Source organism: Gasterosteus aculeatus, chromosome 20 (genome assembly GCF_964276395.1).
Source record: "Gasterosteus aculeatus chromosome 20, fGasAcu3.hap1.1, whole genome shotgun sequence".
In the NCBI taxonomy this organism is placed as follows: domain Eukaryota; kingdom Metazoa; phylum Chordata; class Actinopteri; order Perciformes; family Gasterosteidae; genus Gasterosteus; species Gasterosteus aculeatus.
Window position 1 is genome coordinate 20,570,568 of NC_135707.1, and position 72,089 is coordinate 20,642,656.

General features: G+C 45.4%; 2 protein-coding genes and 1 long non-coding RNA gene across 3 annotated transcripts; 2 read left to right on the forward strand and 1 right to left on the reverse strand.

Annotated features, from left to right (window-relative positions):
- The first annotated feature begins 34,503 nt into the window (after window positions 1-34,503).
- On the forward strand, window positions 34,504-44,528 carry cyb5r4 (cytochrome b5 reductase 4). Its single transcript, XM_040164939.2, has 16 exons — window positions 34,504-34,704; window positions 35,657-35,781; window positions 35,952-36,105; window positions 38,697-38,797; window positions 39,479-39,554; window positions 40,116-40,197; window positions 40,297-40,354; window positions 40,821-40,914; window positions 41,093-41,125; window positions 41,194-41,316; window positions 41,631-41,771; window positions 42,196-42,330; window positions 42,670-42,820; window positions 43,311-43,397; window positions 43,662-43,823; window positions 44,097-44,528. The coding sequence occupies exons 1-16, from the start codon at window positions 34,599-34,601 to the stop codon at window positions 44,149-44,151; spliced, it is 1,683 nt and encodes a 560-aa protein (XP_040020873.2). The 5' UTR covers window positions 34,504-34,598; the 3' UTR covers window positions 44,152-44,528.
- A 1,797-nt stretch (window positions 44,529-46,325) lies between these two features.
- Window positions 46,326-58,295, reverse strand: znrf2b (zinc and ring finger 2b). Its single transcript, XM_040164940.2, has 4 exons — window positions 57,430-58,295; window positions 51,954-52,049; window positions 47,480-47,585; window positions 46,326-47,327 (listed from the first exon to the last, which is right to left on the reverse strand). The coding sequence occupies exons 1-4, from the start codon at window positions 57,836-57,838 to the stop codon at window positions 47,270-47,272; spliced, it is 669 nt and encodes a 222-aa protein (XP_040020874.2). The 5' UTR covers window positions 57,839-58,295; the 3' UTR covers window positions 46,326-47,269.
- Window positions 54,827-55,625, forward strand: LOC144389455 (uncharacterized). The gene is made up of 2 exons (XR_013453532.1): window positions 54,827-54,907; window positions 55,001-55,625. It is a non-coding gene; the product is annotated as an uncharacterized LOC144389455 (long non-coding RNA).
- Window positions 58,296-72,089: the final 13,794 nt, after the last annotated feature.

The window sequence follows — 72,089 nt, forward strand, 5'->3', positions numbered from 1 at the left end:
TGTCACAGCAATCAAAACACAACACAAACAATGCATTGTTGACCAGACGGCAGTCCCTCAGAGGATGCAGAACACACGCTGTATCTGGAGGTACAGTAGGAGACATAGGTGCAGGGAATACAAAGATTATGTTTACCCTGAGAGTGTTCAGCCTTCAATTCTTTATTTTATGTTAATCTAAGACTAACAATTGGCGTTCAGCTACCAGACTTTTCCGACTCTGCCAAGATTGTGTTTTTCTGTCTTCCTGTTTAGCATGTCAGTTCCTTAAAAACAACACCAAAAGTGAAGGAGAGTCATGATAATATTTGAATTACAATTGGAACATCAGATCGCCATCTTTGTCAGATTATAAATTGTATAGGCGCTGTCTACAAATGGATTAACTCATTTAATTCAATTGATTTTAATTTGTACAGCCTAAAACTACAAATTTGTCTCAGAGGACTTCACAGTCTGAACACATGACGGCACAGGAAAAAAAGAAAAAAGGAATAGAAACCTTAGTGAGAACGGCAGAGGGGGGATTCCTCTCCCAGGATGGACAGAATGCAATAGCTGTCATAACCACCACCCGATAGAACCACCATCAGATAGAACCACCACCAGATGTAACCATCATCAGATAAAACCACCACCAGATGTAACCACCATCACATAGAACCACCACCCGATAGAACCACCATCAGATGTAAGCCTTGTTTTACTGGAGGCATTATAATCGGCTTGGGGTTATAGTTAGCAAGTTAAACAGATCATACACAGAAAAATCCTTCATTTCAGTTCATTTTCCGGTGTTCGGCAAAAGTGTTGAAGTGCAGAGTTGAAATCACACTGCAAAAAGTTGATTAAACTCTTACAGAGTCAATTGTAGGAAAGAGCTGGAGTCTTTATCCAGTGTCAAGATCAGATTAATTTGCGACACTTAGTAGAGTTAAATGAACTCTTTGATAGGTTGGAAATGTAACTGCACAGTGTCACACTTCCTGGTGTTTGGTTTAACTCTACGTACTGTGGCGCATGGAGTAGAGAGGGTGAGCTGGAAACCACAAGGTTGACGGTTCAAACCCTGGCTGCTCCATGCAAGTGTCCCTGAGCAAGACACCTAACCCCTAATTGCTCCCCAGACTAAAATGCAAAAACATGGGTTAAAAATCCAATGTAAATTGCTTTGGATAAAAGAATCAGCTAAATGACCTGTAATGTATTTAACACTGGGCAGATTTGTTTTTGACACTTATTCTGAGTTAACTCACAAGATTGGGTCAATATAAACACCAGTTTAGAGTTAACATTGAATCACACAGTCAATTGAACTCTCTGAAATGAACTGTATACAAATAAACCATTATTACATGTATCTTTCAAAAAACACTTTTTATTTAAACACATCAGGATAACTTTCTACTGCTAGAAAAATCTTAAATCGACTTTCATATTCATATGCATGTTCACTTCCTGTAAGGGGCTTGGACCCGTCTTCCAACAACTCAACTCAACTTACACGTACACCCACACACACTAGAGTGTGAAGAGCGGTGTGTTGTCCCATAGTCAGACAGGCCTTTGTGAAGTGGGTTGGGGGTTCAGGACTGGCCTCTAATGCTCTTTTTACAGTCTCATTAATCCCACTGTTCACAATTTCACGCACAGCTGGGGCCTTGGTGTTATGTTCACAACCTTTCATCACTAATTCCTGTGAATCCTGAAACACAACACCTTCCTTCTCCTTGTCCCTGCAGCATGTGTGTCTCTGTTTTCGCCGGGCAAAGACAGCTTTATCTCCAATTGCCCTCATCAAAGCGCTAAGCGGTAAGAAAAGCCCCTCCTGGACTGTGGGCTGCATCTTTACGAGGCGTGGAGGCGGGATCGGCAGGGTGCTCAGGACGTGCTGTCGTTGGGCTCCACGGTGTTCCAGTTGTCATCAGAGCCAGAGGAATTGTGTTTACTCTGGAAGAGACAGTAGATGTGGTAGAATGACAGACAGCTGATCCACAAACAATCTGGTGTCCTAAAGGTAACAGAAGCAAGCCTGTGACCGCTAGGCCACCCCGCTAACAGGCAGGCGATCTGGCTAATATCAATACACAATATATGATAATATCAATAAGGAAAGGCCCTTAACCCGCTCAGTGACCACCAGGCCAGCCATGAAAAAGAACATTGTTCAAAGTGAAACCTTCCCAAATACATACAAGTGAAATAAACCCAAATAAAATGTCTCCCTGTAAAATGTAAAATGCCTTTACTGCAGCCCAGTGGTTCCCAAACAGGGGTGCACGGCGCCTAGGAGGGCCACAGTGGAACTGCAAGGGTAGAGAGAGAGAGACAAAAGAATGAAAGATCCTGTGGCGTCTGCAGAATAGCCAACATATAAGATGGATTGTTTGACTATACCAAACATTGTTTCATGTTGAAGCAACTCAAACACCATATAGGTGATGCAAAGAGATAACCCTCCATCGGTTACGCCCCCTCACTCAACCAAAAGCCATGAAATTGTCAATTATAAAGTGTCCTTCATAATCATAATGATCATAAGCATACTTCATAATCGGGAGAAGAAATCGCACATATTTGGAATACTGTTCATTTCCATGTGCATGTTGTGGTCTTCAGGAGAGAATCTGAGTCCTGCTGCTCTACAATTGGTGGTCAATTACTGTAAAACAACATTCAATTCAATTTGATTCATTTTAATTTCTATAGTCCAAAATTGCAAATTACAAATTTGCCTCAGAGGGCTTTACAGTCTGTACACATATGACTTCCTTTGTCCCGAAACCCTCCATCGGCACAGGAAAAACTCCCCAAAAAACAAAAAAAAACCTTCCAAGAGGGAAAAAAAGGGAAGAAACCTTAGGGAGAACGTCAGAGGAGGGATCCCACTCCCGGGATGGACAGACTACAATGGATGCCATGTGTACAGAATGAACAATGAATAATACATGAGACTATATGACAGGAATGATTCAAGTAATTGTGAGTAGTAAGCCAGGCGCACAGCAGGACCACTGCAGGGGCAACCACCATCAGATAGAACCACCATCAGATAGAACCACCATCAGATAGAACCACCGTCAGATAGAACCACCATCCACAGAAGCCTGTGGGTAGGGAGAGCACAAAGACTTTAGCAGAGGGTAATGTTGGTTTATGATTACAGTAATATGATTAATATTTCAAATAATAAGGATGATGATGGCAGCAGCAGGTGTCAGCAGGGCCACGGCAGATGTCAGGACCAGGGTCCAGAAGGAACTACGATCTACGGAGACCTGCTAGGGGAGAAAGCACAAAAAAACTCCTGGAAAGAAGCTGAATTAGTCATGTGCATTAATAAAACATGGTTTATTCTAGAAAGAGAGCGCCAGAGAGGAGCTTGGTGTGTCCTTAGAAGTCCCCCGGCAGTCTAAGCCTATAGCAGCTTAACTAAGGGCTGGTCCGGACTAACCTGAGCCAGCCCTAACTACATGCAGAATCAAAGAGGAAAGTTTTAAGTTTTACTTTAAAAGAGCTGACCGAATCTGCCCCCTGGACTGAAAGTGGAACCTGGTTCCACAAAAGAGGAGCTTGATAACTGAAGGCTCTGGCCCCCAGCCTACTTTTTAAAACCATATGAACAACAAGTAACCAGCATCCATGGAGCGCAGCTGCCTTGTAGCTCTTTAAGATACAACGGTGCCTCACCAGCAAGTGCCTTGTAGGTGAGGAGAAGTACCTTAAAATCTATTCTTGATTTAACAGGGAGCCAGTGCAGAGAAGGTAATACAGGAGTGATATGATCCCTTTTCTTAGTTCTTGTTAATACACGTACTGCAGCATTCTGAATCAACTGGAGAGGCTTAAGAGATTTACAAGGGCAGCCTGATAACAAAGAATTACAGTAGTCCAGTCTGAAAGTGACAAACGCATGTGCACATTTTTCTGCATCACTTTGAGACAGGAAGTTCCTCATTTTTGATATGTTACGTAGATGAGAATAGGCAGTCCTTGAAGTCTTCTTTATTGCGAGTTGAAGGTCATATCCTGGTCGAAGAGAACTCCCAGATTCCTGATGGTGTTGCTGGATACCAGAGCAATTCCATCCATAAAAACTGTATCACGTGACAGCTGGCTTCGAAGGCGCTCTGGGCCTATCAAGATAACTTCTGTTTTTTAGTTTAGCATCAGGAAGTTGCCGGTCATCCAAGTTTTGATGTCTTGAAGTCTAACAAGCTGGTCCGTCTCTTCTGGTTTGATTGACAGATACAGTTGAGTACCGTCTGCATAACAATGGAGGTTTATGTGGTGTTTCCTGATAAGATCGCACAAAGGAAGCATATAGAGGATAAATAAAATCGGTCCAAGTACAGAACCTTGTGGGACTCAGTGACCAACATTGGTGGTCTTCGAGGATTTACCATTTACAAGCACAAACTGGGATCGGTCCGATAAATAGGATATAAACCAGCTGAGTGCAGTTCCTTTGATATCAATCAACTGTTCTGTCTCTGCAACAGGATACAATGATCTATGGTATCAAATGCGGCACTGAGGTCCAGCAAGACAAGAAAAGAGATGAGTCCTTGGTCCGATGCAAGTAGAAGATCATTCGTAATTTTCACCAGTGCTGTTTCTGTACTGTGATGCACTCAAAATCCTGACTGGAAATCCTCGAACAAAGCATTGTTTTGTAAAAAGTCACATAATTGATTTGCGACGGATTTCTCAAGGATCTTAGAGAGGAAGGGAAGATTAGAGATAGGTCTGTAGTTAGCCAACACCTCTGGAGCAAGAGTAGGTTTCTTAAGAAGAGGTTTAATTACAGCTACCTTGAAGGACTGTGGTACATGACCTGTCAACAAAGACAGATTCATAATATCTAATAAGGATGTGCAAACTAAAGGAAAAACTTTCTAAAGCAGCTTGGTCGGAATCGGATCCAAGAGACAAGTAGAAGATTTAGACTTTGAAAATGAAGAAGTCAGTTGATCAAGGTTGATGGAAGAGAAGGCATCCAAACAGGCATCAGGGCCCACTGCTGCATCCAAGGTTCCTACATCGGAGGACAGGTCGGCACTGGTTGAAGGCAGGAGACCATCAATTTTCTCTTTGATAGTCAGAATCTTATCATTGAAGAAGTTCATGAAGTCGTTACTAGTGAGGTCCAAAGGAATACACGGCTCGACAGAGCTGTGACTCTCTGTCAGTCTGGCTACAGTGATGAAGAGAAACCTGGAGTTGTTTTTATTTTTCTCTATTAATGATGAGTAATAAGATGCTCTTGCGTTACGGAGAGCCTTCTTATACGTTTTAAGGCAGTCTTGCCAAACTAGCCTAGATCATTCTGATTTGGTGGAACGCCATAATCGTTCAAGCTTCCGCACAGTTTGCTTTAGGTTCCGTGTTTGAGGGTTATACCACGGTGCAGACTTCCTTCTTGTTGCTATTCTTCTTTCCAGAGGAGCAATAGCGTCCAGCGCCACTCTCAAAGAGCCTGTAGCAGCATCGACAAAATTATTGATCTGGGACGGACTGAGGTTCTCACAGGAGTCTTCTTGTACCTTGAGGCAGGGCACTGAACTTAGAGCAGAAGGAATGGCTTCTTTAAATGAGGCTACAGCGGTATCCGATAAGCGTCGACTGTAGAAACCTTTGGCAGGAGGAGGTGGTTCTGGTAGCCTTTGTTGCCGTGATACGTGCAGGTAATTTAGGAACAGAACCGTTGGGCTTGAAGTTACGGCGTAGCGAACGACATCCTTTAAAAGGAACATACTGTTTTCAAAAAAAGAGTTATGTCTTTACATTACCAAAACATTTGCAAAACAAAGCCAACAAGTCATCCTGGGAAGAGTGTAGAGTACATAATGTTAATGGAGTTACTTCAGTAAGAAACATGGAAGTACTCCGTATGCTTTGAGTGATGATCTTAGATAGGTATAGAAAAAAAGATGAACCCAGTAAAGTCTGTACACACTCCTCTGTCCCAAAACCCTCACACAGGAACAACTCCCTACAGGTAACAGATGGTTTTGAAAAATGGGAGCGCTGAGATGCCATTAAGCCCCGTCCCATATTTAGGCCTCTGCTCTGAAGTTTGCATGCACATACTAAATACTAAATACCTGTGTCTCTGCACCTACAAGGTCTGCTAGAATAATGTCGTTATCCATATTAAAGATGGAACCCCTGTGAGTTGATCAAATGTGTCAACATCAGTATATACAGTATGCTACTTCTTATGAGTAAATGAAGAGGACACACAGTCAAATAAAAAAAAATGGATTCACCTAAACAACAAACACGCTTTGTCCTTAAACGCTGAGATATCATGCTAAAAACTGAATCATCAATCAAGTTTTACTTTGATAAAGTGAAGCAGAACAAAGATAGAGAGCTTTTAGTACAGGCCTTATGGGAGAGGTTTTCAAAATCGGCAGAGCAATTTTATTTATTTGTATAATGACGCAAATAAATCTTTCATTTTATTATCACAATATTAATAAAAATGTTAAAGTTAAATTCCACAACTTACCCAGTACGGATCATCCATTTCTGTGAATGCCCACGTGTATACATATACCAGTTGTGAAGTTTGTTCTCTATATCTAGTTTAACGAGGCTAAAAACATTCTGCAAATTAAAATACGCCGCTGTTGTTTATTCTGAGGACCAGCTTTTCTTCAAATTTACACTTTGTTTGACAAGTCTGATGCTTAACTTCATGTACACAATGTTGTTACACATATTGTGTATTGTCGCTGTGTGTGATTGAACCACATTAAGAGCTCGGCCATCTGTCTGCTGTCGGGACCACCGGTGCAGTGTGTAACAGCAGTGTGTTGTGCGTTTCAGGAGACAATGGTGAACAAAGGGGGAACCATCGTACCTCACGCCTCCCTCTAACCTCTGACCTCTACATGTACCGAGTCCACACCCTCAGCCTCCACCCTGATCTGTCTGAATATCCCTTCTCCGTCCCACCACATGGCATCCCATCAAAACACCACTACTCACAGGGCGGCAGATTGCAACACAAAAGTCCCGAGCTTAATGTCCAGCTACAATCGGCCCTTTCTACCTCCTTTAACATACAAATTGACTGTTTTTTATGTCGTTGAATTAGAGATTGATTGCACGCACCATTTGGCGGTGCTTGTTCACAATGACTGTGGCCTCTTTTTATCACAATGTCCCAGTAATTAAGGTTAGAGATTAGGCACCGGATTCTACTCCAAAGGTCCTTCTCAGTGAGGCTGTGGAGAGGCGTCTGAAGCCGGTGGGCCTCATGCAGCCACCGTACACAACTCTTACCAGGAATAGTTGCAATGCACAGATGTTACAAAATGAAGATAAGATTACCCTTGTTTTATTTTATTTCCTCCAATAAGACAATGCTGCACCCATATCAAAGTTTACTTCATATCATGTGATTCTTTGCTTCTGTTAACACTACATCTCTGTGTTAACCATTTAAATATAATGGACACCAGCAAAAGCCTGAATCCAATTGTGTTTCTACAATGCAGGTGAAAGGCCATTCTACTATACCATACTTCCTAGCATGAAAATAGAAAAAAGTAAAGCAACAAGCACTTTGTTTTAAGCTGAAAAGCATCTCAACAAATGCTGCATTAATAACTGTCAAGCACATATTCATGTTTCCAGGGGGATGAGTACCAGTGGCAGTCCAATCAATTGATTGAATGCAAAACAATTAAGGTATAAAAAACACATCTTTATTTTACAGTCAAAGATGTACCATTTATTCCAAACAAATAAAAGCAGTGCAGTGTAATGTAAGTCACTTTGGATAAAAGCGTCAGCTAAATGACCTGTAATGTAAAAATAAAACTGACAATCTTATCTATGTCACCCTCACAGGCAATTTAGTGTGATGTATATCACATAATAATATTCAGTATAATATCGTATGTAGCTTGAGGCCTTTTCCATCCCGGGGCCCTATTCCTTGTACGTGGTTAGACAAAGTCAATCAAATGGCCCATTAGCCTGCGCTAATTCACCTGATGATTGAAGTCAGTCTCGTTCATTTGAACCAGATGTCAGTCATCAGGATAATCGCTTGTCCCCGTCCTACTCTGTCGTTGTGATTGGCTGGCGACCAATCCAAGGTGTAGCCGCCTCTCACCCGAAGTTGCTTGGATTGACTGCAGCCCCCCTGCGACCCCGTATGAAGGATAAGCGGCTTTGAAGATGAATGGATGGATGGATGGATGGATGGACGTTCTACTGCAGAAGGAGGGTCGATGACCAAAACCATCATATACTAACAGTTCAACGGATATTAGACTCAAAGGAATCACGTCTTTTTCCTGCACTGAGAGTGACATGAGGAGTTCAAGACCATGATATGTATATTTATTATTTTACGTTGTTCGTTCTGTACACAGGACATTCATCGCAGTCCGTCCATTACGGGAGAGGGATCCTCCTCTGCCGCTCTCCATAAGGTTTCTCCCCCTTTTTTTTCCCCAACAAAGGGTTCGTCATTTTTTGGGGATGTGACCTGTGCCGATGTGAGGGTTGCAGCTGTAACATTTCTTGCCAACCATAATGTAACAATTAACTTTCATGACCTGAAAACGCACTGAGGAAGTGTTAGGCCTTGGTAACATACGATCAGATGCGCCGGGAACTCATTTGTGTTACTTCAATGTGACCTGCCTCATCGAATATATCTAATATAAATGGTAGTAAACATATTTCCTTCCCCCATTATTTTTGCAGCGTGTACTCCTCCTCCCTAAAATATTATCAGACTTGTCTTATTGAAGAAACTAAAGATGCTTAGTTGATTCAGAAAGCCTTTACCCAATATTTATTCAAAAAACGTCTTTGGATAATTGCTATTAAACAGTTTTCATTGTTTAGAAGCAAAAGCAGGAAATATTCAGTGTTTCTAATTAGTTGTCAGTTAACAGTGATGGAGAGTGGCGTTTGATAAATTGTCCAAATTGTGCCTTCTTACAGTACACACCTCCTTGAGATCCACCCTCAATGTGAGTCAGGCCACCTTGTCATGGATCCAAGTGGGAGCAAGATCCGATCTTGTGGAGTAAAGATCTGACAGTTAACGCTTCAAGTCAGGAACAGATATTTAGTGTTCGCACAACCTGGAATGACGCTTGCAACTAGAGATCATAATTACCACCAATAAACTCAACGTTACAATGTTTACTGAGGGCATAAATCAAGAGAGAATTGGATTTTCTCATAGACGTCTATACAACCGGATGAGTCGCCCCCTGGTGGTTGGTAGGGAGAATGCAGCTTTGACACTGAACGCTTTACTTTTCAGAACTTGAGGTTTTCACCTGTTCAGACATGGTACCATGAGGAAAGAAAAGGTGCTGGACTTCTCCCAGGTTCCTTTTTTCAAGAGAAAAAAACTTCTTATATAAATGTACCAATGTTTGGTGGTTTAATTATAATGTTTTAGACGTAAGATATAGTAGCACAGTGCATGAAGTAGAGAGAACAATGTGGTGACCAGTTGATGGATTGAGATTGTAAACAGTTTAACCTGAGTCTGACCTCGGATACAGTGTGGTCAGTAGCGGTGCAATTCTCTGGCAGTAAAAACCTGTGTCCTGACTGAGGGGCAGGTCACACATGGACCCCCACCCCTGGCATATGTATGTGTGCTCTGACAGCAGGGGCTTCCACCTGCACAAACACTGTCCCTGACTGCTGCTCATTGCAGTAACAAGTCCTGCAGCAGCTCCCTGGACACATCCACAACACAAGGAACTCTGAGACCACAAGGTGCATGACACACACACACACACACACACACACACACACACACACACACACACACACACACACACCTACAGATAAACACACCATGCGAGCACAACATTCTTTTTCTTCTTTTACTTTAAAAACCATTGCATATTTGAGGTTTATAGATCTTAATGCACCCAACAAGTCAAAGGATTTTGAAATCCAGTTAACCTGGAGTCAGAACTGGGTCAGAACTAGTACCAGAAACCATTATTTAGGGTATATGTTATGAACAAATACAGGGAAGCTTTATATCTTTTGATTCAGCAGAGTCCTGGCTGCAGTAAGCAACAATCCACATAAAAATAGAACAGAACACAACTTTATCTATTTTATTGGTCAAGTAAATATACTATGCAAAATTGTGCGTAGAGTGGTGTACAGCATGATCAGTCCGTCAAAAATAAATAAAAGCAAATAACACATCAAACAGCATCAGAAGATCGCCTCGATCTAGTGACAAAGGTATTTCTCTCAGCACTGCCGAAGTCACACAGCCATCGCAGTAAAGCACAGTGTGGCTCATCATGAACACTGCTATGCATGCTGTCAAATCAGCCATTCCAGGCTACAAAAAGCTGTAATCCCCAGAAAAATACTTTAGCTAGCGGGGTAAGGGTAAAACAATATTCCATGGAGATTTGTCTAGAGGTTTTGGACTGGGTTGGCCACATTTTTTTGATGCTTAAAGCTACGCGAACATTGGAGCTCACAAACAGCAGGAGGAAGCTGCGCTCAATCCGGAGACCCTCAGTCCACTGCTGCAGGGCTCCGTTCCCGTGATGATGCTGCTCATCATGATGACGCTCCTTCCACCCCAACTGCCATGGCCGCCCGCCGGGTCTTGCTCACAAGTCTTCTTGTCAGTCAGAGTCTTCCTGGATAGTAAATGTGTGTGATCATCAACACATCACTTTCAGACGTGTAAATGCTGTGAATAGTTCAGGAATGTTTATCTTTAATAAATCTGCTTTGTTTAGTAAAATGCTAATTTGTTTTCACCATCAAAGTAAATTTGACATAAGTTGCAGTGGTTTGAGCTCTTGACCACAGTATAATTAAATCTAAAATCGACAAGCAGGGGGCGTGTCACGGCCAGGCCACGCCTCCTGGCTGTATTGTGTGTGTGGTGGGGGCGTGGCTCCAGACTGATCCACTCCTGACTCCATGATTACATTCACCTCACCTGCTCAGGCAACCAAGCGGCCTTCAATCCACTAATCACCCTGCACAATATCCACTCCGGTTCCCCGTCCTCTCAATCGTTGTTTCAACAACCTGGTAGTGACTGACCTTGGCTGCTTTGTGGACGATTTACTTTACTAGAAGTTATAGTTATAATAGTTTTTTCCTTTCCTCTGGTACGGTCTCTTGTTCTCACCGTCATCCATCCTCCCGGTTCTCCAGTCTGTCTGCTGTTCCCCTGGTGGCTCACTGGCAATAACCAAGTCCACCCTGTTACTTCCTTGTCCCTGCATTTGGCTCCGCCACCTCACTTTTCCGATGGATCGTTTGTCTTTACTTTCAATACCTCTTCAAGCAACGCCATTAATAAAAACATTTTGGCATTTATTTTTGGTCATCAATGTTATCATATTCGGTATATTCGGTATTCATATATCATAAGGGTCACCTGTCCATGTGGAGTGGTGGTGATGACGCTCACAGTCACACTGATTCATTGCTTATGTTAATATACAGCTACAATACGACACCTTTCAATCACCTTTGCAGTGATTGCAGAGAAAAGTGGAGCCCTAAGATTTCTTCTAGGAATCGTTCAGTGTGGTCGTGCTCCAGCAAGTTGTGAAAAGCGTCTTTCTTCCGGATGCTTCCAGGGGTCCCGGAGGCGTTAAAGAGGTCATGGTGGAGACCTACTCCCTGACACGGGATGGAGGGTCGCCTTTAGACTGCCTGTCTGCATCGCTGGGACGGTGGATGGCTTGGTGCCAGGAGTCATTTGGATTGAACCACAAACGCACACATACATGCAAGTGTACACTAATACACCTGTTGCATTTTAAAATAACAAGCATGTCCACATACGAGAATATGTGGTACCACTGGACAAGCATGACAAGCATGCACTTTTGGTGTGAAAGAAATATTTGGACCAGGATAACTTTCAGGGTAAATAAAGAAATGGATGAAAAACATTTTGAAACACTCAATTAGTCTTTGCGCTGCCGCCTAGCTTGGACCTGACAGCTGTGTGCGTGCGTGTGGACGGGGACACTTAAGTGGCAGGTCCTTCTTGCTGCTCTACATTCCATTTCGGGGCGACGATATTGGCAAATTCTCGGCCATGGATAGAGACATCACTGTCATTGACACCTCACTCATCCACCGGAGCGGCCCGCCGTCGCGTCGGCTGCTGGTCCTCTGCTCATAACTTTTGTCTCCTCAACTGCTCGACATGGGCGCTGCCAATCACGTCTTACAGGGTGTTAAGGGCGGGGATGTGGAGAGACATGAAGCACTGTCAACACGTAGCTGGATGGAGACTCTGACCCACATGAACACTAACCTGAGATGGTTTGTGTTTAGGTAACACAAGGATTCAGTAGGTTTGTTAAGTATAATTCAGAAATAAATGAAGAAGTCTCAATGAAACATGTTTCTCCTTGATTCTTGAAAAAATTAAGTAGCAATGATTCATTCATTGTTGGTTGAAGAGGTTATTTGCTGAATGAGAAGATTTGTGGGGAAATGATAACATATATTTCATTTCAGTAAATTCAGAAAAATGCATTGGTTTCTGTAAATTCCTAATTAATAATTTGAAATTCAAAGCTGTGGATGAAAATGAAAAAATGTGAACATTTTAAACTGTAAAATAATTTACTGAAACGTGTTTTTTAAGATGTGATTCCACTCAGCAGAAAGGATAATAATAAGTTAAAAACCTGCTGCCGTGTAAAAATAAACCTCTATTTCAAATTGTAATCCTGATTGTAATCCCCATTTTGATCATGATATGTAATATCAACCTTTTTTCTCTCCTAATGTAATAATGATATTTGTTGCTATAGTACATAAAACCTAGAAGACATAACTAGCCAGACCCAGCTGGCAGTCCCCTTGCAAATCCAGAGACTCTCTTCAAAATAAGAGCTTTGTATCAATAATTAAGGATTTTAAAGTCATTTTTTTTCACTCTCTCTCTGACCTACAAACATGAGTCTAATTTAGGCCCTGGCTCAACTCTCGATCACGCCCGTCCAGCGTTGCACACATGAAACTGATGCTCAGCTTTGAGCTATGGTGTCTGATTGATCGACATTCTGGGGGGGCAAATATATGCCCAGTTTTCATATTTGTCCTGTTGGAGCAGAAAACGTAAGCTGATATAAAGCCTGCTAATTTCTCCCTGGCCTTTGGTTAGCAGAGGGCAGGAGTTGCCGGAGGGCGAGGGGATCGACACATGTGGTGTGCACACCGTCAGGTGGAGAAAGGAGGCTCTAATTTAGTGCCTCCGTGTGTCTATTCTCGACCTGTTGAGATTGCATGTCTCCTACGTCGTCAGACTCTCAGCCGTCTATCATTGTATCAGTGCTGTGTTCACATCTGTCAACTATTCTCTTCTTTATTTTGCACAGTGGTTTCTAACCATGGAAACACATACACACATGATTTAACATACTTATCTTATCTGGTTATATTGTTTGTCATTTTTCCTTGTATATTTTTATCTTATTCTTATATTGCACCAATTCACCAAGTCAAATTCCTCTATAAGTCTGATTCTGATTAATTCAACCTATTTTGGATCAACTCATTAGGTGATGATCTTCCAAAGGATTACATTTTGATAATGGAAAGATGACTTTCTTTGGTGGGATTTTGGATGACGTTGTCATAAAGAAGGTACAGCTCAATGTGCAGGACAGGACGTGCACTCCCACAAAGAGAGGCCAACAACTCTCTCGCTAGAATTAACAACTTTTCAGACCGTTTTAGAAACTGGCTGCCCAGAATAAACCATCTCTCCCAACTCGTGTCGCAATCGTGCATCGGTACTGCCAGGTCCCTCACTCAGCGCTTCAGCCTGAAATAGAACCTTGTCCCGGATCGATTTTCAATGTAACTGAGTGTGAATATTGATCCTTGTGACCTGACATCATATCAGAATGTTACAGTAGATCGCATAAATAGACACTTTTATACTACAATTATCATTCACCCATTTACAGCCATTCTCACAGTACACTGTGGTACCGTGCAAGCTGCCACCTTCAGGAGTAAGACCATGTCAATAGTGCCTCTTGATCACTTGGTGGACTACATGCCACCCACCCATTACTGAACGGATAGGGAGTCATTGGGTCTACACGTCGAACCTGGGGACACTTAAACCCAAACACTGAGTTGGGGGGTTGAGTTGGGGGGTTGAGGTGGGGGGTAGCTGTGGATCGCAACACATTCAAAAGCAGCCAAACGGGGAAAGCATTTCCTGGAAATGATTTATTCACAGAAAAGTTGCAGGGGAACAAAAAAAAGGCCGTGAGCAGGGTCGGACCCACAGCCAGCCTCTCAATGTGGTCCAACAGGGTTTCCCGCAGTAGCTCCGATCACATCGTGTACCGTTCGGTTGTTGTTTCAGGCGCCTGTGGGTGCACAGACATTTGAGGCCTTGGAGATATTAGAATTGTAGGCCTCATTAAGCTCAGTTATTTATGGTCATCTAAACCCCCACAAAGTAAGCCTGCCAGTCACATCAGATGTCTCTGGCGATGCGGTAGTCGTGAATTGTCGTCTAAATAACAGCAGCTGTGAGGGTCTGTCCGTTTGGGCTGACTGATGTCTTGGCTAAGGATGCTCCCGGATCACAATAAAACTGTCACAGACATTTTATCATCTGCATTCCCCATTCGGAACATTTCCACACATCTTAAATTTCCATGAGACGAGCAGCAAGACAGACACGTTCTCATCCGGCCCACTTGCATACTGTACATCTTCTCACACGTTTTCACTCCTCGCTCTTCTTTTATTATCTCTATTAAAGGCAAGAACCCAGGCTTAAAAAGAATCCTGTCCTGACCTCTGACACTTCTCTCCGCACAGTCTAACGACGTCAAAATACATTTGTCTGCATCACGCGACTAAAACTGGTATTGATTTTCATGATACGATTCTTACATGATCTCTTTTTTTATTGGTGCAATGGGAAGGACATAAATACAAAGAGAGGTAGTGACCAACAATACTTGCAATAAATTGAGATGGTGGTGTAGACCAAGCATAATAAAATAATATAACATATGAATTAAAAACAAATGAATAAATAAAAATATGAAATGCAGAAATGACATTCAAAATAATAACACATAACAATAATATATAATAATAGTATAGTATAACGATAGTAATATTGATCATGATAGGGATGATGACATTTTGTGTAAACATACCGAAGGACAATTAACAATTAACAATTAATTAATACATTAATAACTGATCTAAAATAGAAGACAGGGAAACCCAAAACAATTTCAACAAAATGTAACAATCAGTGTCACCAGAGGATGATTATTATCACCTGCCTCAGTTTTCTATTTGTTCAGTCCCTTCAGCTGCCTGACTCCAGCCCCATGCTCATCCTTGCTTCCTTTCCTTGCCATCTTTGTCTTTCATCTTCGTGTCCTCGGAGCCTTCCACCTATGCCAGTCATCCGACTCTGTGTCTGTTAGTTACAGGACCTTCCCTGCCGATTCTCTCACCTGTATCTACGTTCCCTCATATGCCCTGCAATACCACCCGCCCTCTTCCCCCGTCCCTGATCACCAGAGTTACTCTTTGTCTTTACATTGTAACACCTGTTGTCAGAGACCAGGAGCCTATACAACTTGGTACCAATTCCTTGCCTAATCGGAGAGCCTTTTTTCATTTTTTACCCGTGTCGGCCCGACTGAGCCTAAAGTGCACTCCTCCAACTTTAACAACATCCCTGAAGAGATTCAGTGTGTTGCCACTGTCGCCCAGCGCCTTTGGACTGCCATCTCCTTTTAATGCTCTCGAAAGTTTTTTCTGTACCTCCTTTTAAACATGATACATTTAACCGAGACAATCCGAAGTTGATCTAACGCATAGACGGGGATGCTGTGTAAACACCCACAACGTGGATCCTTCACAGTCTACAGGCCAGCTTGACACCGACACCACAGCTCTGTCCAGTCCGCGGCCCTCCTGGGTGGGCGAGGCCGGTCCCACGTAACGCGCTAGTCTCCATGACAGGCTCAGCCTTTGTTCCTCTTCAAAGGGTCTCTAAGACGGAAATACCCACCTCAGGTTTTACAACCAGTTAGCCCCTCAGACACAGCGGCCAAGTGCCCTCACCACACAACAGTATCTACAGTCCAGTAAAGACGCTAAATGGCCACATTTTTCACTATTTTTTCTTTTCCATCTGCTTGTGCCTCTGATGTGTTGGCAGAACGTATGTGGCCCCTTGTGTATGCACCCATGCACATGCCCGTACATAAGGGGTAGTTTCACCCTTATCTGAATGAGCTGATCGGAGGTCAGACGGACCAAGGCCATCACAATACAACTAGACAAACATGGACTTATCCTTTTAACCTTTGACCCCACCCCGGCCTTCAACCCTGACCGTTGACACCGACACAGAGAGAGGGATGGAAGGCGGACAGGAGGAAGTATTGGGCCAAATTTGCATGTTGATATAAAAACATTGACACAAACTCTTACTATTAGTATTTTAAAGAAATATTGATTTCTTTGATCAAATTGCTATTGTAAAAAGTAAACAAAAAAATCAAAACTTTAAAATCTCACACGCAAATAAAATACAGATGAGATAACACTTTAATAGTCCCGCGGTGTAACAGGATCACAGCAGCACAGGGGGGTAAATTACACACAGACATGGTGGAAAAAAACAATAACAGTAATAATAATAATAATGATACATTATTTGTTTGGCACCTGTCACAAAGTGCTTTAGACCAAAAAATAGAAACACAATACACATAACATGACAAACAGTAACAAACGGAAATTCACAAAACGTTAAACAATTTTAAAAAGCAATATTGAGGGACAGGTTTTAAAATGAGAGTCATCAGCATACTGCACTAAATGCTTCTGCACTACACCTGCTGTTCATTTCAGTCTTTAAACGGCACTTATTAATACATTTTTATATGAAAAGGGTTACAGTTTTTTTCAATTGCTAACAAGCATTGTTCAACACTGAAACTACACTTTCAGAACTCTACACACCACGATTTGTTTAATCAAACCTCCCAAACTCACTCAGACCAACAAAACATGTCTCTACATAAGCTGGTTCCCCCGATCACTGGCAACGGATTCTCATTCAGAAAACATGCACGTCACGCACAACACACTGGCCGACAAGAACATTAGCGTTACATAAATCATCAACTGTTATTGAAAGTTTGAATAAATGTTCATTTACAAACATTATTTTATTAAAGAATAACAGATGTTTGATTTTTTAAATGTACTAAAGCAACTTTTGCTGGAAAACTGTTGAGCGGTGCAGATTTGGTTGCACCGGCCTCTCACACATTGAGAGCATTTATTCCATCAGATCTCACCACTCTTGGTCTTCCTCTCCTTCGTCCTCCACACACTTTCCCTCACGTCACTCCTCTTCATCGACCTGTTCTCGGTGATCCACATTTCCAAACAAAGTCACTGAAACACGGTGATGTGGCGAAAGCAGGAAACTTGGGTCGACTTTGAGCTGAATATTCTTTGATTTTCTGCTCGGATTTTCTATACTTCAAAATAATTACTGCAGAAATGTTTGACATTTGTAATCATTTGAATGTGCTTTTATCAGTTTTGAAGGCAGTGTGTTGGCATATGATAAATATCCTGGAAATACACCGTTTGTTGCAGGTGGAGTATAAACGACTAAAGTGTTTGTGGATTTTGAAAAATCTGGTGATTGATTGCATTTTGTATGAAAGCAATGAAAAATGGTCCATATGCACTTGTGTGTTGCTGAATGTGTGAAGAGTTTTGAAAATGTGGTTTGAGTATTAAACAATGCTTGTTAGCAATTGAAAACCTGTAATGTTTTACTGGTGTTTGATCTTCTTTTTAGTCACGGTGAAATCTCTGCAGTAATTTGCTAAAATAACCCTCTGTGTTGTATTCATGTTGTAATATTAGTGACCTGAAAAAGAAAATATTTGGCTTCCATAAAAATTCACAGGTAGTATTCTACATTTTTAAACTAATGTTACTAATAATTGTTAGTGGTAGTAATAGCATTAGTATTCTTATTATTGTTAGTTTCAGCATTATTATTTTTGGCCATTCCATCCAAAATAAAAACCTAAATGTCTCTTGTAGTTTACTTAAAACCAACACTTGAAAGATGTTCATAATTAATGAATGAGTAGTTTTTATTTTATTTAAAATTGAAAAAGGCCTATGTCGTATTCAGGTGAATGAAATTATTAACAGTATATAATAAACCAACCAAACAAGCAATGGCATTAAAAGGCAACGCTGAAATGAAATGTAGATTCATAAATATGAAATATCTTGTCAACACAATTTAATTATTATTATTACTACTCTTTGTTTTCTGTCCTCCGATTGGAGGCCAAACTCTTCCAGTTTCAAATCAGAATACCTGAACATTAGAAGTCATTCAGTAATGAAAAGCCTCCAGATTCTCATTAATATGCAATGATAAAACATAACGTCTGAGTTACAGATATATTAATTAGTTAGTCTAATTAATAATTAGAACTAGAATTAGAAGTTAAACTTTCAATGCAAGACGTAAATAGAAGCTAAATATCATTCATTACTTTAAAATCAGTTTCTTTAGCCTGAATGGACAAAGGAAATAATTAGTTATGTAAGTATCAGATGGGGCCCTTAAAGGAGTATACATGTAATTCACCCACTAGACCTTTGGCCCCTTCGTCCTAACACATTAACCAACATCATCTCCCCCTCGTTCAGTTGTTCATTCCTGCTGCTGGATGTGTGGCGTGCATGTGTTATGTACGTTGACAGACACACGGCGTGAACACAACCCGCCTACACGTCCCCGAGACACGCAGACTAATGCAGGAACAAGCAGGACATGGATTAAGGGAAAGGGGATTCCATTATGATGGAGACCAGGCAGGTGGGCCGCAACAATGAGCTCTTTTAAACACACAAGTGGGAGAAATGTGTGTGTGTGTGTGTCAGTCAGTACATGAGTAAATGTTGGCATGTGGGTGAAATCTTTGTAACAATCTAGTAGTACTAAATAGACCTGTTTGTCTCCTTGGATGCAGGAGGATCAAGCATAACCACGAAACACACATTCTAGTTGATACGTAAAATGAAAGTAAAATTATTGCTATTTTAAATTTCATAAAAGACTTAAAAAACAAATGAATTTGGAGTTAAGTCCGATTTTGAACTTCCTGTTCGGCAGACGGGACTTAATGCTCTTGTGAGGGGGGGTTATCACAGACAGCAGCTGCTGCCTTTGGGAGTGAAACCTTAAAAGCAACACAATGAGCCAATTGTGTCTATTAACATTACACATTGTCATTTGATCCGTCGGCGAAATCAAAATATAAAAATAGCAAGTTCAGCCTTTAATGATTAAAATGCTGATTCTGCCTTTAACAGAAAGGAAATGATTGACGGAATAAATGATTTATTTAACGTTGTAAAACGTTCTGCCGATGTTACACACTGACATGAGTCCTTGCTTCCTTTGGCCTCCGGTCGGCCCCACGGAGGGTCTCTCTGGGACGAGGAGGCGTCTCAGCGGGCACAAATCAGCCTCCCACCACTGTGTGTCAAACGGGGGTCGCACATTTGTTTTTCCACACAACAGAAACGCTCTCATTTCGGTCCCTGCAGATGTCCCCCACGGCTGCTCCGCCGCGTCACGTGACGCATGTACACGCAACGTCGATGCTCAATAAAAAGACACACTGGCTGTGAGAAAGAGAGAGTCACGCACAAAGGAAGAAAGACCTACTAAGAGAAAAGGAGGTATATTCCCGTCCTCTCATAACACTTATTGCAAAAAAGTAATGAGATCCGCTGAGTGCTTGTTACGCGAAATAAAAACGACCACGACTTCATAAGACGTCTCAGCCGGTCGTAAATTGCGGCGGGACGAGGCGGACCACACAAATGGAGAAGTGATGAGGGCAGCTACCTGTGGAGCGAAGCCACAGAGGAAGGAGGACAGCTCCAGGAGGGTGCGTGTCACATGGCTGTGTCTTTACGGGCCGATTCAGCATGCTTTGACCTCCTGCCCCGCTACATCTTTATTTCATGGCTGACAACATGGATGCCAACGTGGCGTAAGAAGCTCTGCCTGCGTGTGTGATTCATGGTCCTCAGCTGCTGTCAGCCCCCAGCTGGCCCTGAGACGGGCCTCCGAAGGAAGAGGCCGACTCGTGGACAGATGGACAGAAGGAGGGAAACCAGTTGCGTAAGAGAGGAACTGTGAACTCTCAAAGTCTCAGATAAGATCGCAAAAGCCCCGATCGTCTCCTCAGAGTGGGTTAGTCAGACGGACAAACCTTCAATGAACCACAGAAAAACCTACAGTGTAGAAATGTGCTGCTCCCTTTCCAGGAATCCTCATCATCTGACCTTGTCGTGAGCAGTTCCATGCAGGAACTATTTTCTTTTTTAAATGATTTTATTTTATAGTCCTCTGGGTTATATTCTTCTATATTTACTGCATATCTAATTGTAAATGTTATATTTCCTGCACTGTGTCCCGTCCCTCATTGTCTTATTGCACCACCCACCATGTCAGATTCCATGTCCGTCCAACATACTTGGAAATAAATGTTCCTGATTGCTGATCAGACAGGAATAAGAAAGGACACGAGGGACAGGACTGGGAGGTGGAGCAGGAAGACGTAAAGAGAGTCATCTGAATGCAGGTGTCCCTCCCTCCCTCCATCGATCAGACGGGTGAGAATGAAACCAAAATGTTTGGCTTATTTTAGCCAATTAAGCTGAGAGAGCCGATTGGATGAGCTATTGAGCGCCTCCTTGCTCAAAGTGCTTATTGTCGGGCTGCTTGCAGAAGGATCAATTGGGGGGCTCTGTGATCGGATTAGCCAGATAATCAATGCTGGTCGCTAATACATTAACAAGGTAATTACAGCGGTGTGGAGGACGTGGCCCCACTGCAGCAAATACTACACACCATCATTCTTACAGCGTACAGGCTTTCAGCGAGAGGGACAAAAGACACATCCCCCACCAAAACACACACAAACACAGCCACACGCTGGCGCAAAGCGCTGCCCCTGTGGAGAAGGTGTTAATCACATTACTAATGATAACACTTCACACTCCTGCCATAAAGTCAGGCACCAGCAGGGCCCCGACTCTAAATCTCCCCCCAGCTCACTGCGATTATTCTTACACATAAACAGCAATGTCTGATGGCTGGCTGCGCCTGAGCTACTCCACTCTCACACACACACACACACACAGCTACAATCTATCTGCTGTAGTCATTGTAAATGCCCAGAATGCACAATTCTTGTCTTGAAGAATTCATGGGATTTATTCGTCAAACCGTTTGTGCTACATTGCCTTAATCTTAAACTGTATTATAACTATTTATAGTTCGTACATCCATAGATACCACGTTGTTTACATTTCTCAAGCAACATCCCCATTCAAGGCTGCATATGGGGTACATTGTTAAAAACACTGAGTTTGTGCTGCATGCAGTGCATGAGATGTGAATGACTATAAATGACCACTGATACACACTCATGCAGTATACAGCATATGATGGGATGTGCAGCAGTGTTTTAGAAATATTAAAGACACCAGACAAAGAAGGTCAAGGAAGCTGATGCAGCCATGGGGGGGGGGGGGGGGGGGGGGGGGGCGTGAGGAGGCGTGTGAGACCTTTAAGGGTCTCGTGGTGCAAAGTATTCTCAAACACAGTCACGTTTAGAAGCGCTCGCTGCTGCTTTGAAGAGCGTCTCTTTGTCCCGTGGACGGGGAAGGGGACGGGGGCTTAGCTGAGCTGTTTGGTATTCGCCCCGAGGCTTTGTGCCTTTGGCCGCCATATGGGAGAAAGAAAACAGCCACATAAGTACTTAAGCAAAGTTTATATTTACCCAGGAATCTGCTCAGCTTTGCTTTACTTTGGTGGAAAAACAATAACCAGGCTGAATCAACGCTGCCATTATAAGCACCTACGCAAAGTTCATATTAGCAATGGAGATTTCAACCTTGGCAGGAATGAAGCTGTACATAATGCTGCTGCACAAATCTGCTTTTCTCTTTACTTGCGGCACGCAGTGAAAGAAGACGTGAGAGAAACTCGACCGGATTTACTGGTCGGCTTAATCCACGATGTTGCTTCTCTCACTCAGCCAGTCAACATCTGTTCCTCAGGTTACTATCAGGGAAACACGGCTAATGAAGCGTAGCGTTGAAAGGACGTGAGTAAAAGTGTAACCTTTCATTTCAGCATTTTGGGATACTTCATTATCAAATTGACAATAATACACAATTAAGTGTTCAATGTGACACATTTCAAACAGCCGCCAGATTTGTTTATTTTATTTACAGTCTAAGGATTTAGAAAAAAACAGAAATTGTAAATAAATAATTCAATACTGAACCAAATAATGAATTACTACAGAGAAGCTGTTTCATAAACTGGCAGCAACCAGCTATCAAAATATTTAAATATATATATTTATTAAAATGTCATTATTAAACAGTTATTTATCTTGTTTCTAAAGTGTCAGTCTAGTAATGATGAGTGAATATATTATCAACTCATCATGCAAAAAGTCATTACGCTAATGATCATAAAGATCATAAAGCAGAGCATGCTTCAGGGCGTGGCTACATAGTGATTGACAGGTCTCTACCACACAGTCTGTGTTTTACCCCACCAAAGAAAAGAAAGGGTCACCTCTTTCTGCAAAAAACAAGATGGCTTGCTTTAAAATCACATTCCACCAACAATGGGGGCCTCCACTCTCACTACGCCCACTTTTTGTCTACTGTCTGTGGGTACCATAAAAAAACAGTAATAAGCAGTGGAATTATAAATAAAAAAGCAGACATGAATCACGCTATCACAATAAAATAAAATACCTATTAAATGCACAGGAACGGACACGGTGTGATGAGAGAAAGGAGCTGCTGTCTGCAGGGCTCTGGGTACCCGAGGGGGGTCTGATGCAGTTCCTCACCACTCGGACAGGATGCATTTACACAAGTGTAAATCCCAAGCATCCTCTCAAAATGTCCTTTATAACTGTATGTCTTTAACTATTTATTATTGTTACAAACCAAGATACCAAGGACGCGAGGAAGGGGGAGTTGTTGTCTCCACTTGTTGCCTGAGTGATTCATGTGTTTGTCTGGGTTGCAACATAGCAGAACATATGAGAGCTGTTTACCAAATAGCTTCCTGCAAAGCTGTCCATCTGGATACCTGAGCATCAGCCCAGTGCATGCTGGGAGATTAGACTGAGCCTGCCCGGCTAAATATTTACCAAAGAGGCTGCTGTCAGCACGGCTCTCTGTTGGTGTTGGCATCCACATGTGCACTGCATGGGACACACCAGTGATCTGAGGGGGTTCTTGGCTTATTTCCTTTGGGTTCTTCTTAATTTCATTTTGGATTCACGGTTCATCTTCATGAAGTCTTTGTACTGGAGGTATGAAGACACCACATGTTGGTCGAGTGTTTCAGTTCGGAGGTGTGTGTGTGTTAGGGCTTCAGATGTGAAGTGGGGGTGTAATTGATGACATATAATAAGCAGCCTCTGGTTTCCATAAGAGTGCAAATTATTTGTTAGTAATCCTCATTAGTTTCAGAGAGTTGGGCCCCGTCTGAAAGTCATTCTTCTCCTACTCAGATTACACACAAAAATACAGGGTTCTTAGTTAGCCTTGGTTAGTAAAGCAAACAACACCAATGAAGGATCAATTGATCAAATACTTTCTTCTCTGACCCTTTTTTGCCTCCGAGGTTCACAGTGAAATCCTCTGTCCTGTCTGACTTTGGCACAGGGAACCCCCCCACCACCCAACATGCAATAGATGTTTGCATGTTTGTCTGCATGAACAACAAAAAAGATTCACAATAGTTCATTGCATATGGCAAATGATTCATATGTTAAGAGTAAGAATAATTACTAATGAGCATAAAAGCTGTATATGGTAAACAAAAGAAAACAAAAGCAGTAATAATTCATGTTGACAGCAATGGTAATGTGACTGATAATAGTAACGTGAGTGGAAGCAAGTGTCAGCAGGAGGCGGGAACACTGTCTAGATAGAGACATCATCAATGAGAACCTGTGAGGACAGAAAGCACAAATACCTGAAACGCTAACGTTATTATTAATAGCCACATTGCCATCGTTGATACTTATTTTATTAAATACTATACCTACTGCTGCTGTTGTTATCAGCTGTAATATTTTTTCCGTTATTATTCTGCTTAGAGTTCATTCATAAGTCTTATAAAACATGGAGATACCAGGCTAAAACCAGATCTGAGCCATGGCCAGGATTGTGGTCAGTTATTGTGGAAGGTTTGACTTTGATAGACTGAAGCAAAACATCAACTGCAGTTCTCACGACTTGGGGTGAAATCCTCAGACTGACTGAGATTAGAGATTTCAGGCTGTGTGTAACGTCTCGTTAGCCTCACGTGTCTGTGTGTGTGTGTCTTTCCCCTGTCAGTCTGCCTACTCACCTGCCCCGTCCACTCAGCTGCCTCCAATTGCCTCATCACCCCATACTCCCCTGTGTTCCCCGCTCCGGCTACAGTCGAACCGCTACGCTGGACCGACTGTGCTCCCTGGTGTGCAAGAGGAGCCCATGCAACTAGGTCGCACTCGTCTTTCACCGGAGCAGCGCCATGGTCGACTGAAGGAGGGGAGGTGCAAGTACTGCGGGCAACTGGGACGCTTTCTGGCTAGATGCCCGTTAAAAGACTGGGCTCGCCAGTAAGAGGAGGATTACTGGTGAGCCAAACCCTTCTCACCACACTTCTCTGGAACTTATTGACCTGGAGCAAACGAGCACTTCATTGATCGGGGATTGGTAAAGCAACTCCAGCTACTGTTAGAGCCCCTTGAGGTTCCTCTACAGGCCATTGCCTTACATGGCCGCCTTACATAGCCGCCTTATCTGACAATTGACCCGTACCCCACCATTCTGCCTCCTTCCTGCGTGGTGGGGGTGGTGACCTGGGGAATTGAGAGTGAGTCTACCGTGCTACCAATGGGGCATAGCCTCCTAATGACTGCCCTTCCAACCACCTTTTTGTCTCCACTAACCTCCACTCTAGAGTCCTGCAATGTGGACAGTCCTCCAGACTCAGCTGGGTACGACGGTCAATCAGCTTCCTCAGACAGCGGTTCTGGTGGCCATCGCTGGAGAAGGATATGGGGGAGTTTTGGGGCACCTGCCAGATCTGTGCCCAGAATAAGACTTCTCGGCAGCGCCTCTCAGGGCTACTACACCCTCTTCCAGGGCCATGGAGGCCTTGGTCACACATCTCCTTTGTGCCTAAATGTGCCGTTCATGAGGCGGAGGGGTGACGCTCGTCTCTGACATTCCCCTCTAAAAGTTCCCCCCCAGAACCCGTTAACCTGGTCTGAAAAAAGGGGGAATGTTTTTAGAGACCATGCCCAAGATGGATGCTTCAGTCTATGACATGACATGTCATAGATGACATGTTTCAGTCTAAAAGACACCGGATTAAAGTCATTTTTTTGGTGTAAGGCCAAAGGTAAGAAGGATTTTCATTGATATGATTCAGGTGCTTGAAAGAAATGCTACAGATATCACACACTTCAGTGTCGAATGCTCTAGCAATTCGGAAACAGGTGCAATTATTGGGTCGACATGATTCTGTGTCCAGAATGGGGACACTGGCCACAATTGGCGCTTAGCAACTATGAAGGACAAATTCCAGTTTGAAAAAGAAAAGGCACAAGCCTCTGGACTTAAAAACATAAAGAAAGATGTGCTCATTCCAGTAAGAAACATCAAAACATTTCCAAACCTGACAGCATAATCAGCACGTAGAACACTTCCACTTGAATTCCAGCTTTTTTTTGGATGCTTTCGACAAAAATAGTCTCATGTTATTTGATTTCCTCGTCTGACGTGCTTCTTCACCATAGAAACAGTGACCAGGGTTTATAGTATTTAGAGCACACTGCCATGCTAAAGTTATCTCTCAGAAACCAAAGGAAAATCACAATGATGTATGATAATGTCATATTATGAAAGAGACTTTTGTGTTGAGAAACAGAGCATATAATTAAAGGAGAAACTTTTGATACAAAGTATGAATCCTTTTGATGATCCTCTGACTTTCATCTAGTGCCACAATCCACATTTATCATTCGGAGTAGGAGGTTTTGAAAACCACTCTCATTGATGAATTCAATTTAACAAATTTGGGTTCCCTTTACGTCCATTCTCGCTTCATCATCAGGTCAAAGTCATATTAGATTGAACTTTAAAAAAAGTTATTTGGTTACATAATAAAATGTCCGTTCTTTGGGAATGACTGCTGTAACTGCTTAATCTCCGCGTATACAACGTCCTGGCAGCTGTAGGAGGACACCCTGCGGTACATCTATAAGGATCACTGGTTAAGACTATCTGAATGAACTGTTTTCAATCTACCTTGGTTTGTTGGCTCTGAGCAACATTTAGGTGAGCTCAATTTTACTGTAACCAAAAGAAATAAGGGCCCAATAAAGAAAAACAGATTTATATTGGTGCAACAATGCTAAGCATGTAAGACCTTTGCAAAGAGGGAGATTGTGCCAGTCTGCATACTGACAAAGAACCGCTGTCATAATGTGTGTATGCAAAGAATGAGTGCATCTCTACTCACAAACAAGTGTTTACAGAATATCTTACGTCCTTCTGTTTATTTATTAGTCTGTTAAGAGATGCTCTCCCAACTTCAGACAAATGTTTGAGTACTGAACCATCTGTCTGGCACTGGAGTACAGAAAAGAGGGAGACAGTAGGAGAATGAGAGGGGGAAGGGGGGGGGTCAAGACGTTCATGGCCAGCTCACTCTCTATTCATGGATCTTAACCAGCCGCGAGATTGGCTCTGAATACCAAACACAGATACTTCACCCCCCCCCCCCCCCCCCCCACACTGCTCCTTCGTGGGTTATCCCTCCCTCTCAAGCCTAGCCCTCCTCATCTCCACCGAGGAGGTTTCCTAGGCAACACTGCAGGAGGTCAGAGGTCAGGTGTGGTGTAGGGTAGGGTGGGCGGGGCTGTGTCTGAGTCTGATCCGGGTCCATCTGGATGAGTGACATGACATAATCAGATATCAATCCTACACCACAAGTGGGGTGAGCTGCACAGCGGGAGAATGCTAAGCTGATTAGCAGGGCACGGGTTTGCTGTCCTTAATATTGACATTTACAGCATTGAACATAATGGAGAAAAGGGAAGACAGTGGAGCCAGGGGGATGTCGGATGATGAAGATAAACTCCTCTCTCTGTAAGATGCCATATGGTTCCTTCGGCATGTTGGCACTCTGCCACATCAGAGTTTCCAGAGTTGCCTTGGACACCCAGACATAGGTTCTCATCAAACAAGCATAAAACCCGTATGGCTCCATTGGTGCCAACCCCAGTCAATGTGGGATTGAAACAGGCAGTATGCCTTTAAAAGTAAGCAATCCGGGGCTTGAACTGGATGTGTAGGTGTGGCTGGTTTACACCATCTCCACCATCCAAGGTACTTGTAGCATTTGTGCGCAGGAATTTTTCATTGAACATTGGACAATATTTCTGTTCATCCTTGACAACTACTTCAATTCTTCTTTCCTCCTAAATGTCTGAAGCCTGCGTTTCAACAACGGCTCAGAGAAAACAATACACATTGTCTGTATTCGCACTCCAGAACAACACAAACACACGATTTCTGATTTGACACCCATATTGACAAAAACATACAATCATGTTGTAGCATGTTCACGTTTGGTTGGGATTAGAATCAATAACGACTTTATTTGTTTCCTGCGTTGTCCGACGTGTGGTCCCATCTTTCCAACCTGATCTCCTTCCTCTGTGGTCTTTGTTGCTATAATACTTATTCCTGTATTTATAACAGTGTTCTCCTTTGCTCCAAATAAATAACTCCTTCCTTTTGTTGTTGTTGTGAATGAATGAATATTGATGTTCTTTTCTGGTGTTACTTATGGCGCCACGAGTTGGCTTAACTCCGCTTGTTCACATGTTCACATGCAGGATTTAATGCGCAGAATTCAATAATGTTTTTATTTTTATTTTATTAAGTATTTGTGAAAACACTTTAAACAAATAAGGTTCTGTTCAACGGTAGTATTGTCTTTACACACTAGCAGTTAAGTATTTATTGAAAATCTCAACTTAAACTTAATAAATTAAAAAACTAATGTAATATATCTGCATTAGAGACGGCGGTTATCTGGCTCGGCGTGGCTCACTTGCTATGCTAGCGACCCGCTTCTATTTATTCCAGACAAACCAGATGTGTGAAAATGAATGCGTGAGCTGGAGGATTCTTCTCGAATCAGCCGCTGACTCTTCGACCTGCACTTACGCCAAAGCGTCATTGAGACGACTACAGGTGAGAACACCACAACGTGTGAGCAGTCATATGGACTAAGAGACAATAGCATCATGCAAATATTATTACACGTAAACCAAGCACATGTCGGCCAGCCGATAGGAACGTGTAGCGCGTCGTGTTTTCAAGCAAAATAAGCTCCAGTGAGGCTGTAAAACATCCACAGGCAGCAGAGAACAACGCAGGACGTCGGGAAATAGACGGTGACTTAAACACGTGAGCTGTGCTCACGATGTCTGTTATCCGTCTCTCTTTATCTCACTGTGATAGTGAAGTGTGGGAGAGCACATATTTACCTTTCCACAGGTGAGAACTTTCACTGTCACTCGTTGGTAAATAAACTCAAAGCAAATCAACTTTATGACTCAAAAGGACTATGGAATCCGGTGACCCTGACAAGAACTGAAGATTAAAAATACACTAAATAATATACTAAAAATACACAATAATGCTCAATTATTCATATGATTATCACAATGAAGTATGTAGTTAATTTATAGTATAATAAAACAAACATATGCATGTATGCATATGACGTTCACTTAGACCATGTTGGGTATTTCCTTTGTTTAGTTCAGGTCACGACATCCTTGTGCAACTTTGGCCAAAAGTCAACCTTTACCTGCGCGTTGAGGAGACGTCTGTCTCACCTGAACTCCCATTAGCACCTGGTAAGCAGTAATTAATGAACCCGGTTCTACTTCATGAGGACTGTCAGTGAAAAGGCACGAAGCAATTAGTACCAGCATGCTACCTCCACTAATTACCAGGAGAGCAGAACATTTAAGAAGCTATCGGAGGTCAGACTCATTATGGAGGACAGTATTGTCTCCGTTGAAGAAGAAGTGATTCTCCCACACAACTTCACTGAAACTATTTTGCCATACAACTAACCTGCAACCTCAATTACCTTTTAACGGGAACTTAAGATCCCAAATCTAAATTAATTCCTCCTGAATTACTAAAACAGAATGAAGATTTGAGTTCCAGAGGAAATAATGGTTGAATAAAACACAACGGTTTTGTCTCTTTTCTGCTGAGATCTCTGTCCTGTTCCCTTTGGTTCCTACTGATATCTCAAAATCTTTAACAACAGCTCGTGTAGTTTGATTTTCAAGAGTAAATTCTAAAGAAAACACAAAAACAAACCATGGTAGCTTTTAGCAAATCCCAATCAAACAAGAATTCTTTGTTTATTTATTACATTCTGCAAAGGATTAATCCACACGTTCTATATTGTGTGCTGAGTGTTTGTGACGCACAGATAAAGACCCTCGAGCCTCATCTTTGTGGTTCACTTATTTAAAGTGCATTACAGCAGTACAGATGGATTCCAAAGATCCACATTTCTAAACATGATCCCAGCGGGACATCATTGTCCCGTAGGATCAAACCAATAGGTGTTGAGGTATGACGAGTACGAAGGGAGGAAAAGACGGGAGGATGTTTGACTTCAAAAACACAATCCACAGCTACACAAACACAGTGCAGCATGTTATTCTTGGGTCCAATTTTAGAGAAGTGCTATAAAATGTTCTTTTTTAATTCAAACGTTCTTGGAAGAGAAGACTATTTGTCCCGCCCCCTGAGGACATTCGCCAAACAGAAGCCTGCTTGACTCAGCCGTCCCACATGTCCATCGGACCTTGGGTTGGTTCTGCCCTGCTGAGAGCGTCTGTGCAGCCGTCACTGCCTCCCTTTCCTGCCGACCTGTTCGCTTGTGTTTACATGTCTGAGTCTCACGGGACACATTCTTGGACCTTAGTTTGCCTCATGATGCCAGAGATACAAAAAATTCCATTTAATTCATAAAATATGAGCTGAACTATTGTTCAGATCAGCCTAAACCTTTTAAAGAAGCAATGTAAAATTGTATTGAGATAATTCTAGACTCAAAAACATTCAGCAAATGCTTAATTTAATGAGGTCCACGTCCCAGTGAACAAAAAAAGAAAAAAGAGTGGTCTGAGTGATTTACCTGCAATGAACATGGATCAGAATTAGACACAGACAACCGGGTTAACCAGAACCCCATCAAACATTTGGGGCAGGACAGATGCCCCAGCGGAGCTGTGGTCAGAGGTTAGGGTCAGCGAGACGGCCCAGGAGAAGCTGGATGAAGTTAATGCTGCATGGCAGCTGGATCCTACTGTAGGCTACACGCTAGGGCTGGTAAACACAGGGGCCAAACAGTGCTAAAGGTGAATAACGGACTCAAACATGCATCCAAATAAATGCTGATGCTGCTTGTTGTCTGATCGGTTTGTAGATAAACAAACAGCTGCACCACAGCGCTTCAGTGCAATCAGTCCTTTCTAAATGAAAGCTCCAATTAAGATTGTATTATTTCATGTTTGCTTAAAAATAACCATTTTGCTGCATTCATGAGATTGTCTTTTGGAGCTGAAATGACACGTTATAAATCATCAGACACAGATTGGTATTGGGGTCATTTTTCCACCCGTCACACTGGTTTCAGGGCAACGTTATCAACACAATTCATCCAGAAGCTACTGCATGAGTCCAAACTTGTTTCCACAGTTATGGTTGCAGTTTGAAACTAGAATGCAACATATGGACGGATATATCTTGGCATGGGCAGTAATCAGGACTTCCATGTGACAGATCAATTCAAACAGTAACAACTGATGTGTTTGGCAAATATTACCAACAGGGTTGGAGTGGTGACAGCGAGTGTGCAGCACATTGGATGAGATGGTTGCCAAAGCCATTTGTTGATCCAACCGCCTTAGCCACATGCGTTGCCATGGAAACTGTGTGTGCTCTGGTATCACGAGCTGTCTGGTCAACCAACCCATCAAAGGACTCGTGGGCCCGACGCCACACGTACAACCATATGGCACTGTTCAGTGTGCGCGTGTCGGCCACTGTCAGCAACAACAGCAGCAAACAGTCCGGTGGCTGAACGGGATCCTGGGAGGACTCTGGCATCAAGGCCCCAACATGTAGGGGAGGAAACAGATGGACATTCAGGGCTAATGGGCTGCTTTTGGTGAGGGCCTTCACAGCTACACTGTAACATCTGGGCCAACACGGAGAGGCCAGCAGGACTTCACAGGAAACCAGTTCATTTGCCGGTACTGGACGAGAAGACATGCTGAAAGACATTTTCATCAGAAATACTATTACACACAATACTGTAGTAAATACTATTAGTATACTGTTGTGGTTTACCACACATTCAAACAGACATTGGGCACCTGCATGCCAAGTAATCATCATCTGTGTACGACAACAATGGATTTGTTCATCTGATTGTTTTTTGCATTATGTGAATCTTTTTGCACAATAAATGTGGATAAATACATTTTGATATTTTACAATGTTGCACAAACAGAATGACATTTTACTACCAAGACTTATGGTTTAACTGGGAGTAAAGGAAGGGGACATCAGTGGCACGGTGTCTGTGTGGTACATAGTGTGAACTCGCAGTGTATATGAAGACATTAAGGGCTTAAATGGGGAGAAGGGATGAACGGTCTTTTGTCCCCACTGCTTAAGGACACTGCTGTAGACAACGTAATTAGACTTTTGGACACAGTCTTTTTAAAAACATGTAGTTTCTACTCTTCTGGCTCTTATGATCGCTGCCTGTGCCAGAGGAACAGACCCCCCCTCCCCAGCAGTGGGGTGGCCCGGCTCCTCAGCCAGTGTTTGTGAAAGGGCCCCAGGCGGCCCCCCACCGTGCACACGAGGCGCGTGACTCATCAGACCAAGCACAGGATTAGCTGGTAATGATCTGGCAAATGGTTTTGAAATAATAATTATCCGCACAAAGAAAGGAGAAGATGGCTAGTGGTAAGAGAGGGGGGGGGGCAGAATATAAGGAGGACCCTGGTAGAATACAGCACTCTGGAAACCAACAAGCACAAACCTCTGAGATGCACTGGTCTCTTCAGCGGCAGAGCGTAAGGACTCTAGAATCCGGTCCTCTACGTGAGTACTATTTAACAGGAACATCTCACCATGCCGTGTTCAAACATCTAGCAGAAGCAATGCAAACACTGAGCGAGTGTTGTTGATCTTTGCTGCCACCTGCAGGAGGCTGACAGAAGAACATGCTGCTCTGCAATCCGTGGGGAGGCCAGAAACCTCATTACTCTGCTCTACTACTCTGAGCACCGCAGCATACGAGCAACAGAAAACGTCTCCAATGAAATCTGTAGGAATCCAGGAGGTAAAAACAGCAGAAGGAAGAAGTTTGATTAAAAGCTCCAAAAAGCAAAGAAGAAATAGAGACAATTGAGTAGACCCTTAAGGATAATGAGGGTCGAGTTCATCACTCATTATTTACACAAGTTTTATTCATGCAGCTTTAACTATTTATATTTCTATTGTTATCCTTAAAAATGGAAACATACTAATGATACACCTTGTAGCAGAAAAGGAGAAAGCAGCAGAATACCCCCCTCACACTTTGATAGGAAGAAAAGGAGGAGGGAGGGGGGGGGGGGGGTAATTGAGATGCACCTATGAGCTGGGGGAAGGAGAACCTCTATTAACATGAGCAGCCTGGACGAGGCCAGCACATGCTAAGGCATCCCATAATGTCAGCCCACCATGGGGATCACGCCACGGCTCCCTCTAGTGGCAACAAATGCACCAAGTCGTAGCCTGATGAATAAGGAACATAAGAGGATCCATCTCAAGGGGCACATCTTCGTGGGGGAAGAAGCTGGTGAAAGAAGTGTCCTCCTAAGACACCTGTGAGCTGCTGGGACAGTCTCTAATGTCCCAGTGATGCGCATGGCCAACAGCTTCTGGAGTCCTTGTGCTCTCGCTCCTCACGTGGACGGACTGGTCCTGCACTGGTCCTCACATGCTCTGCTACAGTCATTATTAGTACTCACATGACTGTTGCTGACGCCATTACTAATTCATGCTTTTGTTATCATTTTTATTCACTAAATAAACTGTTTTCATCAGTGTCATCTTTCTGTCGTATGAATCTGTTACGCTGTTCCCGTCCCAGTCCGTCCGTCCCTCACTAAGGTTCCCTCCTTCTCCTACCTGCTGAAAGTCTCTTTGGGGGAGTTTTTGTGAGGCAATGTGAGGGTGTAAGGAGAGAGTTTGTTGTCGTTTACAGACTGTAAAGCCTTCTCTGGAGAATTTGGGGTTTTACAAAATAAAAAGAATTATCTGAGAAGGATTTACCAGTAACCATTGGCGAGTCTTCATTCTGCTCCTCATGAGGACGCTGTGAATGGACACTTTCGCTCTCCAACCAAATGCTGTCTGTAGATTTGTGTTCAAGTGATTTATATTGATATTTGTCTTGAATTTAGTGGTGAGTTGAAAATTCAGGAAAAATAAAAATTGAAAAGTTTGACGGCAAAGTCTGGATCAGTGAAGGTTCTAGATCATCAAAAATGAAAGCTATGGATTGTCAGGAATTGAGCGAGATTTAGACGTGAAATCAGTGGCTCAAGATTCTTTTCACACGTTTGCAGCTACGACAATCTATGAAAACCACAGCAGAAAACACACGTATTAACTTTTTTTTTCTTACATAAGATACGAGCGAAATGATGACAAAACATATATGATTATAAATAAATCATACAACAAATCAAAAGGAGCAAAGCAACCAAGATCAGTTTCTTTGTGTATTTATTCTCAACGTTTGTAAGATTACTGACTTACAAAGTGATTATTATATAAAACAGTTATAATTAGGAGAGTTTTTTCTTATGTGTCTTTAAAAACACAACATCGCGTAACTTAAGATGTGATGTTATAAATGATATTCTAACATTTATATCAATTTGTATCAGGGCTGTATTCAACTGGTTAAATGTAAAACGTTTTAAGGCAACAGGGAATTGTGATGATTCTCCGGTTACTTACTTTTCGTATTTGGAGGTGAATACTTCTTCCATATCCACTCTATGTAACAATGACAACATATCTCCCACCAAAATCGATCTCCCAGATCTTTGCAGTTTGCCACTCCAGCTCTTTAAGTCCCAACTAGCACTTGGGCCTTTATTGTGAAGGGAGAGAACTGGGCCATTGAATCCTCTTAGCAGATTAGCCTTTCAGAAGCAAACCCTTCAGCTTCTCTGATGAACGTCTTCGGTACGCTTCATTGCATTGCACATACAGGTAAATACAATATCGGCGCTATGTGAGACACCAGAATGAGCGACTCAGAAGAAGATGACGATGATGACGACGGTGAGAGTGGAACAAGCGGAGGACAAGGTGGTTCATCTTTCACCTCGATATTCGATAGTTTGATTGCAGGTGAGTTATTGGCGTTTCAGCCCGTGAGTTAGATTTCAAAGCACAGGAGCCTTTAATAATGTTCAGTTTGACAGTGTTCCATATGTCAGACAGTAGTCAGGGACAGCTGAGCCTTCTCTGCTGGACTAAACACAATCACAAAGTTACAGCTTTCTTATCATTTATCAGTAGTATGTTCATTTTTTTATCGTGTTGTTTTTATTTTATAGTTATTATCGCTCCCTAAGATGTAAATAACATTTGAATGGGCTGTGCTCTTGAGTGTGGATTTTTGTCATGCTTTGTTGTAAATAAATATAACTTTTATTTCACTTTTAATGTTACAATGTTTTGTAAATGTGTAGCGTTGTAATGGTGGTGTCATAATATGTATATAATATAATATATAATAATGCGGCACAGAAGGCATTAAATGCACGGCCCGCCTGATGTCAGAGGACCAACATGCACGTACTGCAGTTATTATTCCTGATTTAAAGGAAACGTGAAATATAATTTCTTTCTGGTTCATGCGGCCACTTACAACAAGCAGCAGCGGGACCGTCGCAGCTTGATGACGCCGTTTGTTGACAAATTGTGCGACAAGCAGTGAAGTCTTCATTAGTGGTAGAACAGCTTCTCCCCACAATAATAATCCCGAGACAGCGATCACGTGACTCATTTAGATGATACATATTTAATTAACACGACATTTCCCTTCATTGAATTGCAACGTGACCACGTCTGACTTGCTGTCGTTAGTTCGGGAGGCTCTCACCGGATAATGGCTTCTTAGCCTAGCTTAGCCTAGCTTAGCTTAGCCTCGCAGCTAGGCTCTATCGCAACAGTTTCAACAGAAATGTGTCACAACGGGGGCACAACTTGTTCCTGTAACGTCGGCGTGTAGCAGCAGCAGCGGGACGACCGTACGGAGCCGCCGCTCATGTGTCGTTCACTGCCGTCGGCTGAATAGGTTTCCTCCGAGTCTGGAGCTTCCTGCGAGGCGCCGCCGACATGCTGAACATCCCGAGCCCGTCGTTCCCCGCGGCGCGCTCCCAGCAGCGGGTCGCTGCGTCCGGCCAGTCCGGGCGGAACAAGGTAACCGACCCGACCGCAACGAGCGGCTCGTCTGTGTGCGGTGAAGCCGCGCGATCTGTAAGAGACGGCCGGTACTAGTTGTCTTGTGTGGACACGACAATGACCAGTTGTCATGCGTTACATAAGCTGGATCGGTGTCGCCGTGTCTCAGTGTCTCAGTGTCCCACCAGGTGGCCTTGAAGCCGGGACACAGTCTGATGGACTGGATCCGGTTTTCCAAGAGTGCAACGGACCTGACGGGGCTCAGGGGCCGTCTGATCGAGGTCACCCAGGAAGAGCTGCAGAGACACAACACAAGAAACGACTGCTGGACCTGCATACGAGGTGAGCCCGCAGGGGGCCTGGAAATCTGCTGCTTAGCAGCTTGATGTCAGCCTGAACCTCGTTGACCCCAGGTTTGATTGGAGGACCATTCGGAGTCGGGACAGACACCTCACTTATGTCCACTTCAACACTTACTAGCCGAATATTCAAGCAGAATTTGAAGTAGTTGAAGTGTCGTTATCCAAACAATAAAGCAGTTTCTGCTCATTGGTTACATGATGACGTTACATGACGGCATTACATGAGGACGCTACATGATGACGACGCTACATGACGGCGTTACATGATGACGTTACATGACAACGTTACATGACGGCATTACATGAGGACGCTACATGATGACGACGCTACATGACGGCGTTACATGATGGCGTTACATGATGACGTTACATGGCGACGTTACATGACGGCATTACATGAGGACGCTACATGATGACGACGCTACATGACGGCGTTACATGACGGCGTTACATGACGACGCTACATGATGACGACGCTACATGACGGCGTTACATGACGGCGTTACATGATGACGACGCTACATGACGGCGTTACATGATGGCGCTACATGATGACGGCGTTACATGACGACGCTACATGATGACGACGCTACATGACGGCGTTGCATGACGACGCTACATGATGACGGCGTTACATGATGGCGGCGTTACATGATGACGGCGTTACATGATGACGACGCTACATGATCACGACCCTACACGACGGCGTTACATGACGGCGTTACATAACAACGCTACATGACAACGCCACATGATGACGACGCTACATGACGCGTTACATAACGACGCTACATGATGACGGCGTTACCTGACGACGCTACATGATGACGACGCTACATGACGGCGTTACATGACGACGCTACATGATGACGACGCTACATGACGGCGTTACATGACGACGCTACATGATGACGACGCTACATGATGGCGGTGTTACATGATGGCGGCGTTACATGATGGCGGCGTTACATGATGGCGGCGTTACATGATGACGACGCTACATGACGGCGTTACATGACGACGCTACATGATGACGGCGTTACACGATGACGACGCTACATGATGACGCTACATGACGACGCTACATGACGACGCTACATGACGACGCTACATGATGACGACGCTACATGACGACGCTACATGATGACGACGCTACATGATGACGCTACATGATGACGCTACATGACGACGCTACATGATGACGACGTTACATGACGGCGCTACATGACGACGCTACATGATGACGCTACATGATGACGCTACATGACGACGCTACATCATGACGACGCTACATGATGACGACGCTACATGACGGCGTTACATGACGGCGTTACATGACGACGCTACATGATGACGGCGTTACATGACGGCGTTACATGACGGCGCTACATGACGACGCTACATGATGACAGCGCTACATGACGGCGTTACATGACGACGCTACATGACGACGCTACATGATGACGGCGTTACATGACGGCGTTACATGACGGCGCTACATGACGACGCTACATGATGACAGCGCTACATGACGGCGTTACATGACGACGCTACATGACGACGCTACATGATGACGACGCTACATGACGGCGTTACATGACGACGCTACATGATGACGGCGTTACATGACGGCGTTACATGACGACGCTACATGATGACGACGTTACATGACGACGCTACATGATGACGACGCTACATGACGGCGTTACATGACGACGCTACATGATGACGCCGTTACATGACGGCGTTAGATGACGAGGCTCCATGATGACGACGCTACATGACGGCGTTACATGACGAGGCTACATGATGACGACGCTACATGACGGCGTTACATGACGAGGCTACATGATGACGCCGTTACATGACGACGCTACATGACGGCGTTACATGACGAGGCTACATGATGACGACGCTACATGACGGCGTTACATGACGAGGCTACATGATGACGACGCTACATGACGGCGTTACATGACGACGCTACATGATGACGCCGTTACATGACGACGCTACATGATGACGACGCTACATGACGGCGTTACATGACGGCGTTACATGACGGCGTTACATGATGACGACGCTACATGACGGCGTTACTCGACGGCGTTACACGACGGCGTTACATGACGGCGTTACATGATGACGACGCTACATGACGGCGTTACATGACGGCGTTACATGATGGATTCTTGGCATTTTTTAAACTTGCGTCAGGAGGAATAAACCAAACCATTCTCTGGGCAGTATGACATACATGAAGTTCTCTGTTTGATGAGGACGAAATCAGGCTCATTTTCTCAGACTTTGTAACAGCACCACCATGTCTCTGTTTGACGGAGCAGATCAGATGGCTTCCGAGTTCTTCCTTTTTTTATTCTCATTTATGTCACACGTCTCAACTGTCCGTGTGTGGATCCAGGGCAGAGACTTGAGGGGGGGGCAGTAATCTGCATACCGACAGAACGTCCCACTGCGTGGCAGCCTGTTCATTCTCTGTTCTCACGTATGTAGTTATGGGTTATTTGCTGTGCTAAATACTCCTGACTTCATCTTTTTTCCATGTTGCAGGTATGGTTTATAATGTGACCCCATACATGGACTACCACCCTGGTGGGGAAGAGGAGCTGATGAAGGCAGCTGGAATAGATGGCACTGACCTGTTTGACCAGGTATGGGAGCCGATACTGTTAAATGTTCTAAAGGGAAAGGTGTGTTGCTGCTTTCTACGAATTACAGTAACAGTAAATTACTTTTTTCAACTTGATGGTTTAAATGTTACTCATTGTTTTGTTCTACATCTAAAGTTTATCTTTAGCGATGAACGCCCACATTCTCAGCAGTCCACCATGTCCGAGTGGACAGCCTGTTGTGTCATTTCATGCTGGCAGATTGTCTGCTAATGAGCCTCACTGAGGGCATCAGGCTCAGCCACCATTACTAAAGACACACTCTCAACGTTGGCTGGATTACAAATCCATGCTCCAGTTTAGGGACCAAGGCCAACTAAAAGAAAAGAATAAATTGTAGTCTGCTTTCATTTCTGCATCCATGGTGATCGTCTTTCTAAACATGTCAATACATATTATTCTTAAATGATAACATTGGTCCCCTGTTTTCTGTTTGTACATCCTTGGGACTAAAGTAAATCAGGCCCAGGCGATGAATAAAAGTACATAAAGAAAACGCAGCAGCAGTTAAAACAAGCCGGGGGACCTTGAGACGACTGAGACATATTTAACGTGGGCTGTCTTGTGAGTGCAGCTACATTTGTTGTGGTTCTCTGAGCTCTTTAATGTGTGACATGATGGGTGTTTATGCGTTGCTATGGTAACACGTGTGTTTGTGCATAGGTGCATCGCTGGGTAAACTATGAGTCCATGTTAAAAGAGTGCCTGGTGGGTAGGATGGCCACTGCTGTCATTAAAGGTAAACACACATCCACACACTGCCGCTTTACTGCAGATGGAACCAGACGCTCATAACCAGCAGCACTATGGCGTCTCCTGGTTTGCAACACACGCACCATGCGTGCTGTTTGTGCAGTGGATGACAATCCCTCTGAGAGATGAACTTGGTATCAACACCATATTTACTGCTGCGCTACTACTTGTTTTGACTGAATATGTCCATATATCCATTTGTTGTATAACCCAAAAGTCAAAAGTTTGCCTCAGAGGCCTTTACATTCTGGACAAATGGGACATCCCCCGTCCCAGAAGCCTCCCCCAATGAGCCTGACTGAAGTGTGGCAGATGTCATGTGTACACAATGAACCATCTACAGTGGGGAGAACCAGTGTCTGAGACACTGCTGATTTTGCAGGTTTTCCCACTTGCAAAGAGTAGATTCAGTCACTCACAGTTGAAGAGTGCCTCTGATAAAATGACAGACTCCTACATGCATGTATCAGATACTGTGACTCACACTTACACTCGTACACGTAAATCACAAATTGCTCGTTGCTCTTCATCTGTTTCTTCTCCTCAGCCGCCGTCCCGTCCTCGCCACAGAGCAGCCTCGCCCCCCCCATGTCGATGGCCGCTCCCACAGAAAAAGACTCGCGGCCGCGGTACGACACGCCGACCTCCAAAAGCGACCGTGATAAAAGCTCGTTGCAGATGAACTAATGTTTACTCACACGGTGATGTCATTTGTTGTCTTTGTGCAGGTACGACTGGTTCCAAACTGATGCCACCGTTAATCTGGTGGTTTATGCTAAAAGAAAGGTAACGGACTCCCGAACCCTCCACAAGGCTCCGATTAGTCATGCAGCGCTGCAGCCAGTGACTGATGAGACGAAGGGTGTCTGGACAAAGAATGTTTGTTCTCTAAGACTAACGGGCCTCTCCTACTGGCCACTGCTGCTCCCTACAGAAAATCAAATCAATAACAGCCTGCTTGCTTCTTTGAAAGGGGAGGTCGCTTTGTGAAATAGTGCCCCACAACATGAAATCATGTGTACTAGTGCTTTTTAAATATGATGCATAGTGCATGTTCGCTCCCAGCGACCACACTTTGAACAAAGTCAGCGAGTCAAAGTCACATTTTCAACCGCTGTCTCCCAAAGTCTCATTTCTATGAGTTTCCCGTGAAACTTGCGATCAGAATCTCATTTGAAGCATGAAGTGTACGTAGTATGTCTGATCCTGTCCAGAGGCTCCCAGATCAGTGGCTGCATGTCTCCTGTGTCAGATCCCCAGCTCCGGCTGCACCACCGTTGACCTGGAGGGGGGGGCTCTGCGGCTGGAGGTGGTGCTGGGCAACATGTCCTACATGATCCACTTACGTGAGTAGAGAGGCTGCTGCTGTTCAAACAATGAAGGAAAGATGAGGAATGAGTGGCGTGCGTGTCGGGTTGCACACGGGCTGCACGTGGTGTGCTTGTGTGACACTGCATGTTGTCAAGAGCTCACACACGATCTGTATGATCCAGTGATGTCAGTGTCGTGCTCCTGCTCTTCCAGGTCTGGCTGACGACGTTGAGGGAAACGTTGCTGGTAAGAAAACATCTGTCATGAAGAAAAAAAGAAGACAGCATGTGCTTCATGCTCTTTGTCTTCAACAGTCCACAATGTCCCCCTCGTGGGGAAGATCCAGGTCAGCATCCGCAAACAGGCCAAAGGCAAGTGGAGCAGCCTGGGCCTGCCACTGGAATTACACAATACATTTCTACGCAAGAAGGACCGAGGTGAGACCCAACGCCCCTCTGATGTCTGCACGTTTGACATATCTCGTGTCACAGCCGTTAGTCAGGTGACTAGTGACGCTGCTCCAGCCGGCCGTCTCCAGTTGCACCACATGACGGAAATGCACTGAATTCAGCTACAGATGCAAATAATAGTCCGAGTAATCTTAAAATGTAATCCATGAAGAGGAGGTATAGACGACAAAAATCCCCCCATCCAACTATTGCAAAGGCTGCACATGAGACGTCTGATTGATTGGTTATTAGGACGCCGGACATCCCGAAGTTAGAAACGGGCTGTCGTCTGCTTCTTCCAGCTCTCCACTACCGGGATTGTGTGTTGGTGTCTAAGACGGAGGTGAACCACAACACACATGTGTTCAGATTGCAGCTTCCTCGTGGGACAGTCATGCATGTGCCTGTTGGGAAACACGTCTACCTCAAAGCCCTCGCCCAAGGTAAGGAGCGAGGACTGTGACTGGGTCTACTTCTAGCCGCGGGGTCCAGTGGGTCCACCAGAAGGTGTCCCGGGCCACGCATCCTTCAAACGGTCTCCTTTAGTAAGCAGATTTGCCCCGACAAACATGCTTTATTCATGCCAAAGGTCCAGAATGTCCCTTTACAGACGAGCGGATCTATTGAATGTAGATATTTAGTTTGGTGGATGCAATGGTTCCACCTAACCAACAAGCGGAAGACGCCGTTCCTCTGAGCAACATTCCAATCAGAAGTACAGAAACCGCTTCCTGTTTGTCAATCAAGCAGAACGAGCTTCTGCAGAGGTCTTGTTGAGACACGGCGCTCAGCCACATGACAACGCAACGACAAGCCGCCACCCGAATGTGCACATGAGCTCATCGCGGCGTCGTGCGTCCCCTCCAGGCACCGAGGTGGTGAGGCCATACACTCCAGTAGATCAGAGCCTGGTAGGCGCCCCCCAGGACCCCGACCTCTACCTCATGATCAAGGTCTACCCTGACGGAGTGTTAAGCTCTCATCTCAGCAGCCTGCACGTCGGTAGGTCCGCCGAAGGGAGGCGTGGGGGGGCGGAGACCGTTACTATTAGTCCTCTTGTAACAGATATCTCCTAAATGAACGATAATGTGGCGGGAAGTAGAAATAACTCTGGACGTAATTACAATAATCTGATTTAACAAGGTTTCCCTCATTGTGATTCATTAATGTTCAGAGGAAGTGAAATGGGGGCCGGGCTGCTGCATGACACACAGTAGAAAGGCCCAGTGCGATGAAGCTAAACAGCCTGTTAGCCTGCACCACCACCCCCCCCCCCCCCCATGTGCATTCTGGCTTTTGTGTGTATTATTGCAAGTGTACTAATGTAGTGTAACTGTCTAGGCGACTGTTTACCCGTTAGCGGTCCAGAGGGTACTTTCAGTCTCCGCCCCCTGCGTGATGTCACAGACCTCTACCTATTCGCAGCGGGCACAGGGTTCACACCCATGGCTCGCCTCATCCAGCTGGCCCTCCAGGACATGGACGCCATCAGGTGGGAACTCTCACGTGGATCCGACTGGACGCGGGTGTAGCACTCAGAAGTAATCCATCAGGACTCGGGTAACACACATACTAAGCAGGAGAGATGAGCCCTGTTACCACCGCCTCACATTTGTTTACCCAGAACACCTTGCGTGCCCATGTGGACTCTGTCCACTAAGACACAACCTTATTTCAGGTTCTCCAACAGCCTTTAATCTGATGGAAACATGACATGATGAGTACAACAGCCTGCATAAAGCTCACAACATGCAGGGATTTACTATAAAAGCTAGTGAAGGCTTTACACACAGACCACATCCTGTCCTTGTTAGTCTCCCTTGTCTCTTGCTGCATGTAGAATGAACACCGACTCCCACACGTTATCTTATCTCCTAGAAACAGGAGTCACTTGTAAAGTCCGATGCAGACCTGAGGTAGAACTGAGGTTCTGTGCTGCTTCGGTCATTGATTGTAACTCCAACGTGTTTGTGTGACCTTAGGAAAACCAAGCTGCTCTTCCTGAACCGCCGCGAGGAGGACATTCTGTGGCGCCGCCAGCTGGACAAGCTGGCTGCTCACAGTGACAGGTGCTGTCCCCGATGGACAGGTGTCCCCGTGTGGTGCCTGCTCTCAGCAGAGAGTGAATGATGACATGAGAGCTGCGAGTGGAGGGAAGACTAGAGATGAGTGGTGTCTAGTGGACTTGTAGTCCTGTTGGGAATCCTATCGTCTCGCTACATTCACTCTGCTGACTGAGTAAAAGTGGAGTTTGACTAACTGACGGACGCGTTGAGTTGTAATGCAGACGATTTCCAGCTTTACTGACGCCGGACCTGCATGTCTTTGTAAAGGTTTCAGGTAGACTACGTGCTCTCTGATCCCTGCGAGGGCTGGACCGGCAGGACGGGGAGGGTGGACGAGTCCATGCTCCAGGACTTCCTCACCAGGCCACACGGGTCCAAATGCTACGTGTGTGTGTGCGGCCCTGCTGCTTTTACGGAGCTGACAATGGGGTGTGTATTATAGTCCGGCGGTGAAAGATGCTGACGGATGAGCGTGCTGGTTTGAATGTGCGTGACGGAGCAGATCTGCAGGCGACGCGTGAGCCTCGTCCATCCGATCGCTCCCGTGTTCTCACAGCTGCTCCTCCAGCTCCTTCTCATGGATCACCACGCGTGTGAACCCACACAGCTGACTTGAATGCCCCCCACCCCCCTCCCTCCTGTAGACCTCCTTGTTCTTTGTTTGCATTCAGCAGTGTCTTTCCTTGTCCCCCCCCCCGTCAGGTTGCTGAAGCAGCAGGGCTTCAGTGAAGAGGAGCTCCACGCCTTCCAGGGCTGACGGAGCGCCGCCTCCACCCTGCAAAGACTCAGTGCCTGTGAGAGAGACGCCGTTGGCATTCATTTATATACTTGCTTGTGAGAAATGAATGAGTTGTATTTCTATGCACCAAGGTCACCCCCCCCCCCCCCCCCAGCTGTGATGGACAGTCACACATTCTCAGTGTCTAAAATAAGGTTGAAACTTTGCAACGGTTTGTAAAATCCAATCTACTCAGATCCAGAGCAATAAATCTGAATATGTAAATGGGTGTAAACGATATATATGCGAAAGGAGTAAACGTGAGCTGTAAGGGAAAAGAATACTCATGGGTCCCATTGTTCTACTGTTCTGCTACACGGATGCAGTTAAATAAATCTATTATGGAACATTTTAAAGGGTTGTGTGACTGCTTAGTGTCAAATACATGTGTTATGATTTTAATTGTATATAGGAATATAGGAATAAGGAAACATTAATTGCCAAAACATGTCAAACATACAAGGGATTTGTCTTGGCGGTTGGTGTGTGACAGTAGACTAACAATAGACAAGACAGCAGTGCACAAGTATCGGATCCCACTTACATGCATGTAGGAGTTTGTCATTTTGATCCTAGTTACTCAACTAAAACAAACCCAGAAAAAAATCAAATCATTAAAAAAAAAAAAAATCCTAATATGTTATTTTCTGAATATGTTTTAGATTCCATCGCTCACAGTTGAAGAGTACCTATGATGAAAATGAAATATGTGTATATATGCTGTGTGATGCATGTCCCAATGGACCAAAGTGAGGAATGTTTCCAACACCTTGATGACCGTATGCCACTGTTATGGTCCGCCTGTCCCGGGACCCCACGTGGGCGCAGGATGGAGAACGGGTATGACAAAAGGAAGGAACCTTAAGGAGAGTAACAATGTCAGGATGAGCACACGTGTGACAGCTGTAGAATGTTTATTATAAAGAGTAAATAAGATGTCCGTAAGGAGACCACGTTGTCCCTCAGGGAGACGAGGACCAGGGGTCACTGCTGAGCTGATCCCCCCCCCAAACAGTTGACATGTGACAAAGTTATTTCTGGGACATTCTGGGTTCCGTTGCTTTCACAGCTTCAGATGCTGAACAGTTTACTCTTCCGGGGCTTTCGTTTGTGCACGTGTTCAATCAGTGAAACGCTCTTTAACCTGAACGGCTGAAGGTGAAGCGTCTCCGTGTCTGTCCCTCATGGAATCCCCTTCGGACGCAGGAGTGAACAGCAATACAAATAACGGGACGGGACGATGATGAGCTGAGCCATTAGTGGGGGCAGTTCACGTCCCACCCGTCAATGCGGGCCTTCGTAGAGACCAGGGTGGAGGACACCAATAGGAGCTGCTACATCTGCTTCACATTAGCGGGATGCCAAGTGAATCGGAGAAACCGCTGAGCTTTCATCACCTTCGACCTTCTGCCAGTTGCGTCTTGGTATCGTTCGCTTATCATCAATTAAATAACATTTCAGCCAAGTTAATGAGATGGGTCAGACAAATAAGTAGAGTAGTTCACAGAACTCAAACAGATGGAACATGGCAAGACAATGGATAACAATCACTCCTGCGTTTATTGCAAAGATTACTCATTGCTTTTTGTACGTACTTTTACAGGAAATAAATCGTGAAACATGTTTTATGTCCGTTACATAGTGCACACATTTCATGACGGGTGATTATTGGGCCTCAGAGCTGCCAGCAGGTAAAGCTTTGGACAGCTCCAGAGACACCAAGTGGACAATTAACGAAGCTCCCGGCTTCATATTCTCTGCTGGATCCAACCTGCAGGCTCCACCCCCTGAGGCCCCTCCAGGCAGACTGGACCCGGGTCAGGTCCAGGCCCCCCAGCGCGCCTTACGCCGGGCCCACTTGGTGCCGAGTCTGCGTTAAGCTGCCCGGTCCGCTGTAGTCCAGTCGATCAATCACCGCCACATCCTGTTCCCAGCAGAACATCTGAAGCCGTCCTGGTGCTGTGAAGCAGAAAGCTGGTCTAATAAAACGGCCGCATGCTTTACTGGCGCGTTACTGCCCCCTCAGGCAGGATGGCGTCATTGCTACGTCCCTGTGACAAAGTCAGACAAGGGCTAAAAACTACAGAGGGAACCTTTGAATTATTATAGAAAAACAATAAAACCGGAAAACAATTGAATACAAAATGACATAATCAGATTTTAGGTTTTATTTGATTCATTTTGAACGTATATACCTTTTAAACAGTGTTTCATTCCTTCAGTCTAATGTTTGCAGTGACCGAAGTATGACCAAATATTATAATTTATCCATAGTCTACAATTTAAAATAGATCACAGACTTTATCAAAAAGACAATCTCATATTTCCATGAAGAAACACAAAACAACGTTTGAAATCTAAACATCTCACTTTGTCCTGATTCTATTGTATGTTATAAAAGTATTTTGCAGAACTTCACTGTGCTCATAACTTAGAGAAGTTGTTAAGCTACAATCTTTGTCGCATGCTGTGTGTCATTATACACATCCTGTTAGAAGATGGAATGAGGAGATGTCCTTAGGACTGGGGAGGCTTTTGGTACCTGAAGTCCTTTTTCTCTATGGTATGTGAAAAAAGCACTGATGACAAAGCGTGTGTGTTGATTGGCACCATTGTTTTCAGCTCGTAGTCTGAAAAGGTCCGAGCTGCTCTCCGGCCTCCGGCTGGGTCCAGCTGGTCCTGCTGTCTCTGCAGTCCAGTCCTCCTCCTCCTAGACCCTGACGCTGGAGGAGGAGGGGGGGGGGGGTGGGGGGACCAGGACCTCCACCTCCTCCAGCCTCCAGGTGTACCATCCGCCAACATCTGCTGTCCAATGGCGCTGAGGAGGAGGAGCCTGCGTGCTCTGAGGGCAGGTAGGGGCGACACCAGCCCGCTCACACGTACACACTAACGTCTGTATCCCTGAAGATTGCTTAATGACATTTGGCACAGTGGCACTACATTACTGGGGGGGGATCACAGTGTCCAGCAGTCTCCCTGGGTCCACGCTCCACTGAGTAGATCCCTCTTATTGTGGAATCTTAAAACGCAGCAGACAAATGTAGACAGGACGTGGCCTTCAGGAGGTGTTTGGGATCCTTTGCCGGTGCAGAGCCCTTCAATCCGACGGATGCTCGGGACACGACCGGTTCACTTCAAACCACTCGTCGATGCAGCTGAGGAGCAAAGCAAAGACCGGGTGAGACACAAGTCCTCGTCCTGACCCCACCGTGGTGGATGTGCTGACGTCACCACGTCCACCACAGCCTCCGTGTTGGTTGGCGGGCGGTGGGAAGGAGTCGGGAGGGGGAAACCAGGAGCCTCTTACCCTTTGTGGTAGATGCAGAGGCAGGGCAGGCGGCCGATGGTGTCTCCCTGCACCAGCTCCTCCAGGCAGATGGCACATTCTCCTGCATCCTTGGACAGGACGTCCTCTGAAAGACAGACACGTCCCACCACAGGCATCAGTCCACCCTTCTGCCATTAAGATCTCACAACATCCGTTTGCAGAGTGGGCTGATGCTCAGGAGGTCACACACAAGGAAACAGCAGAACCTGAAATACTGGATGAGATGTTGTGTTTTGTATGATGGAAATTAATCTGAGACTTTATGTTAATTATAATTATGCATCTTTGCTTCTTTAATAAAATATGATGTGATGTAATCCACTTTAACACTTATCAAGCAACATCTGGGATCTTTGTACGATTTGAATTGAGTTTGAAAAAACGTCCATCACGACACTGAAGTAAAAATATTTAAAATATTTAAAAAAAGAAAATGTGTTATATAGAGACATTCAAATAGGATTCTTGCGTGAGGCACCGCCCACATGGTCATTGAGACTGTTACGCAATCATCCCACTAGATCGCCGTGTGTTGTGTGCAAAGTTCAAAGCTCGTGTGCTCCTCTGGGGACCATGAATACGCACAGCAACATTCCTCTCAATCTGTTCTCTGCCGCATGGAACTTTGTTACCCAGAATTCCACCTGTGCAGCTTTGGCCCCCGTGTCTGTTTAGCAGTCACTGTAGCGTGTGAAGGAGATCTTTTTTTAGTAATGTGTACATTAGTGTTATGATCCGGTGGTGCATCATGAATAACATCACCACACAGTCTCTTCCCGTCCAAAGTGAAACCAAAAGTTTGTCCTTCAGTATGTAGACCCACAAGGACGTGTCCCTGCACCCCCCCAGTCGGGCTGATGCTCAAACAAAGGCGCTTGACAGAAAACAAAATACCTTTTAACGACACATACAGTCGTGTGAAGATATAAGAAGAATAAGAAGAATAGAAAGTCGTAGCATTAGAATGATTAGGAAGCAGAAGCATGTAGTGGTAAAGCGGCTTCCTTGTTAATACCACTCGTACTATACAGGTGTACCTGTAAACATCCAGTCTGACTCCACTACCTTCATTTATGCACCAGCTGTGATTCTCTTCTTTCCACAATGTCCCTGAATGCAGCGTTGACTTGTTGGCTTACTGGGAAATAGTTCCTCTGTGTTACTACGCTCAGTCCGAACAAAGTAACCCTGTATGTGTGTGTGTGTGTGTGTGTGTGTGTGTGTGTGTGTTCCTGCTGCGCATCGCACTGGTCTGGGTCTAGAGTCAGAGCATCATCATCATCATCATCATCATCATCGTTTACCCCCTCACCTGCAGCCAGACCGATTGACCCCCATGGTTATTATGGTCTGCTGCACAGCATGAGGACAGTAACACGGTGAAGGCTCCACACACGGGGCGGTGCTTTCGTTGCTGCGCATTATTGAAACGCACACGGACACACTGGTACACGTGCACACGCACGCACACACACACACACACACTAAAGTGTAGGGGACTTCATGTCGTTGTTGTGATGGTCAGCTGGCCTGAACGGGTCAACCTGTTGGGACGGAAATACTTCAGCAGCGCAGTCATCTGTTGCTAAGCTAGGCTAATTGCTTCCTGACTGGCTATTGATCCTTTCATCTCCTTGTGTGAAAAAAGCGATAGAGTACACGCCGTGTGTGTGGTGTGTGTTTCTATTCACTGTGTGTGTGTGTGTGTGTGTGTGTGTGTGTGTGTGTGTGTGTGTGTGTGTGTGTGTGTGTGTGTGTGTGTGTGTGTCAGGGTGGCTCTATGCTCCATATGTGACAGGCAGGTAGTGGACGCATCAATGTGGCCTCCTCTGTGACCTCCTCTGTGACCTCCTCTGTGACCTCCTCTGTGACCTCCTCTGTGACCTTTGAGCTTTGCGTATTCTTCTGCACTGCCACTCGCTCGCGTTTCAGGTCATTGATGCAACAAATGTCGCACACATCTGCAAAATCTGAAAATAGGTCCGAGTGTCTGACAGCCAGACACCAGATTTGTACGAGTCCACAGATAGTTTATACAAATAGTGCTACTCTGACTGAGATATAACTGAAGAGATTCCTGAAGGTGTTTTTTATAATGACTGTGATAACAGTCCAGTTTACCACCAAATAATACCACACGTGTAGTGTCATGTATATCTGTTTCCACCCTGAAATATTAAGTTAAAAAGACTTTAGGAAACCTGATGAATAGATAAGACTACAGACAGCAGTAAAAACAATACCTCTTTGACCTTTGACCTCTGTAATGATAAGCAGGGGATCAGCAAAGAGCAGCTTCTAGTGCAGCGGGTTGATGTCTGAGCCGTAGTTTCCCGTTTATGGGGATGACTCGGCGTCAGTCTGCTCCACAGCGTGTGTGTGTGTGTGTGTGTGTGTGTGCGCGTGTAAGTAAAGTACTAAAAGGCCCAAAAATATAGTTAGACAAGCAGTGTGCATGACGGTGCACCTGCTGTGGACTCCGCCTGCTGATAGCTCAGGTGTTTGTAGTGGAAACAGGCTCTTTGCAGCCACTAGTACTGATAAAACAGGTTCTAGTAGAATCCGATGTTAGACAAGCAAAGCAGTGAATGACCTACTGACACACTGGAACACCGTTGGTGTGGCGAGTGTGTACAATAGTGTTTGCTAGATTTGTTCTTCTTGGTGCGGGTGGTTCTGTAGGACGGTACACTTTTCTGCTTCCTGTGTGTTCCTGTAGTCACGTGCTCGTTGCAGGGACACTGTTCCTACGCAGTGTGTCATTTGGCCCCTCTGATTTTGTGCTGTTTAGCACTGGTCCTGTGTGTAACATTTGGGTTACTAGAGCCATTTTTCTGTTGGTGCCAGATTTCTTCCACATCAAGTTGTCTTTATAATCTCAGTGAAGGTCCCACAACATGAGTCCAGCTCACGTCTCTTGCAGAGTTGTATCTGGGAATGGCTGCATATACTGAGAGGACAGAACAAGTAAGACTACATTTGCAAGAATTGGAATATCAATGAGGATAAAGAGGTGGAAATAGAGGCTAAGGATGGAGAGGAGGTGGAGGTCAAGTAGAGGAATACCTCCTCCATACGTCTCCTCTCCACACTTTGTTCTAGCTTCACTTCCTCACTGAAGGCAGAAGGATGTAGAAAAGTACATTCCCACTTTGAGCGCGTTGCTACCACTTAGCATGACCTAAATAATCCTTAAAAAGTTACTGAGCTCAGGAGGCTTATTCCTCTTTATCTCCGACCCGAAGTGCAGATTATGACACCGATAAGACGTCAGACAGAGGCTGCAGTCAGAGACGTGGACATTTGTACTTTGCTACAGTAAAGAAAATGATTTCCACTGAGTGGATCACGTCACAGACGGTTGTGACCAAGGAGGATCTTCAACAGTTGATCCTTCTGGAAGGTTTGTTGTGTCCCTGAAGAGGGGGCCACCTACCTGAGTGAATAACAGGTGAACAAAATGGCAAGAAGAGAAGAGCTCAGCCTCCCGTACGCGGGTACGATGGCAGCGCGGCCGTAACAAAGGTGAAAGAGAGAAAGGAGGCGACCCGTCCCTTTAGGAGCTCCATGTCTTAAGATTCCAGCAGCTGTAAGTATGAGGCCCACTAATTAAAATACACTTTCACGGTGGGAAAATATGTTGTTTGCATTTTTATGGTCTCGCATACTTTTTAGAAACACCGGTTGGAGAAACCTCCTGTTGAATGTGGAAAGTTCTTCCACTTCAATTTTTGTATTTGAAGTGAATATACTTGACACAATGTTTACAAAATGTATTACAACGGTTACGTGGAAGTGAAGCATCCAGCATGAGCAGCTTAGTCCTTGAAAGGTCGCACAAACCTTCACGTGCTATCCAACAATAAGAATTTAAAAAAGAATCTCACAAACGTTCCAAACCCTCACAAAAGCGGCGACAAGATTTTAAGGCCAATAGCGAAACCCAGCAGGAAGACGGACACGTCCACCCTCTCTGGTTCACGAGGATCTAGTACACAGCGTTTGATGTGTAGTTTAACATTAACAATTAAACAACAGTGTCTAAAATACATGTTCTCTAAAGTGATTTCTGAAGTACTCATTACTCCTAAGATTTAGTCTAAGATTTAAAACAAACATTCATTAATCGCCATTAATCGAGATTAATGAATTTCAATATGTGCGATTAATTAGTTAATTTTAATCTATTGACAGCCCTAATAATTACACATTCTGCATGTTTATCTCATGTTAGTGTTATTGTGTCATGCATTATTTGATGTTGAGGTTAGACGTATATCTTCATCTTTGTAAAATGAATAACATTAGCAACAGCTAAAGTGAAGAGGTAAAAATGAATGTAAATGTTATTTGCTACATATTCTCATGATATCTCAGTTCAAAGCGAGTTTCATTTGCTCACTGATTGTTCTGCAGCCACACACATTTGTGTGATACCAGTGAAGAGTCCTACCGTTATACGTCACTCTGGGTTTGGTCAAGCACAGGACCAGGTGAAGATCCATCTCATCCGAGGAGACAAACTTGGAGCACACAGGGCACTTGAAGCCTGGAAGAAAGGGAGGAAGCACACACACATGGCTAGGATTAGGTCAAAGAGCTCAGCTGTTCATCACTAACAATGTGGTCCACTGCTGGAGGGAAAACAGCACAGTGGAGCGGTGAGGAGTAAAAAGGTACCTCAAAGTATGGAGAGCCATCTCAAGTGTCACAACCAACAGGGATTAAACATGAGTTTTTTAATCCGCATTATCAGAGCACCAATCAGTGATGAGCAGACGCATTTCCATCAAAGCTCTCTGATAACAAACAATCCACCCATTTTCCTTCCTGCTTGTCAATATCGTTTTCTCTCAATTTCCATCAAAATCCCAACGTCACCTTCATACAGCCGAGCGCCACCCGTCGGCTGCCGGCACCCAGCTGAGCGGTGACTGACAGGCCGGGGGCGGCCAGCCGGGCCCTGCCTACCCGGCCAAAATCTAAACATAGAAATGTCTATTAAATAAGTGTATTGTTGTGGTTTATATGTACAATATGTGTGTTATTCCAATTGTGAGAAATGGTAGAATAAGCAGTGCGTTTGCCGTCCGTTCATTGACGACATGTTGCACAAACGCACTGGGATCAACATGTGCGTCAAAAAGCACGACTCTGATCAACGTCCTCACAAGGAAAAGAGCGGCGGTGGATTTTATGTAAAGAATCCACCGGTTGGTGAACACAAACTATTTCAGGCTTAATATCGAATCAATGAGTGTGATTGGAGATACTGGTGCATTCCCTGTATTGCCCGTGCGTGTGTGTTTTCATCTGCCTTTCATAAGTTACTGACGTCACTGCTGACAGGTGAGGGGCGTGTGCAGCGTCTCACCGTCTGTCCACACACCAGGACACTGATGGGATGAATGGATTAGTGCGGCCAGAAGCAGCAGATCCACGGCTCGCCTGACCTATTTAAGCGAATCCCAGCGCCCGTGAGCCGGCCCCCATCTGCACGCCCAGGAGTCGCCTACAGGACTTCCTCTGAGGGAGAGACGAGGACCTTTAACTTGCTGCGGGACGTCTCTTCCAGCCCACTGATCATAGTGAAAGAAGCCTTGAATGAGGCAGCTGTCCGTCTGTCCGTCACTAAGATCATTAATAGCACGCGGTTTATTCCGCAAATGCTGCCGAGGCGAAACACACGGCTGTTAAAGGTCAGCGGTTTCACTTCTGTAGCTGGTGCATCACACCGAGACCAGTAAACCTGTACAGACGGACACATTCGGATGACTGACAGACGTTTGATGTGCACTTCGATTCTTCTCATGTTCTTTGGCGTCACGAAGAGCTCATGAAGAAACAGCAATATTAGTATTATAAGAAATGTAATGATAGAAGACTAACGGGGGACCACACACACACACACACACACACACACACACACACACTTTAATGAACGGACACCGTGTTCTAATTGGACTGTGTGCTTTGTCTCTTCTAACCAGGGTAACTACCAGCTGTACACAGCCACACACAGATCAATGAGATGGCTTCCACGACTGGTTGCATGGTCAGCGTTATTAGTACATTAGCTTTACATGATCCATAACAGAAATGAGGTGTTTCACAGACAGGCTGGTGACGGGTGAAAGGTCAAATGGACCGTCCATGCATCCACCAGCTCTCACACTATTTTAGGAAAACTAGAGAGGAAAAGTTGAGGGATTATCCAAGTCATTAGGATTAATCCTCCTGGGAACCTGCCTTGCAGAGGTCATGGTAGTCCGTCCACCAGTTGAGGTGATTCCGTGTGGATGAAGGCCGTGGCTGCTGAACGCATGCATGACGGTGCACCTGCTGTGGACTCCGCCTGCTGATAGCTCACGTGTTTGTAGTGGAAACAGGCTCTTTGCAGCCACTAGTACTGATAAAACAGGTTCTAGTAGTATCCGATGGCCCGTACATACACATGCGATCGATCGCTTCAATGACCATCGACTAGCCTGGCTGCAGGACCAGCGGACCTCCACCCCCCCTCCTCTCCGGCTCGTTCTGCAGAGCTGCTGTCCACCTTGTGTGCAGACCAAGTACAAGTACTCACATTTGAAGTACTGATGTGAGCACCTAAAAAAATAAAACCATTGCAGATGTAACATTTTCATCAGATGGTCCCCTCTGACAAATGGCATGTACAACATAAAGACATGTTTCCTCTATCATTATATAGCAAGCGTCACCCCTGCACCCCATATACATATATATATATATATATATATATATATATATATACATATATATATATATATATATATATATATATATATATATGTATATATACACACACACACACACACACACACAGATAATCTGGCCCTGTGTTCAGAACAGTTACCTTCTTGCATGAAAACACAGTCGATGAAAGCTGTTGATATGCATCACGTTAAAGTCCAAAAAGGTCTGTCAATCAGTCTCAAGGCACCAGGCCCAATGCATTGTGGGGCAAATATGAAGTGGGACACGTATTTGCAGCTGTGAAATGGATGTTTCCACCATCGTGACAGTGACGGTCCTGTGAATCATCTGCTGTGTCAGCCTCGGCAGACGGACAGCAAAGGCTGTAAGCTCTTCACGCTGAACATGTGGCACCGAGTCCCCCCCAGTCCGCCGACCGGGCCCCCCAGTCCGCCGACCGGGCCCCAGCACAATGAACCAGGCAGCTCATTGCACCATAAACACCACCGTGACTCTTGGTTTACGCGCTCATGCTGAACACCACACAACCAAGCCGTGTGGACACGTTGCGTCATGCTGTTGCTTAAGAGTCACTGTCACACAGAAGAAAAGCGCTGCAGACTTAACGGTTCTAAGGCCCGACAGGAAGTGAGTGACACACTGCTTCTGAAGCGCGAACACAGTCAGCAGGTATGAAGCTCGGCTTCTTCTAGAAGCATTGTTTTATCGTGCAATAAACGTAAAATCTCTTCCACCACCTTTTAACTACACAACGTATTTCAGACGTCGGACCAAAAGCACAACTGGGACTGCAGAGCTGGTGACTGGTGTGTGCGTGGGACGCCTCCTTCCTTCACACGGCGGACCGCGGGGCCCAAGAACCTGACACGATACTGAAAAGAGGAAGCGTGGCGTGTGCATGAACTATGAGTTAGCAGCTCGGCCACACGGCGCTATCTGTCACCGCCGCGATGACGTAGGCTGCAGGTCAATGTCTGCTCTTCAATCGACCACGGCGATCCGCCGTGAGCCGCGTATGAGCTTTTCACCACGTGGACCTTCTGTGAGATCGGATCACAGCGTATGAACAGTGGCAGAGAGCCTCCCTCTTCCATCATTCACCGCTCACACCTTCCCCACTGAGCCCCACCGGCCGTGGTGCCGCCCGACTGACTGAGGCTCGGGGGCCCTCGGGGGCCTTCAGGGGCCGCTTTCATGCAAGAAGGTACCGATGAGACGCCACACGTGTGAGCTTGTTAGGAGAATGAGCGACCATGCCGGCGGTAACAGAGCTCGGCCTCCGCACCACTTTGCAGGTTTTCTGTTTCCTTTTTAATTTTTTTTTAAGAATTTAAGAATTTGTTTTTGCGTGTTTCTGAATAAAACGTGAAAGTGTATTATTTTTAAAGTCTGTTTCTTACTGGCTCTGAATACAGTATGGACTGGGTGGGGCTTCATCATGCGTATCAAACAATAAGAGCATTTGGAGGCGGACCTTAAGCCTCGTTTATGCTTCTGCGTTTTCACAGAGACTCAAGAAACCCCCTTGCGTGTCCTTGAGTGCGTCGACCCATTTTTGTAGACTAGCGCCTAAAGCGACGCAGCCTCCTGCAGCACCAGGCTGTGATTGGTCTCTGACTACGTCCTTTACGGAGTCTCACATCTCCGTTTTCACAGCACAATACGGCCGTTATTAAAAGGAAGAATGTTTACGAGAGAACGGATCAGATTGAAGAGCTTTTGTGGGAAGAAATGCGTAATATGAGCACTTGTACAAGCCGTCATTGGCGGACTATGAGGACGCCGGATGGCCTCTGATTCATGGAGGGAGATCTCCACAAACGAGGGGAACAAAGTCGTGGAGGAAAATACGGGACAAATGTGTCCTTGATGAAGAGCAGCAGTGTGGATGCACGGGGCAATAAAGTCTATGATCAATAAATAAAGCAACCAACGACTTCCACACACAAAGACGTGACTCTCCAGGTCGTCTTCAACAAAACACGTGACTCCACCTGTTGTTCTGGAGGTGAATCGCTCTGCAACACACGCAAGACTTTACAACCAGGAAGTGAAACGAGGGCGTCGACACGACGTAAAGACGCAGAAACACGCGGCGGCCTTCAGACCACTGCAGCACCCTAACCCACGTTATATTTCTTCCGGGTGGCGAGTTGATTGAACCAAGGTTTTTTGGACTGAAGGGAATCCGGTACAAAGATGGACACAGCAAATCCGAGATGTGTCCTTAGTGCTGGACCCCTTCAATCTAACAAGGACACGTGCTGCTGAACATAGAACATGATGGATCGATGCTAACATAAACACGACACGTGAAGTGAACAGAAAACAGATTTATGAATGCTAACTTAGCGGTTAAAATGCTACGATCCCGGAGGAGAAGACACAGAGCACATGCCTTAATCAAGTGTGTGTGTGCGTGCGTTTGTTTTAGTTAATGCACACCGACATGAAGGAAATGTGCTAAAAACAAGAGGCCTGAAGGACGGTGAGATGAGCGGGACGAGAGAGACGATCCAGCAGGTTGGGGACAGATAACGAGCGCTGGTGTCCTCGCATCTTATTTCATGTGTTACGCACGCGCCTGTCTTCAGAGGAACGTCCCGTTAACAGCACCGTGTACGTTGGCTCCAATTCAGGTAAAGAGGTTGAATGCAAACAGATTGAGATGAAGGGACGGAGTCCCGTGTTAAAGCCCACGTTCCTCCCGTCCCGTCACGACACAATTCAACATGCTTATTGTGTTATGCAGGACCTGTGCTTCCCACCACTGGACTTCAAGGACAATCAACAAGCATCGTGGAGCCAAATGCTGGTCAGTGACCACCAATGGACCACCAATGGACCACCAATGGGCCACCAATGGACCACCAATGGGCCACCAATGGACCACCAATGGACCACCAATGGACCATCAATGGACCACCAATGGGCCATCAATGGGCCATCAATGGGCCATCATGGGACCACCAATGGGCCATCATGGGACCACCAATGGGCCATCATGGGACCACCAATGGACTCAACCGTTTGTCCAACGTGTGAGGGGGAGGTTTCCTGAGCTGATGGACGGTTTGGGGACACACGATGTTGCATGTGCACAGAGGCAAAAATTAAAAACAAAATGAATAGAAATATATATTCCACACACACACACACAGACAGAGGCGAAGGGTCTGCTGCCCGCTTACCTCCGAACAGGTGAGGCGAGAGGTGAGCTGGCAGCGAGCCGATCACCAGCCGCGGACCGTCGCGCCCCCCGCCGGAGCGCTCCCGGTCCGCCTCCTCCGGGCTGCTGCCGCCGGACTCCTGCGAGCTGTACGCTCCGCTGCTGCTCGGAATGTTGATACCGGACTGCGGTCTGGACCCGGAGCCCCCCACGGACCTGGCCCTGGCTCCGTGCGGCTGGCCGGAGCCGGACGAGGGTCCGGCGGCTCCGGGCGCACCGTACGCGCGGTGCCTCCCCCCCCCGGCGGCGGTCCCGCTGACGCCGCTGCCGCTGCCGCTGGACGCGCCGGACGGGAGGTCCGAGCCGGAGTACGCTCTGGTCCGCGCGGTGGCAGCCGGGTTGGCGGTCGGGCCGCTCTGCTTCGCCCCCATGGTGACCCCCAGCGACTCGGCTTGCTAATGTCACCGAGGCTCCGCGTGAGCCGCCGCGGGACGCTGCGCCAGATTTACGCCCGAGGCAGATGGCTTTGACGACGCGGAGGAGACGCGGAGCATGTGGGACACTCGGACCGGCCAGATGTGACACAAGCGACAGATGCGCGTCGAACCTCAGAGGCCGTCACCGTTGTATCCCGTCAGCGGTCGTCGCTTGAGCCGCCGTGGAACCCGCGGGTCGCTCCGCCATCGCTCCTCGGCAGCACGACGGCGGCTCGCGCCTCCCCGCCCCACGACGCGTCGCCCAGAGGAAGGAAGTGGTGGAGGAGAACGAGGCGCCCCGGTGCAGGCGAGCGGCCAGGCCGGCGCAGCTCACGCGCACTTCCGCCGGGACGTTTCAGAATAAAGCCGCTGAGTCGTTTGCGTCTGCGCGGTTCTCTCCGGTGCCGCGGCTTCCTCCCGCAGTCCAAACACACACCATTTTTAAAATGTAAGGAGTAGAAGTATTTGTACTTTACTTTCCATATATCTGTAGTGTGTGGCATTGTGAATGCATGGCAAGTAGGTAATTAGCATTGAATAACAATCCACACCATCTGAAGTAGCCCAGTGTCTAGAACTTGAAAACACACCCAAGTATAAAGCCATGTATAAATCAGACAGAGTCTGCTGCTCAATCTGCTGCTTCTTAATTCTAAACGTTGTAAGATCTGAGCGGTAAAGATGTTTTGCAATTTGTAAATTGCAAATTGTATATTTCATATTGAACAACTGCACTGCACATTTGAAGTACTGTATTACATCCCGTGCAAAGCCAATCCCTGTGCTCTTATTGTGAAATTGAATAGCTCTACTTTTGCTCTGTGTGTGTGTGTGTGTGTGTGTGTGTGTGTGTGTGTGTGTGTGTGTGTGTGTGTGTGTGTGTGTGTGTGTGTGTGTAAAAGGAGCTTGATGAACGTGGACGTTTGGCGTCAGCTGACGTCAGCAGCAACATCAATGATAGTAGCGAGCAAACCTTCCGGTTTGTGCATTTACATCCAGCAAATATGGAAGTTATGGCCTTCCAGTCACTACTTATTTCAGCCCTTATTTTTTAATTTAATAATAAATTAAATTACCAATATAACGCGTTCTTGTGAGCAACTGAACACATGGTTGTGAAATGATGAATTTACACTTGTAGAGTTATGAATGGGCCTACATGCTGAGAAAGACGTCCTGCTGTTGGACACCAGAGCTCACAGAGCTGGTGATGAAGGCAGCGTTGCTGAGATAATCCTTCTAATCTCCTCGGTCTGCAAATAGCCGGGGTTAGCGGCCACGCAGGTAAACCATTACCTTAATGGCTGCTGTTTGTTGGAGCGGAAGGTTAGTCTTGATTTAGTCTTTTGTACTTGATGGCCAAGCCAACAGTACAATGCAACAAGGCAGGCAAAGAAAGGGCTGTTTGTTCTCGTGGGATGTAATTAAGGTGTAGTGGTTGGGAGGTGGGATAACCCAGCCAAACGTCAGGGCAGCAGGGCTGGACATAGAGAGAAAGGGTCGAGGGGAGAGAGGGCAGCCGACCCGGCCAACAGTCCGCCCGGTCCCCGGACTCCCAGACCCGACCCGGCGGGAAACGGCTGGGACGACAAACGGCAATATGTGGTTTGTTGGTGGAGAGTTGCGGTCAGTTTGGATAGCGTTTATATAGTTGAGAGTTTAGAGAGAGAGATAGTTTGGAGAAGTGAGGAGAGAAGGATGGCGATGCCGATGGTGGGTTTCGGGACAGAGGATGTTGTATATGGACAGACTGTAAAGCCCTCTAAGGCAAATTTGTAATTTGCGATTATGGGCTATACAAAATAAAATGAATTTAATTGAATTGAAGGACAGGTGATAAGATGGAGCCAGCTAGGAAGAGGAGGATTTCCCCTGTGTGGGGACTCTTTGATTCTAAAGCTGTTCTGGTAAGCTAAATCTAACTCTATTTCAGACACATTAAGGTTGCTTATCAAGAACTGTATAGTGTATAACAGTGTAGGTGAGGTGTTTATTGTGCTCCAAGGAGTTGGGGTACAATAACAACACCTCATCCATGCTAAAGGCATCACCGGGCCTTGCATGAGAATACGGAGGAAACCGGACTTTCACCAAGCCATGGTAAGTCATTACATTATTACAAATGCAAAAACTTTTCCCTGTTCATTTTTTGTTCATTGTGCAAATAAAGACAGGTACTAAACAGGTTTGTGCGTGCCGCAAGGGGAAAGACAACACACGTAACACACCTGCAGCATTTAGCCTTTGCTCAAACAAAGATTCTCGTCTCCTTGTGACAAACAGCCACATATGGAGAAGCAGGAACGAGATCGGCTGTATGTCCTCCATTGTTGTTTGCGGTTAGCTTTCACTTTTCCCGCGATCGAATGACGTCAATCTACTTTCCGTCTGAATACAAATGAATAAAATGTCCCTTGTCCTGTACATCATTGTCCAGGTTACACAAGCATATTCAGTTCCCTCTTCCTAGTTCCACAAGCTGTCCTCTGCCGGCTTAAGCCCATGACATTTTCCCAAGGTGACAGAATAACATTACTACACAACCTTCCATATCATGATACTACCATTTGGGGAAAATTTACACACACACACAATACATAAAAAATTATTATGCACAAATGTGATAATTTATCTACAGAAATGATTTGGTCATACATTTTTGTAATTCATAGTCATTCCCAACAGCCATAAAAGACACAGGAAATTCAATGCATCCATTGGCTCAGATACAGCTGCCTGTAGGTGGTTTCGTGAGCAAGCTTGGAGAAATGAACCCTTTGAGCCAATTGGGTTTGGGTTATCTTGTCTGATCTTTTTGTCTCGTCATTTCCTGTTTTATTTTGAAATAGTAACTCCTCTCGTTTCAGGTCACTTGCCCTTCCTCATGCGTCACCAGTCTGTTTGTCTTCCCTGATTCCTGATTGTGTCCACCTGTACTGATAGTCTGCGTCTCCCCTTGTCCTCTGCAGTGTCTTCGTTTCCGTCCTCGGGGTCATGCATCCGCTCCAGCCTCGCCATAGTCTTCAAGCCTCGAGAACCGCGTTATTGTGTTCTGTTATTTTTCCTCCAAGAGAGTGATTTTGATTTTGCATCATCGGTTTAGTTTAACGGTTAATGTATTCATACTCCTTTGTTTCCTCCGTATGGAGTGAATTTTGGTTTTGATAATCTTTCATAGTGCCTCCAGTTCTAAGGAGTATTTTATTCTTAAGTGACGTTGCCTCCGTTGAAAGAGTATTTTGATACCAGTGACACCAGTGTTCTGCCGGGTCGTGACAATTGTGTGTAATTGTTAATAATTGTTCCTACTTACATCATATTCCAAGTAAATGGTTTACTACCATATTTGCTTTTGGGCTGTCTGATGGGTATTATAACAGGCTTAAATAATATGGTTAGCAGAGTGCTGTAACCAAGCATTAATTATATATAAACAGGTTAGGAATTCGGGCAGCGCACTCCACTCACATAGCCAGGACAGCTAGGGGGCGCTACACTATTTTAAATGATTGCTTTATATTACACACAGTGCTCTTGCAACTCAACCTCCAACTAATGAGGAAGGTGTACTCAGAAGAAACCAGATCTTCACCAGGTTGCTCTGCAACAGACACCGCGACAGTCTATGATTGATCAATATATCGTACGGATACACTGAATCACGTCTTCATCTTCTGCCTGAGACTGATCTACTGAATCAATGAATAACCACGTCTAATAAAGCAACGTACAAACATTTTACATTGTACGCAAGCAGTGGATATGAAATATATACAGCATGAACAGTAAGGTGTCTATTGTTACTGGAGAAAGGTGTCTGGTGTGTGTGTGTGTGTGTGTGTGTGTGTGTTTGTGGAGGGGGGGTCAGTGTTTAATAAGTTGACATCTAAGGGGAAGAAGCTGCTGGTCCTGTAGATTATTCTTCAGCTGCTAAATGCTGCACAATGTTCCCCAGCTGCTCCCTGTCTGCTGCTGACCAGGTACCAGGTGGTTACAATGGCTTCAGCAGAGCTGCTATAAGGAATATTGGGTCATTTAGTTTGTAAAGCAGATGTAATTACCATCAGAAAGAACCACCATCAGATGTAATTACCATCAGATAGAACCATAGATGCTGGGTTACTTATTGTTCCTATGGTTTTAAAAAGTAGGCTGGGGGCCAGAGCCTTCAGTTGTCAAGCTCCTCTATAGGCTTACACTGCCAGCTCACACCGAGCTCCTCTCTCACGCTCTCGTTCTAAAATAATTCACATTTTATTAATGCACATGACTAATTCAGCTTCTTTCCGGGAGTTTTTTGTGCTTTCACCCCTAGCAGGTCTCCGTAGATCGTGGTTCCTTCTGGACCCTGGTCCTGACACCTGCCGTGGCCATGCTGACGCCTGCTGCTGCCATCATCATCATCATCATCATTATTATTTTAGATATTAATCATATTACTGTCATCATAAACCAACATTACCCTCTCCTAAAGTCTCTGTGCTCTCCCTCCCCACAGGCTTCTGTGGATGGTGGTTCTATCTGATGGTGGTTCTATCTGATGGTGGTTCTATGTGACGGTGGTTCTATCTGACGGTGGTTCTATCTGATGGTGGTTCTATCTGATCGTGGTTCTATGTGATGGTGATTCTATCTGATGGTGGTTCTATCTGATGGTGGTTCTATGTGATGGTGGTTCTATCTGATGGTGGTTCTATCTGATGGTGGTTCTATGTGATGGTGATTCTATCTGATGGTGGTTCTATCTGATGGTGGTTCTATGTGATGGTGGTTCTATGTGATGGTGGTTCTATCTGACGGTGGTTCTATCTGACGGTGGTTCTATCTGACGGTGGTTCTATCTGATGGTGGTTCTATCTGATGGTGGTTCTATCTGACGGTGGTTCTATGTGATTGTGGTTCTATCTGACGGTGGTTCTATCTGATCGTGGTTCTATCTGATCGTGGTTCTATCTGATGGTGGTTCTATCTGATCGTGGTTCTATCTGATCGTGGTTCTATCTGATCGTGGTTGCCCCTGCAGTGGTCCTGCTATGCGCCTGGCTTACTACTCACAGTACTTGAATCATTTCTGTCATATGAATTGCATGTATTATACATTGTTCATTCTGTACACATGGCATCCATTGTAGTCCATCCCGGGAGTGGGATCCCTCCTCTGACGTTCTCCCGAAGGTTTCTTCCCTTTTTTCCTTCTTGGAAGGTTTTTTTTTGGGGAGCCACTTTAAGATCCATGAATCAAGCTCAGAATCCCTTACCTCAACAGCTGTAGCTCACACCCTTTACTTTGAGCAGGACTGCAGGTTGCATCATGGATAGCCCTTCCAGCCTGAGGCACAACTAACATCATTCAGGCCACGCAAATTTTTCTTGTTATTTACTATTTGATTAAAAAAAATCATTTGGAAATATAATAACAAAATCCTTGATAGGAGTTCCTGTTGGTGGCCATCAGAGGAGCGTACAATACAGAGAAAAACAGGATGTACAGGAAGACCTATAGATCAAAACAATCCACATCCATTTATATGATTATATATATATATATATATATATATATATACAATGGGTTAAGTTTTAAGGACAGTGTGGACCTTTAAGGACTCTGACTTTAAGTGCTTTGTAATGCAGGAACCCTCCCTGCCGGAGCTCTCCGGCAAGACAAAGGGTGGAGGAATCTGCATCTATTTCAACAACAGTTGGTGCAACGACGTAACGGTGATGCTAAAACACTGTTCTCCTGATCTGGAAACTTACTTCATCAACTGCAAACCCTTTTATTCCCCCCGTGAGTTCGCTTCATTCATCCTGGTCGGTGTTTACATGCCGCCGGCGGGCAACGTGCACGGGGCACAGCAGACACTCGCCGACCAGATACGGCGTGTGGAGCGGACCAACCCGAACTCTTTAGTTATTGTCCTCGGGGACTTTAACAAAGGTAATCTCACCCATGAACTTCCTAAATACAGACAGTTTATTAAATGCCCCACCAGAGAGGAGAACACGCTGGATCACTGTTACACCACAGTAAGCAGGGCTTATCACGCCGCCCCTCGTGCTGCACTGGTACACTCTGACCACGTCATGGTCCATCTGATTCCTGCATACAGGCAGAAACTAAAGCTCTGCAAACCTGTGGTGAGGGAATTCAAGAAGTGGACCAGTGAGGCGCTGGAGGATCTTCGGGCGTGCTTTGACTGCACAGACTGGGATGTTTTCAGGACTGCTACTGACAAGTCTGGATGAGTTCACAGAGGCTGTAACTTCTTACATCGGCTTTTGTGAGGACAGCTGTGTACCATCATGCACCAGGGTGAGTTACAACAACGACAAACCCTGGTTCACAGCGGAACTCGGAACACTACGCCTGCAGAAGGATCAGGCATTTAGGAGTGGGGACAAAGACTTGTACACAGAGGCAAAATACAAGTTTAGCAAGGCGGTGAGAGATGCTAAACGACCGTACTCTGAGAAACTCCAACAACAGTTCTCAGCAAGTGACTCTGCTTCGGTCTGGAGAGGCCTCAAACACCTCACCAACTACAAGCCAAAAAACCCCCACTCCATGAATGACCTCCGCCTGGCAGACGAGCTGCATGAGTTCTACTGCAGATTCGAAAGACAATGTCCTGATCCCATCCCCCACAGCTCCACCAACCTGCTGCAGTCCCGCTCCCCTCCCTCCCCCAGCCCATCAGGTGCTCACGCCTCTTCATCTATATCACCTTCCCCTCCCCCACCAGCAACGACCCTCTCTATTCTGCAGAGAGACGTTAACCGGCTCTTTAAGACCCCGTGCAGACGGACCGTACTTGGCTGAACCCGGGTTCATTTTTCACACCTACCCACATTTTAAATTGTGTGCACATGAACCCAGTGAATCCGATTGACTCCACTGTAGTACATCCCCCACACCTGTTGGTGGCGCTTTAGGTGCTACAGACAGCGTATAAGACATGCGCGCCGTATACAAACGAAAACTCCACAGAAGAAGAAGAAGACGACGACTGGGTTGGATTGCATGCAATCACGTGATGTAATCACGAGGGGGAATCCGATTAGGTATGCGGATAGCGTGCAGACGAACACCAACAGCGATCGGATTTCGAGTTTACTCACTTTGGACCCCCGATTCGAGGGAGTGCGGATACGGAGTGCGGATACAGTGCGTTCGTCTGCGCCATAGGGCTATCCGGAGACGGGGTTCACGGGGTTCAGACAAACTAGAGTCCGTCTGCACGGGGTCTAAAAGACAAAATCCCCGTAAGGCAGCCGGTCCGGACTCTGTCTCCCCTCATACCCTGAAGCATTGTGGTGAATACAGTCTCCGGTGTTCACTGACATCTTCAACACCTCCCTGTAGACATGCCATGTACCAGCCTGCTTCAAGGCCTCCACCATCATCCCTGTTCCCAAGAAGCCCAGGATCACAGGACTCAATGACTACAGGCCTGTCGCTCTGTAGTCATGAAGTCTTTTGAACGGCTAGTCCTGTCCCACCTGAAGACCCTCACTGACCCCCTTCCTGGACCCAGTTCGCCTACCGAGCCAACAGGTCTGTGGACGATGGTGTCAACATGGCCCTCCACTACATCCTCCAGCATCTGGACTCCCCAGGAACCTACGCCAGGATCCTGTTTGTGGACTTCAGCTCTGCCTTCAACACCATTACATTACATGTCATTTAGCAGACGCTTTTATCCAAAGCGATGTACAATAAGTGCATTCAACCATAGGGTACAAACTCAGGAGAACAAGAAACAAGAAAGTGCAATTTCCTCAAATAAGCCAATTTACAATTTGCTATAGATGAGTGACGTTACAAGTACAATTTAAGTGCAACAATTTGTTAGTCTTTAGTCGAGGTAGAGTCTGATGAGGTGTGTCTTTAGTTTGCGGCGGAAGATGTGAAGGCTCTCTGCGGTCCTGATGTCTTCAGAGAGCTCGTTCCACCATTTCGGCGCAAGGACAGCGAAGAGTCGAGATCTAGTCGAGTGTTTTGCTCTCAGTGAGGGAGGGACGAGTAGTTTTGCAGATGCAGAGCGGAGAGTGCGGGTCGGGATGTAGGGTTTGACCATGTCCTGGATGTAAGCTGGACCCAATCCATTCACAGCATGGTACGTGAGCGCCAATGTTTTGAACTGGATGCGGGCGGCCACCGGTAGCCAGTGAAGAGAGCGGAGGAGTGGAGTAGTGTGGGAGAATTTCGGAAGGTTGAAGACCAGTCGAGCTGCTGCATTCTGAATGAGCTGCAGAGGTCGAATTGCGGTCGCAGGGAGACCAGCCAGGAGGGAGTTGCAGTAGTCCAGGCGGGAGATGACAAGAGCCTGAATCAGTACCTGCACTGCCTTCTGAGTGAGAAGGGGACGTATTCTCCTGATGTTGTAGAGCGTGTACCTACAGGATCGCGTTGTCGCAGTGATGTTGGGAGTCAGGGAGAGTTGGCTGTCGAGCGTGACGCCGAGGTTCTTAGCGGTCAAAGTGGGCGTTAGTACGGAGTTCCCAAAGTTGACTGTCAGGTCCTGGGTAAGCAAATCTTTTCCGGGAAAGAGAAGTAGTTCAGTCTTGTCAGGGTTGATTTTCAGATGGTGGGCGGACATCCACTGAGAGATGTCAGTTAGACAGGCAGAGATCCGAGCCGCCACCTGGGTGTCCGAGTGAGGGAAGGAGAGAATTAGTTGGGTGTCTTCGGCATAGCTGTGGTAAGAGAAGCCATGCGAGCGAATGACAGCGCCAAGAGAGTTGGTGTAAAGCGAAAACAGGAGGGGACCCAGCACGGAACCCTGAGGAACTCCAGTAGTAAGAGGACAAGGTTCCGACACAGATCCTCGCCAGGTTACCCGGTAGGTGCGGCCGTCGAGGTAGGACGAGAGAAGGGAGAGAGCAGAGCCTGTGACACCAAGTTCCTGAAGGGAGGAAATAAGGATCTGGTGGTTGACTGTGTCAAATGCAGCAGAGAGGTCCAGAAGGATGAGGACAGAGGAGAGAGAGGCGGCTCTAGCATTACATTACATTACAGGTCATTTAGCAGACGCTTTTATCCAAAGCGACTTACATTACACTTTTTAAACCCATGGCTTTTTCACATTTTGCCCGGGGAGCAATTAGGTGTTAGGTGTCTTGCTCAGGGACACTTCGACATGGAACATGGGGGAGCCTGGACTCAAACCACCAACCTTGTGCTTCCCAGCACACCTTCTCTAACCCCTGTGCCACGATGACCCCTAGCAGTGTGGAGTTGCTCTGAGACAGCAAGGAGAGAAGTCTCTGTGGAGTGGCCTGCCTTGAAACCTGACTGGTGGGGGTCAAGGAGGTTGTTACAGTGGAGATAAGAGGAAAGTTGATTAAAGATAGCACGTTCAAGGATTTTGGACAAAAAGGGAAGAAGAGAGACCGGTCTGTAGTTGTTTTCTTCAGAAGGGTTGAGGGTGGGTTTCTTCAGGAGAGGGTTGACTCTTGCCTCCTTCAGAGAATTGGGAAAACAGCCAGATGACAGAGCGTTGTTGATGAGACAGGCGAGGAAAGGAAGAAGGTCAGGTGCGACAGATTGTAGAAATCATCCCATCATCCCATCTCTGCTGCAGGACAAACTCTCCCAGCTGCACGTGCCCGACTCCATCTGCAAGTGGATCACAGACTTCCTGTCTGACAGGAAGCAGCATGTGAAGCTGGGGAAACACCATCTCAGCCTCTCAGACCATCAGCACCGGTTCCCCCCAAGGCTGCGTTCTTTCCCCTCTGCTCTTCTCCCTGTACACCAACAGCTGCACCTCCAGTCACCAGTCCGTCAAGCTCCTGAAGTTTGCGGATGACACCACCCTCATTGGACTGATCTCTGGTGGGGATGAGTCCGCCTACAGGTGGGAGTCTGACCATCTGGTGTCGTGGTGCAGTCAGAACAACCTGGAGCTCAACGCTCTAAAGACAGTGGAGATGGTTGTGGATTTCCGGCGGAACAGAGCCCCACCCTCCCCCATCACCCTGTGTGACTCCCCCGTCACTATTGTGGACTCCTTCCGTTTCCTGGGCTCCATCATCACCCAGGACCTCAAGTGGGAGCTGAACATCAGCTCCATCACCAAGAAGGCTCAGCAGAGGTTGTTCTTCCTGAGGCAGCTGAAGAAACTCAACCCGCCAAAGACGATGATGGTCCACTTCTACACGGCCATCATGGAGTCCATCCTCTGCTCCTCCATCACCGTCTGGTACGCTGCAGCCACAGCCAAGGACAAGGGCAGGCTGCAGCGTGTCCTCCGCTCTGCAGAGAGGGTGATCGGCTGCAATCTGCCGTCCCTGCAGGACTTGTTCGCTTCCAGGTCTCTGAAGCGAGCTAAAAAGATTGTTTCCGACCCCTCCCACCCCGGACAAAAACTGTTTGTGCCCCTTCCATCTGGCAGGAGGCTGAGGTCCATCAGGACTAAGACCTCCCGCCACACCAACAGTTTCTTCCCGTCGGCAGTCGGGCTCATCAACAAAGCCTGGTCCCCCACTGACTGACTCTGACGTCCCACCGGTCACTCCCCTTCACACTGCACATGACACTTTAACTGTAATTTTTCACTTTGTCGTCACTCGTCACTTTGTCGTCACTTGTTACTTTGTTACTCGTTCGCTATTGCACCTTATGCTTAATATTTTTTAACTTTTTTAATATTTTAATATTTTACATTTTTAACTCTAACTTTATTCTCTTGGTTTATACTAACCCATAGCCTTATTCTACTAACCCATTGCATTAGCATTAGCATTTCATTTCATTTTATCACTTGTGCACTGCTGTCTTGTTGTCTATAGTTACACTGTCTACTGTCACGCACCAACCGCCAAGACAAATTCCTTGTATGTTTGACATATGTTGGCAATAAATGTTTCCTGATTCCTAAAGACCAGAATGTCACGGTGTGGGTTTATTTCCTGTCTTATTTTTGTTATTTTTGGCTGTGATTGGTCTGCTAACTACGTCCTTTACGGAGTCTCACATTACATTAATACAGAAATGTATTAAAAGGAAGAATGTTTAGGAGAAACGGATCAGATTGAAGAGCTTTTGTGGGAAGAAATGCGTAAATATGAGCACTTCTACAAGCCGTCATTGGCGGACTATAAGGACGCCGGATGGCCTCTGATTCATGGAGGGAGATCTCCACAAACGAGGGGAACAAAGTCGTGGAGGAAAATACGGGACAAATGTGTCCTTGATGAAAAGCAGCAGTGTCGATGCACGGGGCAATAAAGTCTATGATAAATAAATAAAGCAACCAACGACTTCCACACACAAAGACGTGACTCTCTAGGTCGTCTTCAACAAAACATGTTACTCCACCTGTTGTTCTGGAGGTGAATCGCTCTGCAACACACGCAAGACTTTACAACCAGGAAGTGAAACCAGTGCGTCGGCACGACGATGCAGACGCAGAAACATGCGCCAGCCTTTCGGTAAAATCGTAAATGTCTGCCAGAGAGCCTCAAAGACTCAGCGGGTGGAGTTAGGTGGAGTCTGTGAGGGTGGAGATTGGGATTGATGTCTTCGTGTCTCAGAGTGCAGAACAAACTACCTTCTGGGCCTAGATGGTCTCCTATCCGCCACGGGGTGGCAGTGCTGCTTTAGCAGAATGAGTTCATGCAGCAGAGAAGAGGCCTCACAGTAAATACGCATCAGTAGCTGTGTCCATCTCACAGAGTGTTGCAACACACTCAAACAGAAAAGATGAGATTCATACACCTGGATACAATCATGTATCAGTTTTTAATCTCTCAATGCAGCAGCAGATGAGTCGACTGTACGGTCAGGTGTTACACCGAGGAAGAAATAAAGCCAACGAGGAGTGAGACGTTGTTGATCTTTGGCTGATATCGTTTCAGAGTAGCCTACTTTATGTGACGTATTACAAATACTGCCCCAAAAGCTGAACAGTATCTTCATTAATATTATTATATGTACTCCATTATTATAATTTGAATAATCACTGAACTCACCAACTACACGTAAATGTCAAAATTGTAATGCATCCATTAATTCGACTGTGGCTCAGTGGAAAGCGGGTCCTTATTCAAACAGAGGATCGGCGGTTCGATCTCCGGTCTTCACGCTTAATCCAAAATAGCTCCCGTAGCTGCGGCTGCGGTTTGTGCATGTTACGCATGTTGGTTGTTGATGGGTGAGTATGGTTGGGTTAGGGTATGACGACTAAAAGAGATGTACAAGCACAGTTCATTTCCCACTTAATATGTGTGAAATGTTAAATGTTACATTTTTAACCCATGGCTTTTTTTTTTTTACATTTTGCCCGGGGAGCAATTAGGGGTTAGGTGTCTTGCTCAGGGACACTTCGACGTGGGGCAGTCGGGGCTCGAACCAATAACCTTGCAGCCTCTCTACCCCTTCGCCATGACGGCCGATGTTTTAAGTGACAACACGCTGCTTCACTATCTGGTTTTGTTCGAATGGAACCACGAAGCAGTTTCATTAAGCCTGAAGCAGAAGTCTCAAGCTCACATCACCTGTGGGCCACTAGCCGGGTCTTTTGAACTTCATTACACTACAAACATACATTCTGGGCCTGAACTATTCATCTTTAGATTGTAGTTTTACTTTAGTAATGCCTCAAAAAAACGGTGACTTTCTTCTGATGAGATGCAAGAACTCAAACGCTTTGTTAAAATAGTGAATGGGCAACTTTTTGTCAAACGATTTTAATCCAGATTTAATTAGTCAGCTTGTTATATTAATTAAAGTTTGTACAGTATATTTATAATAATTAAAAATGTTATTAAAATATATTAATTATTTTACATGACATTGTATTTGGTCTCAAATGATTTTCAAACAATTTTTTTTTCCAACTGCAAAACATTTCATTGGATTTTAAATAAAAACATGAATCCGGCCTTCTCTGTTGCCCGTTTGAAGCTCTGCTATTATCTTTCCACTCGCAAAAGCTAAACCGTCTTCGGTTCATACAAAAGGTCGTTCTAGGCACGGAACTGCAGCTTGACCATCTCACATCATTCCTATTTCTTTTTGGCTGTTAGTGAAGTTCTGGTATCATTTTAAGATCATTTTAAACCACTAATCCCAACTGCACCACCTGCCACTTTTCACATTTACTTTATTTGTGAGTGTTTCACAATCCACCTCTAAAAATTGAACTTTTGCTCAAGGATTTTTTCTCTCAGAATAATTAAATTAAATAACAAACCCAGAAATGTAGGTTTAAGTATAATCCAATCTGTACAACTCGGTGTTAAAGAAGTAAGAGTGCGCTATGCTTACTAGAAATGACCTGTGCATGCAATGCATTTTGCGTCAGAACAATAAAATAAATATTCATGTAACTTTACTCTACCCAGGCTCACACATGTTCTCACAGACAGAAGCAAAGCACACTAGAGAAAAATGTTATGACTCATGCAAAGAAACATGAACCGTAGCCTCATTTGCTGTGCGTGCAGCTCTGCAGTTTCATCTCAAAGGGTTGGTGTGAATTCTGATTGTGATGTTGATTACAAGAGTGACCAAGAACGACCTGAAGAATACACCAACACTGCCTGTGTGTGTGCTCCAGGACGCCATTCTGCCTTCCACACAAAGCACCAGAGGAGGAGGAGAGCCCTCATGTTCCAGTCCTTCTCCCAGCCAATTTAGTAGGAGATGTCAATCAGGTGGATTAGCGTTGTGGTTTTGTTCGGCCTCTGCTGACAGTGGGAAATGATTAAAAGGGGAGAGTATATGACAGCAGATTTGTGTTGATATAATTAAACTTTCATCATGGACCGGGTCTAAAGCTCTAAATTGCTTATTAACTCAGCTTTTGTGGCTTTTTGCCCATCAACACTTCAAATGAGCCAGATATCAGAGCCCCCCCCCCCCCCCCCCTCGCCCGCCACATTGGGGAAACATCCTTTGCATGACAGGGATACAATCATGGATACACATGCTTGGGTTTCATCCTATTGCATCAATAAATGTAAAGCCATTTAGTTGTCGATATGTTACACGTATGCAATGTTCATGTAGAAAAAAGGAATTGTGTATTGCTGATGATTTGTGCTCGTGTTCTCCTTTATTGTTGTTCAGACTGTCCATGTCTGCCGCCTGTGAAGAACCTCTGCTCTTTGTCCGTTCTCGACAAAAGCTGAGTTGATAGGCCCGCACACGGAGAGAGAGCCTCTGATAGGCCAACCCGCCAGTACAAGGTCTCCTGCT

Coding starts and splice junctions, on each gene's coding strand:
- cyb5r4 (XM_040164939.2), top strand. CDS start 34,599: ATGAGCGACTCAGAAGAAGATGACGATGATGACGACGGTGAGAGTGGA. Junction 38,798..39,478: donor GCACTGACCTGTTTGACCAG/GTATGGGAGCCG, acceptor GTTTGTGCATAG/GTGCATCGCTGGGTAAACTA. Junction 41,126..41,193: donor CGTTGAGGGAAACGTTGCTG/GTAAGAAAACAT, acceptor TGTCTTCAACAG/TCCACAATGTCCCCCTCGTG.
- znrf2b (XM_040164940.2), bottom strand. CDS start 57,838: ATGGGGGCGAAGCAGAGCGGCCCGACCGCCAACCCGGCTGCCACCGCG. Junction 52,050..57,429: donor CTCGCCTCACCTGTTCGGAG/GTAAGCGGGCAG, acceptor CCTTTCTTCCAG/GCTTCAAGTGCCCTGTGTGC. Junction 47,328..47,479: donor CTCTGCATCTACCACAAAGG/GTAAGAGGCTCC, acceptor TTTGCTCCTCAG/CTGCATCGACGAGTGGTTTG.